The sequence below is a fragment of the Phoxinus phoxinus genome (genome assembly GCF_949152265.1).
Source record: "Phoxinus phoxinus genome assembly, chromosome: 10".
NCBI lineage: Eukaryota > Metazoa > Chordata > Actinopteri > Cypriniformes > Leuciscidae > Phoxinus > Phoxinus phoxinus.
Window position 1 is genome coordinate 8,404,609 of NC_136885.1, and position 72,089 is coordinate 8,476,697.

General features: G+C 41.9%; 1 protein-coding gene and 1 long non-coding RNA gene across 2 annotated transcripts; both read left to right on the plus strand.

Annotated features, from left to right (window-relative positions):
* Positions 1-32,151: 32,151 nt before the first annotated feature.
* Positions 32,152-33,114, plus strand: LOC307005602. Its single transcript, XR_013799301.1, has 3 exons — positions 32,152-32,585; positions 32,800-32,868; positions 33,044-33,114. It is a non-coding gene; the product is annotated as an uncharacterized lncRNA (long non-coding RNA).
* A 658-nt stretch (positions 33,115-33,772) lies between these two features.
* Positions 33,773-45,641, plus strand: LOC307004975 (uncharacterized protein). Its single transcript, XM_079624651.1, has 11 exons — positions 33,773-33,844; positions 34,099-34,149; positions 36,533-36,638; positions 36,985-37,055; positions 37,162-39,181; positions 39,368-39,448; positions 39,618-39,650; positions 43,318-43,371; positions 43,571-43,621; positions 43,731-43,763; positions 45,305-45,641. Exons 5-11 carry the CDS (start codon positions 37,192-37,194, stop codon positions 45,559-45,561), a joined length of 2,499 nt encoding a protein of 832 aa, XP_079480777.1. The 5' UTR covers positions 33,773-33,844; positions 34,099-34,149; positions 36,533-36,638; positions 36,985-37,055; positions 37,162-37,191; the 3' UTR covers positions 45,562-45,641.
* Positions 45,642-72,089: the final 26,448 nt, after the last annotated feature.

Genomic DNA, 72,089 nt, shown 5'->3' on the forward strand with positions numbered 1-72,089 from the left:
CCGCGGCTCGCGCTTCTGTTAACATAAATCCCGCTTGCTTTGATAGGTCATCTCAAACATTTTGCAATTGCCGACGAGCGTTGTTTGAGTGCTGAAGCAGCTCAGATGATGGCGGTTATCGTCGCGATATGCGAATCATTGCAGCACCAAATTAGAGTTAATATTAGGCAATTTTTTTACAACGTTCGTTATATACTCAGAAATATTACCGAGGTCCGGACCTAGGGGACCTCAGTGGTGGGTACGGCCTTGACTCGTAGACTATTTGTGGGGCTGCGAGAAAATAATAATAAAAAAATAGTGGGGCTGTGCTGTGACTGGAGCCTATAGGGAAAGCATTCAACCCAGTGCCATGACAATACCTAGCCTGGTTTTACCAGACTCTCGTACATTTCATTTGTACAGAGAGTCTGGTCTCTCTCCATTGAAAAGCGTTAACTTCCTTGTAGGCGGGTATTCTGTTGAAGTTTAAAACTATTGGATCTGCCCAGAGCCACTAAGGATCTGCCATAAACAATCACTAACATTTGGTCATGACGTATGTCATGCGCCTGAACCGGCCGTAAACACGTATCCGAATGATCAGAGGATTGTGTTTAGAATAAGATGTCTGTCAACGAGAGCTGCTGGTTTTGTTCTTCGAATTTAAGAATTCACGGAACAATTACAAATTCGAAATGTATATTTGACACTAAGGACAGTGATTATGTATTCAGTCAACTGTCGAAGCTGGGTCTAATCATTAACAATACGCCGCTGCGCTCGGTTCGGATCTGCCGCAAATGCTGTGTAGTGATCACTGATCGCTCGCATCTTTCTCCGCTGCCATTACTGAACTACAACTCAAACTAACACACAACATCAGCGTCATCATTCTCAGCCACTCCCTCTGTTCGCTAATTGGACCGGTGAAATTTTGATTTCAGAAAACCAAAGAATACACCAGAATCCCAGACCTAGTACTGAAGGAAAATGAAAATTGAGCAAAGTACGTAGGAGGGCGGAGCCAGGCTAGACAATACCGGCCCTCCTGGCTAATAAAACAGACCGGCCCACCGGTATTTCTCCCTGTGCTCCCGATTAGCCAATCTAGGAAGGAATTCCTGTTTTTCATCTATCTCAGCGGAAGGATATCTGTGACTGCAGTATATTAGTATTGTGGTGTGCTGACTACCTGCTCTACTTGCATTATGAATACATAACTTTGCCATCCAGTGAAAAATAACATCAATAAGAATAAGATGATCCTGATCACAGAAACAATGTCAACGTTAGGCAAGAATCAAATGTTTTAGACTACACTCTGCAATAGAGTTCTATATATAGAACCCTAGAGTTCTCAACTCTATTTAAGAACCCTTTATGCCAAAAAGGTTCTATATATGGAGAAATGTCTTAAATAATTACCTAATACTTTCATGGTTAACAGGTTTCAAATGTTTTCTTTATTAAGTATGTTTACGAGCTCTTTGATTCATACAATTTAATTAAAATAAATTTTTTTTAACTAAATGCATTATATGATACCATGATGGGAACCCCTAAAAGGTTCCACATAAAACGCCTGACAGAATGCTATATTGAACATTTTATTCTAAATGAGTTCGTATTATTCTTACATGTCATTGCATACATAGGCCTCAAAATAAATATACTAAATTATACATAATTATTAGATGAGAAAACTTGATATTAATAGCCTACTAAACCATTCTAAAGTATACATAATTATTAGATGAGAAAACTTGATATTAATAGCCTACTAAACCATTCTAAAGTATACATAATTATTAGATGAGAAAACTTGATATTAATAGCCTACTAAACCATAATAAGCTTTTCATATCTTTTTCTAAGCACTTTTCCAGGTCGAAGACGTTTTTATAAATATGAACGTTTTCATGGATTTTAGCGTACGCACACTCTAAGATCAAATTTGTAGGACGCTAAAATCCATCCCAACGTTATTTTTTATAAAAACATCTTTGATGTGGAAAATTGCTTAGCGCCACGTCAGAGTCTAAGTAGACATACACACTATTCCATGTGGCAGAGAGTCGAAGAACTGCAGGTATTTGAAAATCAAATTAATTATTGCCGCTCGCAGTTCTCAAGTAAAGGATTTGGACGTTGACTGGTGCTCTTTTATATATTAATGACATTAATTAGGTGGTGTTTACAAGGTGGAGATCTGAAACCATTCAGTTGTGCACAATTTCAAGATCATTTGCGATTTATAAGTTTCACATCTGGAAGCGAGGCGTAGGCACGTCTCGTTGTTTGTTCTCTGAATCACACGTACACACATTTGAGAAATTATCTTAAGATCAAATGTAGGGCAGTTTTTACACAACATTTTATGAATAAGGCCACCTGTGTCAGCGTGGGTTTCCTCTGGTTTTCCCCACAGTCCAAAGACATGCCAGATAGGTGAATTGGAGAGGGCAATTGGAAAAATTGCCCGTAGGTATGAGTGAGAGTGTGCATGTGTCCAGGGTGTTTCTCCGCCTGCAGCCCTAGATGTTGGGATAGGCTCCAGCCTCCTGCCACCCTAGAAATAATCTTCTAGATTTGCTCCTGTAGAACACAGAAATGGTTTATTGACGTGAAGGTGCTTAATATTTTCATTACTGTTGCAATCGCTAACCGCTATCCATTTGGATGGGTTTTTGAACAACATTTTGGGCTGGAAAAAGTGATCAGGTAACCCTAGTTTAGTCTTGAATGTTCTAATAAAAGAAGATGGAGGGTAAAGAAAGGATTGATTTTAACATAAAATCAGAAAATTCTTGATACCTTTCCATCTTTTCTTTACCAAAAGTGACTTTTACATAACTATCACAGTCCAAATTAAAACCGAAAGGTTAACGGCCTTTGAAACTGTCGCCAGTGGTTCCTGCACTATTTACTTCAGGGGTTAAATGTTGCCTCACTTAGTTTCACACTGAGATTTATTGAAACCGAGTTTGTTCGAGAACAAAACAGGCTGCAAAACAGATCTTTAACGAGCCCAGCATAAATCCAATGTAGCTCAGATCCAAAAACAAGGCCGTTAACATGTGTGATACACCCGTCGGGGGGAAGAAAAAAAAGAGGTGTCACTTTGAGAGAAAGTGAATATATAACAGATGGTTATTTAATATTTTTCTCTGAGTTGATGTAATTACGTAGGCGTTCTAAAACACATTTTATTATGGGGAGTGCATCAGGACAAATGAAACCCCTGCAGAGGCATGGGTTAATTAGGCTATTACGTATTCATTTGATATCATCCTTGGCAGGGAGAGCTAGCTTTACCACCCCCACCTAAACTGCTTATTAAAGACGAGTTTAGGTGTTGTTGAGAAGATAGATGCACGGGTCCGGCTCTATACATAAGAAAAAATTAAAATCCTGCAAGAGTAATCTTGAGATAATAGATATTATGGATGTTCTGTTTTCACAAGAAACAATGAGTTATCCAATTACCACCCTGCTTAGGTAGCACTTGTATAAAAAGATTAATGGTTTGCAGGTTTGTCCCACATGGAATGTCTCTTTAAAGCAAATCCCAAGTAACTCGTATGAGAACGTAAGGAAAACTAGTCCAGGGTGCTGTATATTAATCAACAAGGGATAACAAATTACGTGTGGGAAAGAGTAACATTAAGTAGCTACATGCATGTGAAAGGGCACAGTGGTAAATAACGAGACAATGAGGGAACTCGCATGTTGTTGTGGACAGACTCGTACGCCGCAAAAGAGATTCTTCCTAAGATCATGAAATTGATACGGATTAGTGTCTGAGAAGTAGGCTACTGATTAAATGCAAGTATATGCCTCTTTTAGGTAAACTGTGTCATTTTCATGCTAAAATACTTAGTTGAATATGAAGAGACAACTCTTGAGTAAGCAAGTTATTAATTTCTCCAAAGAGCGAAACACTGTGCTGCTTCAAATTTCTGTATGTGTGAACATCATGATCAGCCAGATTTGAGCTTGTAAAGTAGCAGCATCGACCATGTAAACTGTTTAAGACCATTTTCAAATTGAAGCTGTTTATTCAGCAGTAGGTTGTGATTGTGTTTTGTGTGCACAGCTCCTGTTCACAAAAGTGTTGAATCTTCATCTAAAGTAACTCAGGAATTTACTATCGTTCCCTCACAAAAGTTTTGCGTTCCCCGAAAAACTTTGCGTTTTCTCACAAAGCTTTTGCGTTACCTCACAAAGTTGTTTGCGTTCCCACGCAAAACTTTTGCACGCAAAGATATTTGCGTTCAGTTCAGTTCATTTATTTATAAAGCACATATTAAAAACAGTCACAAGGCTGACCAAAGTGCAGTACAATCATAAGCTAAAAATCAAGGGAAAACAGGTAAGAAACTACATGTACAGATCTAAAACAGAAAACAATGAAGTCAAATAGACAAAATCAAAATTAGAACATACAGAGTAGTGACATTAACAAGTATTAAAAGCTAAGGAAAACAAATGGGTTTTCAGCAGAGATTTAAAAACGGATAGAGAAGGACCTACTCTAAGTTGTGCTGGCAAGCTGTTCCACAATCTAGGCCCCACCACCGAAAAAGGCTCTGTCTCCTCTACGTTTGAGTCTAGAATAAGGAACAGTGAGTATAAATAGATTACTAGATCTTAGGTCGCAGCACGGACTATAGGAATGTAGTCCAGTCAGGTAACTTGGAGCAAGATGATGCACACATTTGGACACGAATAGGAGAATTTTATAGTCAATCCTAAATTTGACTGGTAGCCAATTTGCATTCCCACGCAAAACCTGTTGTGAGCTCGCACAGACACTTCCTGTTTAATGTCCCGCTGGCAGAGCTTCAGAGGTCCATACGTTAATGGAGCATTTCATAGTGTTTGTACTTGGACTCAAATAAAGAAATGCGGTCAGTGCTTAACTCAAGGTGAATTTATATATTATATTCAAACTTCTCGGATCAATAAATCGGGAGCTAAACGTTGTTAAAACACAAATTAGCCTATACTTATTTACAATCGCAGTAACGTAGAGCTACAACTAAATTTCCATCAAAACGAGCTTTATAATATAGGCTAAATGGATCTCTATGAGCGGCTGAGAGTCTATGAGAAAGTCCGAAGGGACCGTCTGCAAAGTGCAATATAACCCAAAAACTTAAATGTTACTAACTGTGGTGCCACCCAATTCAGTTTACACATCAATGGTATCCCACTTGTCATACTACACTGCTTTTGCACATTTTATATGATGAAAAATATTCAATAACTTCACTGTAATGCTGCCTTTCACACCAAACGCGAATAGAGCATCAAATTCATGGCTATCGCGTCTAGTTTGACGCTTGAACATTTTGAATCCATTCGTGCGTCCAAAGCGAAAAGGACATGCGTAAAAAGCAAGGGTTTGAAGCGAAATTGACGTGGGTCCGAGGCGAAATCCGCTTCTTGTGGGAGGGGCAAGTGCTAGGTGGTTGGTTGTCTGTCTGTGCTAGGAGCTGCACCTGGATGACGGCCGCTTTCAGCGGTACATCCGCCTGTCCCGCGCCCATTTTGATGACCTGTTGTCCCGCATTAGAGCAAGGATCACCCTCATCCACCTAATCTATCATTTATTTTTGTTTGGATGATAAATGGAGCAAAATAACCAAAAGTTATTAACCCTCTGGGGACCAAGATGTTTTTGGGGCCCTTGGGATGTTTTGAAATGCCCTGACATTTGTGCTTTTTTCAGTTATTTATAAACATGTTAATGGCAAAGGTGTAAATTTACTCTATATAGCACAAACGGGGCTACCATAATATGTGAGCAATATGTATGTACATGTTTGTATTTTTAAGAGAATAATGTTTATGCGTGGTTATTAAAAAAAATAAAAATGAAAGTTGCTGAAATGAGACCACAAAACGCATACTAAATATGTGTTCCGAAGACTTTTGACTAATGGATGTTGTCGCTTCGAGTTCTGGCTTCAAAATGATGTGAAAAACATCCTGCCAAATCATTCACATAAAACAATAAATTGATTTACATTTTGTAAAACACTTTTTGTTTGGGAAGGCAATATGCGCAGGGGCGTCGACGATCCAACACCATGATGAATAGTAAGTGGTTCACACCTGAGAAGACAATGCCCCCCGCATAATGACCCCGCATAATGACCCCGCATAATGAGCCATTCAGGTGTGTCACACAAGAAGGAATGTGAGGACAATATATATAAAAATATATATATATAAAATCCAAATATAAATTAAAGTCAAAAGCACATTTCTCTTACGAGAGATACTCTCGTACTGCGTTGTCGTAGCAACGCATTGGGGAAAATCCTTTTCCACGAGAATACTGAAGCAAAAAATTATCCTTAATTTTGTATCAATGTAAAACGCATTGCCACAGCATACAGACCTAGGCGAGACGGCTCGCACGCCTATTGGCTGCTGTGCGGCAAATGCTTAAGCCAATGGAGCGAGCCCATGAGTGACGTCACACCCAATGAGGGCACTTCGCGCCCTCCCGCGTCACGTCCCGCCGAAACGGGCGTGGCTTAGGGCTATATATTTCGCTCACAGGCTTATGAACTCTGATTTTTAATCCTTCAGCGAAGAGCACCTCATCGCTGATCCGAGCAGAGAAGCGGCGCCGTCGAGAGAGCACATCAGCGGGAGAAGTCACGACAAGCTGCTGGCACCGCCGCCTTCGTCGCCTTCCAGCTGCGAGATGCCTCTCTGCGGTTCGTGCAAACGAACCACGCTCAGCGACGGGGACCGCCACGTGATTTGCGCTTCCTGCCTGGGCGAGGAACACGCGGCTATCGCCCTCGCGGATGGCGGCTGCCATCACTACGAACTACTGCCTCTGGCGACTCTGCGGACTCGCCTGGCGTCGTTCCAGGAGCCCGTGTTCTCCGCTGTTGTGCCGCGCCGTAAAAAGCGCCGTGCACAGCGGAACCCCGAACCTCCGTCAAGCCGTCAAAGTTCGCCGGCGCGCCCGCGAACTGTGTCTCCGGCTTCCTCAGCGTCGATACCCGGCGGACAGCGACCGCAGATTGCCGCCGCTTCCGTCGACGACATCGATGACATCGCTATCGACGACCTGCTGAGGGACGAGGACTCGTGCTCGGTTTTGGCTTCCGGCAGCGAGGATTGGGCGAGCTCTGCGGACCTCGCGCCCCCTGCCCCCACGCCGAAAGGAAAAAGAGCGAGCATCGAGGCGGAGCTCATGCGCGTTCTCACTCAAGCCACGGCGAGCCTTGGCCTTGAGTGGGTTTCGCCCGAGCGGCCCGCTAAAAACCGACTGGATGGCTATTTTCTGCCCGGGGAGAAGTCGACACCTGTCTCAAAGCCCGCCCCCTTCCTTCCTGAGCTTCACGAGGAGGTCGCGAGAGCTTGGACTTCCCCGTTTTCTACGAGGACGAGGTCATCTGTTTCCCTAGCGTTCTCCGAGGTCGACGACGCTAAAAACAGAGGCTACCTTTCCCTCCCGCCGGTCGAAGAGCCTATCGCGGCCCACTTATGCCCACCCTCCGCTGGACGCAGACGCCCTCGCTGCCACGCGGCGCGTGTCGAGACTTCAGTAGATTCGAACGTAGCACATCTACTTCGAGCCGAAATTCAGAAACTTCTGAGAAAAAGGGCTATCGAACCTTTATCTCAGGCTCAGAGCGAAGGGGGGCTTTACAGCAGATACTTCCTGGTACCCAAGAAAGACGGGGGTCTCAGACCCATACTAGATCTGAGGCAGCTGAACAAAGCGCTTGTGAAACGCCAGTTCAGAATGCTAACGACCAGAAAAATCCTCGCGTATGTTCGCCAAGGAGACTGGTTCGTGTCAGTAGATCTAAAGGACGCGTATTTTCAAATACAAATTGCGTCACGTCACAGGCGATTTTTGAGATTCGCCTTCGAGGGCCAGGCATACCAGTACAAAGTCCTGCCGTTCGGCTTGTCTCTAGCACCCCGTACATTTACGAAGTGCATGGACGCAGCACTCGCTCCCCTCAAACTGCAGGGCGTTCGAGTGCTGAACTATTTGGACGATTGGCTCATTCTAGCCCAATCTCATTCAGAGATAGTGGCGCACAGAGCACTGCTGCTGAGTCACCTCGAGAATCTCGGTCTCACAGTAAACTGGGAAAAGAGTTCGCTATCTCCCAGTCAGAATATTTCTTTCCTGGGACTAGAACTGAACTCGCTGTCGATGACAGCGCGGCTGTCACAACAGCGCGCGCTGCGCATTCAGCGCACAGTCAGCTCATTTCGCTGCGGCGCTGTTCTCCCTCTAAAGGGCTTTCAGATAATGCTAGGTCTGATGGCCTCAGCATCTGTTTTTCTGTACTGATCTGCTAAGCGCAGTCAACTTTATACTGATCTGCTAAGCGCAGTCATCTATATACTGATCTGCTGGATGCAGTCACTTTTGTGGGAGATGGTGGTTAGAACCCACCTCTTTCAGGATTCTCTGTGAGTCCTAAAGGTGATTATGTACTGTATGAACCCCAGCTCAGTGCTCTGGGTCTATGGTGTCGGATCACTGCACACACGGCGTCTTACAGGGTGTTCCCCAATGCGTTGCTACGACAACGCAGTACGAGAGTATCTCTCGTAAGAGAACGTACTCGGTTACTAACGTAACCTCGGTTCTCTCTAGAGAGTGATCCGACACCATAGACCCAGAGCACTGAGCTGGGGTTCATACAGTACATAATCACCTTTAGGACTCACAGAGAATCCTGAAAGAGGTGGGTTCTAACCACCATCTCCCACAAAAGTGACTGCATCCAGCAGATCAGTATATAGATGACTGCGCTTAGCAGATCAGTATAAAGTTGACTGCGCTTAGCAGATCAGTACAGAAAAAACTGCGCTCAGCAGCTTCAGCATAATTATGCCATAATAGACGACTGAAAAGTCAGTCTAACAAATACGGCTATTTAAACCGAAAATATCTTGGCCTGTAAGGCGGGTACCTCAAGGTTATAAAACCTGATAAATGTAGACGGTGAGGCCCAGCCTGCCGCCATACAAATATCCTGTAAGGCAATCCCACTCGACCAAGCCCACGAAGAAGCCATACTTCTCGTGGAGTGCGCCCTAACACCCAAAGGGCACTGAATGCCTTTGGATGCATACGCTAGAGCTATAGCGTCCACTATCCATCTGGATAAGCTCTGTTTCGAAGTGGCCAGTCCCTTGAGACGCCCACTGAATGAAACGAAGAGCTGCTCTGTCTGTCTGAAAGCAGACGAGCGTGACACATAAGCTCTCAACGCCCTAACCGGGCAGATGAGATTTTCGTCCATACTATCCCCGGGTGACCGGAAGGGCAGACAGGGAAATAACCTGCGCCCTAAACGGTGTGTTTAGGGATTTCGGAACGTAACCATGCTTAGGTTTGAGCACGACTCTGGAGTCATTAAGCCCAAATTCCATGCACGACGCGCTCACCGAGAGCGCATGTAAGTCCCCAACGCGCTTCACTGAAGCGAGAGCCAGGAGAAACACCGTCTTGAGCGACAGGTGTTTCATATCAATCTCCTGAAGAGGCTCGAAAGGTGGACCCTTCATGGCGTCCAGCACCGTGGAAAGGTCCCAAATGGGAACTGTGGGAGGTCTGGGTGGATTAAGTCTCCTAGCTCCTTTAAGGAACCGAATGACTAAATCGTTCCTTCCTATGGACTGGCCGTGCGCGGTTTCAGAGAAAGCCGCTATAGCCGCCACGTATACTTTGAGTGTGGAAGGGGATCTCCCGCTATCCAACATCTCTTGTAAGAAGGATAAAACCTCTGTCACTCCGCAGTCTGGGGGTGACACGCCGTGAGACGTGCACCAGCCAGAGAAAACTGACCATTTCGACGCATAGAGCCGTCGCGTAGACGGAGCTCTAGCTTGTGTGATCGTGTTTAACACTCCCTGAGGGAGGTCAGCGGATACCCGTTGATGGCCCACACATGAAGGGACCATAGCTCCGGGTGAGGATGCCAAATCGAGCCGTTTGCTTGAGAGAGGAGATCCCTCCTCAGAGGCACTGGCCACGGGGCGGTGCTGGCTAACTGCATCACAGCTGGGAACCAGGGTTGATTCAACCAGAGCGGCGCTACTAGCAGCACTGAGCATCCTTCTTCCCTGATCCTCTCCACCACCTGAGTCAGGAGGGAGACAGGGGGAAAAGCATACAGGGGACGGCGCGGCCACTGATGAGCCAGCGCGTCCTTGCTTTTTGAGAAAAATTCTAGACAGAGAGCGTTCTCTGGGGACGCAAAGAGGTCCACTTCCGCTCTGCCGAATTTCCTCCACAACAGTTGTACTGTGTGTGGGTGTAACGACCATTCTCCTGCCGGAACGCGGTTCCTGGACAGTACATCTGGTCCAACATTCAGGTGCCCTGGCACGTGCGCAGCCCTTAGTGAAAGGAGGTTGCAGCGCGCCCATATCAGAAGGCGTCTGGTCAGCCTGTATAACGACAGGGACCTGAGGCCGCCCTGGCGATTTATGTATGACACCACAGACATGCTGTCTGAACGTATCAGTACATGGCAGCCCATAATCAGGGGACGAAAGCGAGTGAGCGCTTTGCACACTGCTAACATCTCGAGGCAGTTTATATGGAAGAGCTTCTCCCGCTCTGACCAAAGGCCAAACAGCGGTCTGCCCTCGAGCAGCGCTCCCCATCCTGCGTTGGACGCGTCCGTAGACACCACCCTCAGACTCGAGGAAGTCCCTAGGCTTACACCTGACAGGTACCAGTCTTTTGACTTCCATGGTTTCAAAGCTGCAACGCAAGCTTGATTGACCTTGAGGCGAAGCCGACCGGTGGCCCATGCTTTGCATGGCACCCTCCCCTTGAGCCATATCTGCAGCGGGCGCATGCGTAGCAGGCTCAGCTGCAGTACTGCAGATGCTGAGGCCATCAGACCTAGCATTATCTGAAAGCCCTTTAGAGGGAGAACAGCGCCGCAGCGAAATGAGCTGACTGTGCGCTGAATGCGCAGCGCGCGCTGTTGTGACAGCCGCGCTGTCATCGACAGCGAGTTCAGTTCTAGTCCCAGGAAAGAAATATTCTGACTGGGAGATAGCGAACTCTTTTCCCAGTTTACTGTGAGACCGAGATTCTCAAGGTGACTCAGCAGCAGTGCTCTGTGCGCCACTATCTCTGAATGAGATTGGGCTAGAATGAGCCAATCGTCCAAATAGTTCAGCACTCGAACGCCCTGCAGTTTGAGGGGAGCGAGTGCTGCGTCCATGCACTTCGTAAATGTACGGGGTGCTAGAGACAAGCCGAACGGCAGGACTTTGTACTGGTATGCCTGGCCCTCGAAGGCGAATCTCAAAAATCGCCTGTGACGTGACGCAATTTGTATTTGAAAATACGCGTCCTTTAGATCTACTGACACGAACCAGTCTCCTTGGCGAACATGCGCGAGGATTTTTCTGGTCGTTAGCATTCTGAACTGGCGTTTCACAAGCGCTTTGTTCAGCTGCCTCAGATCTAGTATGGGTCTGAGACCCCCGTCTTTCTTGGGTACCAGGAAGTATCTGCTGTAAAGCCCCCCTTCGCTCTGAGCCTGAGATAAAGGTTCGATAGCCCTTTTTCTCAGAAGTTTCTGAATTTCGGCTCGAAGTAGATGTGCTACGTTCGAATCTACTGAAGTCTCGACACGCGCCGCGTGGCAGCGAGGGCGTCTGCGTCCAGCGGAGGGTGGGCATAAGTGGGCCGCGATAGGCTCTTCGACCGGCGGGAGGGAAAGGTAGCCTCTGTTTTTAGCGTCGTCGACCTCGGAGAACGCTAGGGAAACAGATGACCTCGTCCTCGTAGAAAACGGGGAAGTCCAAGCTCTCGCGACCTCCTCGTGAAGCTCAGGAAGGAAGGGGGCGGGCTTTGAGACAGGTGTCGACTTCTCCCCGGGCAGAAAATAGCCATCCAGTCGGTTTTTAGCGGGCCGCTCGGGCGAAACCCACTCAAGGCCAAGGCTCGCCGTGGCTTGAGTGAGAACGCGCATGAGCTCCGCCTCGATGCTCGCTCTTTTTCCTTTCGGCGTGGGGGCAGGGGGCGCGAGGTCCGCAGAGCTCGCCCAATCCTCGCTGCCGGAAGCCAAAACCGAGCACGAGTCCTCGTCCCTCAGCAGGTCGTCGATAGCGATGTCATCGATGTCGTCGACGGAAGCGGCGGCAATCTGCGGTCGCTGTCCGCCGGGTATCGACGCTGAGGAAGCCGGAGACACAGTTCGCGGGCGCGCCGGCGAACTTTGACGGCTTGACGGAGGTTCGGGGTTCCGCTGTGCACGGCGCTTTTTACGGCGCGGCACAACAGCGGAGAACACGGGCTCCTGGAACGACGCCAGGCGAGTCCGCAGAGTCGCCAGAGGCAGTAGTTCGTAGTGATGGCAGCCGCCATCCGCGAGGGCGATAGCCGCGTGTTCCTCGCCCAGGCAGGAAGCGCAAATCACGTGGCGGTCCCCGTCGCTGAGCGTGGTTCGTTTGCACGAACCGCAGAGAGGCATCTCGCAGCTGGAAGGCGACGAAGGCGGCGGTGCCAGCAGCTTGTCGTGACTTCTCCCGCTGATGTGCTCTCTCGACGGCGCCGCTTCTCTGCTCGGATCAGCGATGAGGTGCTCTTCGCTGAAGGATTAAAAATCAGAGTTCATAAGCCTGTGAGCGAAATATATAGCCCTAAGCCACGCCCGTTTCGGCGGGACGTGACGCGGGAGGGCGCGAAGTGCCCTCATTGGGTGTGACGTCACTCATGGGCTCGCTCCATTGGCTTAAGCATTTGCCGCACAGCAGCCAATAGGCGCGCGAGCCGTCTCGCCTAGGTCTGTATGCTGTGGCAATGCGTTTTACATTGATACAAAATTAAGGATAATTTTTTGCTTCAGTATTCTCGTGGAAAAGGATTTTCCCCAATGCGTTGCTACGACAACGCAGTACGAGAGTATCTCTCGTAAGAGAACCGAGGTTACGTTAGTAACCGAGTACGTTTTAGTATACCTGGAAACCAATCCTGTTCAAATAGGCTATATGAGCCATTCTAAGTTCAAAGTTAGATTTGGAAACTTTTTTTTTTTTTCACAATTTTTTTTATACATGCAAATTGTATAATATCCAAGGTAAACATCTCTAGTAACTGTATTTTCAGAAAGTTTTGGAATACATCCTTTGCCCAAATGTGTCACTAATAAAAAACAATAAATAATTTAATGAGAAGGCTTATATTGACCTATAAAGATTAATTTTCATCTACCTTGTAAATATATTTTTGCTATTTTATTAAAAAGTGTTCACATGTATATCAACAACAATTACAATTTTAACAATATTTCAAGTGTAATCTTTCTTTTTTTAAAGTATCATACATATTTCAAGGTTAAGGATTCATTAGTTTGATATAGCCTAACATTACATTGGAACAAACACTATAACATCTATAGTTTATGAGTTTATTTTTGACAAAACACTAGGCCTACTATATATGTAACATATGAGCAGAAACTGGCTAACAAAAGCTTATTTGATGTCTATTTTACAGTAAAAACTTTATAGTCTATCCACAACTAGTAACGTTAGCAACAGCGCGCATATATGCCGTTCATTCATCACACACACAAACACGATTTATATTTAATGAATCTTTTTGCGGTTTACAGACACTATTCCATATCGCGATTACAACAAAGCATATAAGAATAAAAAAACTTACTACTAATCCTCAATTGAATCCATTGCTCCTCAAAGTGAAACCAGCACTTCTGAGGTGAGTTTCCCAGGATTATTCCTCACAGCCTCGCAAGATGACAGTACATTCATCTGATTAAACTTGGTGTGTTTTATCGAGCTGATGTGGCCGGTTTGCATGTATTGCCTCAAATAATTTGCGTTTGAATGGCGCGCTCTGCGTGGGCGTGGTCACATTAAAAGATAAGGAGGTATAATGAGCTGAAATGAGAACTCGCTCTTTTTATATAGATTACATAAACAGAGAATATTTGTTTTAGTTTTGAATTAGATAATTTAAAACTACACACTTAAATGATTATAAATATATATTGCTCATGTCTGAGTGAATAGTATTCGCTGAGTTTTGTTTAAGTTTACAGACGTGCATTAGAAAAAAAGTTCACGGAGACGGAGAGGCAGAAAGAACACCCTGTATATTTTCTTTATTTTACAAAAGCACAATGTTTAATTTCGATTGTAAGTGGACACATAAAAAAGTAGACATTTAACAGCTTATTTTTTTCATATTTCTTTAGTCTGTATGACCAAAAATGACAGAGTATTTTATGTCTATTTTGCTGCTAAAAAAAAGAGCAAAACGCGCCGGCGCGTTTTTGGTCCCCAGAGGGTTTAACCTGTCCTGTGATTTATTTTCTCACACAACACTGTCCAGACACAAACTATGTTCTTATACAAAGTATGTTGGTTGTCTTCATTAGAATAATAATGTTTCATATAATCTAGATTTAGATATGGAATAAATAGCATTCAATACAAAATGAATATGTCTCAAATATTAAAATCAAGTTTTTATGTCAAGTCAAGTGAAGTCATCTTCATTTATATATAGCGCTTTTAACAATGTAGACTGTTTCAAAGCTGCTTTACAGAGATAAACGTATAATTTAAGGAAACAGATTGTTTTGGCTTTATAGCGGTTCTTGTATAATGTTATTGTCCAGCTAAAGTTAGTTTTGATTGATTAACTTCCGTCGAAAGAATAATTTGTTATTAAATTAGGGGCCGCTAAGACGACACCGTTCTCTCTAAACAGATTTTAAATGCGAACCTGTGAGAAACGCTGATGGCGCTCACGTCAGTCACGTGCGCATCAATAATTAATTCTATAGTTATGTGCGTTTGAATATATGTGCGCATGTTTGTAATTCCCTACAAACCAAGCCTAAACAAACCTTGTCCTGCCTATAAATTTGATACAGAATTTTATTTTATTACTACGAGGTAGATACGCAAATTTTCCACAATGCTTTATCTGTAGAGTGGTAAAGGGATCCTCCATAGGGAGAGGCTAGTTGGCACTTCAGCACTGCGTTGACATCGGGTCCAAGCGAAGGTCCTTCGTCAGATCTGGATACAGCCTAGATCCGGCAGGCTGTGGGAAAACCCTGGGATAAACAAAGACACTAAAATTAGCGTAGATGCCATTCTTCTTAACGAGTACATCAGGATTTAAGGAAAGTGTTCCCAGTTCCGGCTGACCTAATCTATGCAGCCTAACATTGAGTTATAGAAGTCTATAATGTATTATGTGATTTCTAGGTCAAAGAGATGTGTCTTTAATCTAGCTTTGAACTGACAGAGTGTGTCTGCTTCCCGGACAATGGTAGGAAGACTGTTCCAAAGTTTTTGTGCTAAATAGGAAAAGGATCTACCGCCAGCAGTCGATTTTGATATTCTAGGTATTATTAACTGGCCGGAATTTTGAGATCGCAATAGACGTGAAGGATTAATGCGTTAAGAGCTCGCTCAAGTACTGCGGAGCTAAACCATTTAGTGCTTTGTAAGTAATCAGCAATATTTTAACATTTAAACGATGTTTAATAGGCAGCCAATGCAGTTTTGACAGAACGGGGCTAATATGGTCATACTTCCTGATTCTGGTAAGAACTCGAGCTGCTGCATTTTGAACTAGCTGTAGTTTGTTTGTTAAGCATGCAGGGCAACCACCCAGTAGAGCATTACAATAATCTTGCCTTGAGGTCATGAACGCATGAACTAATTGTTCCGCATTTGTCAATGAGAGCATATGGCGTAATTTAGATATATTTTTAAGATGGAAAAATGCGGTTTTACAGATAAACTTGGCTTTCAAATGAAAGATTGGTATCAAAGAGCACACCCAGGTTCCAAACCGACGACAAAGACTTAACAGAGCAGCCATCAAGTGTTAGACAGTATTCTAGGTTATTACGTGTGGAAGTTTTTTGTCCAATAATTAGAATCTCTGTTTTTTCAGAATTTAGTAGTAGGAAATTACAAGTCATCCAATTTTTTATATCAGCTATGCATTCCGTTAATTTTGTGAATTGGTAAGTTTCGTTAGGTTTTGAAGAAATATACAGCTGAGTATCGTTGGCATAACAGTGAAAGCTAATTCCATGTTTCCTAATGATATATCCTAATGGTAGCATGTACAGATTGAACAGCAGCGGTCCTAATACTGAGCCTTGTGGTACGCTTGTCACGTTAGACGTTTTCTCTGTTCCTTCTAGTCTCGTGTTTATGTTGTTGTGTGAGCGCATGGTTATGTGGGCGTGAATGTTGACATTACCTGATCCGCTCCAGCTGTCCATCATCATCACTTCACCAGCAGCGGGCAATCTCACCACTCTATATATACTCACTGCTTGTCTCCTCTCATTGTCAGATCGTTGTTAGATGTTTGTCGTGTTGGTGTCCGGTCTCCTGTTCCTGCCTTGTTCCTGTCTTCACGTTTCGTGTGGGAGTTCCTGTCGTCACCGTCACCTCATCATCGCACTTCTCACGGATCCTGACCATCTAGTCCCTGCGTCACTAATTCCATCTGTTTGTACTGCCACCTTGTCATTTAATAAACCGCCTGCTACTGTTTCCAGTTTCAGCTTCCAGTGATTATGACAGAACGATCTGACCAATGAATGGAAGCAGCGGGCGCGTCTTCAGGATCATTGGAAGACTTCATCCATCATACCGTCCAGAGAATGGATTCACAGCAACGAGAGATCGGTGATACGGGTCGCGCAGTACAAGCGTTGGTGACGCATGTGTCCGAGCTCACCCAGCAGATCCAACGCCTACAGGGTCCCGCTGCGCCGCCCACACCGACCGTTCCTCCTACAGTTCCAGCGCACCCCTCTCGGTCAGAGCCCCGCCTACCCGCACCTGAATCATACGCTGGTGAGCCAGCTTTTTGCAGATCATTCCTGACGCGCTGTTCGATGCACTTCGCTCTTCAACCTCAAACCTTCTGTACCGAACAAGCCCGGGTGGCTTTTGTGTTGACTCTGCTGACTGGGAAGGCGGCGCTGTGGGGAACGGCGGTGTGGGAGAACCAAAACCCATGCTGTGCCTCGTTCCAGACCCTCGCCGCCGAGATGAGGAAGGTGTTCGACCGTGCCGTCTCGGGGAGAGAGGCTGCCAGGACCCTGGCAGAACTTCGCCAAGGAGAGAGATCTGTCTCCGATTTCTCAATCGAATTTCGGACCCTGGTGGCGGAGTGCGGATGGAACGAGGAGGCGCAGTGGGACATGTTCCTGCATGGGTTGGCTGACCACGTCCAGAAGGAGATCTACGCCCTGGACCTTCCCACCACTCTGAACGGGCTAGTGGATCTGGCACTGCGGGTGGACGCGCGGGACCCCGTCTACCCGACCCACCGGAGGAGCTGAGGGCGGAAGGCCCAACAGGAGGGACGTGGTCAGTCCCTTATTCGATCCGGAACCCATGCAGATGGGTCGAGCTCGGCTTTCCCGGGAGGAGAGGGAGAGGCGTTATACAGCCAATACAGGCCTTTGCCTGTATTGTGGAGGTACGGGACATTATGCTTACAACTGCCCGGTAAAAGGTCAAGCCCGATAGTAAACCTGAGGCTACTATCGGGTGGGATATCCGCCAGGAAGACCTCATCTACGACCACATCTACCTCCACGCTCCTCCCGGTAAGACTTAGATGGTCAGTCCACCAGCACAACTGTCAAGCACTTCTGGATTCTGGGGCTGAAGGTAACTTTATGGATCACTCTTTTGCACTGAAACTTCAGATTCCACTCAGACCTCTCGATCACAGGATTACAGTTAACGCACTTAATGGACAAGAGCTTCCCACCATTTCCCTGTCCACCGAGAATCTAACTATCATCACTTCCGGCAATCATTCAGAGACCATTTCATTTCTCATCATGGATTCACCTCTTGCACCCGTCGTCCTTGGACATCCCTGGCTCATCAAACATAACCCCGCATAGACTGGCATCACAAGACTGTGCTGGAGTGGAGCAAGGAATGTCATAAGTCCTGTCTTGTTTCTGCTTGTTCGTCTGTCCCTGTTTCTGTTTTTCAGGAGGAAGCAGGGGATTTGTCTAACGTGCCCGCAGAGTATCTGGACCTGAAGGAGGTGTTCAGTAAGTCTCGTGCTGCTTCTCTCCCTCCGCATCGTCCCTATGACTGTGCTATAGATTTACTGCCAGGTAAGTCTCCGCCTAAGGGCAAGTTATATTCACTTTCTAGACCAGAAAGGGAGGCTATGGAGAAATATATTTCTGATTCTCTAGCAACCAAGTTCATCTGCCCTTCCTCTTCTCCAGCGGGTGCGGGATTCTTTTTTGTGGGGAAGAAGGACGGGTCTCTGCGACCTTGTATTGATTACCGAGGGTTGAATAACATCACGGTAAATAATACTTATCCTTTGCCGTTGATGTCTTCAGGCTTCGAGAGGTTGCAGGGAGCGTCGGTCTTCACAAAATTGGATTTGCGTAACGCTTATCATTTGGTTCGCATTAGGGAGGGGGATGAATGGAAAACTGTCTTTAACACCCCCAGGGGGCACTTTGAATATTTGGTTATGCCGTTCGGGCTGTCCAACTCCCCGGCAGTTTTCCAGGCACTGGTCAATGACGTGTTGCGAGATATGATCGATCAGTTCATATATGTCTACCTGGACGACATATTGATTTTTTCTTCTTCTCTCCAGGAACATGTGCAACACGTCAGAAGAGTGCTTCAGAGGTTGTTAGAGAATGGGCTTTTTGTCAAGGCAGAGAAATGCGATTTTCATGCACAGTCGGTTCCTTTCCTTGGATACATCGTCTCGTCTGAAGGGATGCGGATGGACCCTGAGAAGATTAAGGCTGTGGTAGATTGGCCAAGCCCGGACTCTCGCAAGGCCCTGCAGAGATTCCTGGGGTTCGCCAATTTCTATCTGCGTTTTATTCGCAACTTCAGCCAACTAGTCGCACCTCTGACTGCCTTGACCTCCCCCAGAACTACGTTCAGGTGGTCAGACACGGCCGAGGCCGTGTTTACTAAACTGAAAGGCCGCTTCGTTTCAGCCCCCATTCTTGTCGCCCCTGATTCCTCACGTCAGTTCGTGGTGGAGGTCGACGCGTCAGAGGTGGGAGTAGGTGCAGTGTTGTCCCAACGCTCCCCTGTAGACGACAGGATGCATCCGTGCGCGTTTTTATCTCACCGATTGTCCCCAGCCGAACGTAATTACGACATTGGTAACAGAGAGTTGTTGGCAGTTAAGTTAGCGTTGGAGGAATGGCGCCACTGGTTAAAAGGTGCGGGGGTACCTTTTATTGTCTGGACTGATCACAAGAACCTAGAGTACATCAGAACTGCTAAAAGATTGAACTCCAGGCAGGCTCGGTGGGCACTTTTTTTCGGTCGTTTTGATTTTACTCTTTCTTACCGTCTGGGTTCCAAGAACATCAAACCCGATTCGTTATCTCGCATATTTGATTTTTCCGAACGCCCGGTTACTCCCGAGTGCATTTTGCCGGAGACTCTATTCGTTTCCACACTCTCATGGGAGGTCGAGTCGAGGGTCAAGAGCGCCCTAGAAGGGGTAACGCCTCCGCCCGGTTGCCCACCGAATCGTTTGTTTGTGCCGGAGGGATTACGGTCTTTACGTTATCCAGTGGGGTCATGGTTCCAACGTGGCTTGCCATCCAGGAGTTAATCGCACTAGTTTTTTGGCTTGCTCGGTTTGTGCCACTGGCAAGACTTCCAATCGACCTCCAGATGGGTTACTTCAGCAGCTGTCGGTTCCTTCGAGACCCTGGTCCCATATCGCTCTAGATTTTGTTGATTTTGGGTGTAACTTGCACCCAAATTTATTGGCCAGTTTACTGTCACCAAGATTATTAGTCCAGTGGCAGTCCGCCTCAAGTTACCTCCCGCGTACAGGAGGGTCCATTCCGCCTTTCATGTCTCCAAAATCAAACCCGTGTTTCATTCTCACATTAATCCGCCTGTCCCGGTTCCTCCCCCACCGCGACTCGTAGATGGGGAGACCACTTATTCGGTTAACCGTATTCTGGACTCTAGGCGGAGGGGACGCGGATTTCAGTACTTGGTGGACTGGGAAGGTAACGGTCCGGAGGAGAGAAGTTGGGTTCCTGCTCGAGACATCCTGGATCACTCCCTTATCGATGATTACAATCGACGGGTAAGGGAGTCTGGGAATGCCAGGAGGCGTTCTTAGGAGGAGGGGTACTGTCACGGTAGACGTTTTCTCTGTTCCTTCTAGTCTCGTGTTTATGTTGTTGTGTGAGCGCATGGTTATGTGGGCGTGAATGTTGACATTACCTGATCCGCTCCAGCTGTCCATTATCATCACTTCACCAGCTGCGGGCAATCTCACCACTCTATATATACTCACTGCTTGTCTCCTCTCATTGTCAGATCGTTGTTAGATGTTTGTCGTGTTGGTGTCCGGTCTCCTGTTCCTGCCTTGTTCCTGTCTTCACGTTTCGTGTGGGAGTTCCTGTCGTCACCGTCACCTCATCATCGCACTTCTCACGGATCCTGACCATCTAGTCCCTGTGTCACTAATTCCATCTGTTTGTACTGCCACCCTGTCATTTAATAAACCGCCTGCTACTGTTTCCAGTTTCAGCCTCCAGTGATTATGACAACGCCATGCTGAACTTGTGATTGATAAGTTTGTATCTTAATTTGATACAAACTGATAACGGTCAGATAAGTATGATTTAAACCATGTTAGTGCAATTCCACTAATGCCAACATAATGTTCGAGTCTATTTAAAAAAAAATTATGTGATAAAGGATTTGCTTTGTTGTACATTAGAACCACACCAGGCATTTAGTCATATTACAAAATAAGTTATTGAGGCCAAACATATAAAATAACATTATAAACTGAGAAGCTTTTATCACGTCACTTCATCACGTGTCAGCAGCAAGCAGGTTCCTGATTGGTTAACGTGGCGCAAATTTACGCCAAAGTTCTGATTTTTCAACTCGAGCGTCAGACGCAAATTCGCATCAAACGCGTGAATGCACAAAAGCACCAAATAAATTCACTCGCACGTAACGCGCCAGACGCTCAATTAGCGTCATTCGCGAGGGAATGCAAAAGTTTTGCGTGGAAACGCAAATATCTTTGCGAGGGAACGCAAACGTTTTGCGAGGGAACGTAAAAGATTTCCTCCAAAAAAAATATCCCATCCTACATTTTTTCCACCACCACGTCCCTTTAGGGGCTCCGTGGGAATTGAACAGTTCACTATTTAGAATTCAGTGCATGTTAGAACAATCCGGTTAGTTATCAGTCATTTCTATCTGATAGATTTCCAGAGCGGTTAATTCAAAATGACAAAGCTCTACAGATTACATTTATGCTTCTGGCTCTGTCCTCTAGCCCATCACTACCTCCTGAGACACTGATCTCAGTTATGTGGTAATTAAATGATGCTTGTCCATTTGGGAAGTTAATCTGTTTGACACGTGTTATTGGCATGTGTCAGATAAAAGCTGCCGAGTGAGTGAGAGACAGCTCAACTGTTGTACGTCCTCAGGGAACGTAAAACAGTTTTCTTCTATGCCATTAAAGATCATTAAATTGTCACAGAAGACTTTGTTTGCAATGGGTGATTATACAGTACATAAAATCAAGAATGGCAAACTTACAGTACAACGAAAGGTAAACATGACTAATAAATATGTTTACAGCTGATATTCTGCATAAAGTCGAAATGCCTTTACTTAGTATGTAGTAAATTTGAAACTTTGAAAGTATCCTCTGACTACTTGCTTACTCAGAGTTGTCTCTTCATATTCAACTGTAAGTATTTAGCATGAAAATGACACAGTTCACTTAAAAGAGGCATATACTCACATTTAATCAGTAGCCTACTTCTCAGACACTAACCAGTATAAATGTCATGATCTTAAGAATAATCTCCTTTGCGGCGTATGAGTCTGTCCACAACAACATTCATGTTACCTCGTTATTTTGCCATTGTTCTGTGACACGTTGTTGTTTTTTCTACTGTACTACTGTATGACATACTATAACAACTGCTAAATTATAAAAGTACAATTTGAAAAATAATTGTATTGGTACTTTTAGCGCTTGTTCTTGAACAGCAACCAGGGTCACTATTCTCCATCCTTTTTTCAGCGTATCATAAGGGTATTGTTCAACAACTGTTTCATGAACACTGCACGTTCACACATCATACTGTTTAGTTAGTTACTTTTGTTGACCATAAGGTGGACATTTGTCTTTGGTTTCAACATACAGGCATCGACACAACAACCTACAGACGGAGTTTCTATGTACAAACTACATACAAAATATATTGTACTGTATATTTCACTGTGAAAGACTAAACATGCTACAGTTAAAACTTGTTAATTTTAACAGTAAGATGACATTCCCAGTGTGACATTTTTTTATAATTATGTTTCTTAGTTTTTGTTCTTGTCATTTTAAGAATTAAAGTTTTATGTTACATCAAACATCCGCATTTGAGTTTTATGTTACATCCTATATATTTAAATTCAATTATTGCATTATTTTAGTGTCATGTGTGTTACCACGATGTTTTATATTTAGGTGCATGACACCATGATATTGTATATTTACAGGTTGCTGTCAAGTCACCTTCATTTATATGGCGCTTTTAACAATATAGATTGTTTCAAAGCAGCTTTACATTGATAATAGGAAGTTATAGTAACAGAGATGGTTTTGGCTTTACAGCAGCTCTAGAATAAAGTTAATGTCCAGCTAAAGTTAGTTTTGATTAATTGATTCACTTCTGTTGCAAAGATCATTATTTATTAACTAGGGGTCGATAACACGAAACCGTTCTAACAGAAAACTCACACTCCGGCCTGTTCATGCACAAAACAGTGCCTGGTGGCTTAAGAACGCAAATCCCTGAAATGGATTCCATGGTGCAAGCCTTAAACATTTAAAAAAAAAAAGGTTATCTCTACGCAAACCTCAAAAACGCAAACCCGTGAAAACACAGACAAGGAGTCTGACAACAGCCGGTATGATCCACACAGAGATCTGATCTCACCATCATTGAGTCCATTTGATTACATGAAGAAAAACTGAGACAGACTAAATCCATAAAAAATGCGGCAACGTCTCGAAGACGCTTGAAACCTACCAGCAAAGGTACCTGGAAAAACTAGTGTAAGTGTACCTAGGACAAAAACTGTTTTTATGGATTTAGTCTGTCTCAGTTTTTTTCCGTTTCTTCATATAATCACATACGTCTTGGAGACGTTGCCGCAGTACTTCTGTCACAGTGTCTGGTTTGTGTATTCCTGGTGTCCACTAGATGTCCTCTTCCCCACGGTGTCATCCACATTCTCACTACAATTCCCATAATCCTGTCTGTCACTGATTGTTCATTGCCTTCAGCTGTTTCTCGTCACCTTGTTAGCACTTGTGTATATATACCCTGTCTGTTTCAGTGTTTGTCACGGAGTCCTGGTTTATAGTCACCACACTTCCGTTGTCTACATTCTGTCTGCTTCTTGTTTTGTTTCGTGTTTTGGATTGCCTTTCTGGATTTTGACCTCTGCCTGAACTAGTTGTGAGTACGGATTACCCCTTTAATAAATCATTGCATTTGGATCTCTCTCTCTCCTGTGTGTTCTGTGACAACTTCTGGATTTAGTCAGTCTCAGGTTTTTTTTTTCTGTTTCTTCATGTAATCCCAGATGGATTCAATGATGGTGTGATCAGATCTCCGTGTGGATCATACCAGCTGTGGTCAGACTCCTTGTGCATACAACAATTTCACTGGATTATTACAATTAATGGCAAAATCAATGTTTGTAAATGCACACTGATATTTCCTACTGACCCACTACAGCAAAATATACAAATAACTTGACTTAAAACCTTGACTTGGGGGGTGAATCTAACATGCCTATGACTTTTGCACAGTACTGTATATAAATAGATATGCCTACAAGTCCATTCAGTTAAAATTGATTACATTTGTAGAATATGTTTAATTACACAGAAATGTTTTAAATTTCAGATAAGACGTTTTCTCTGCATTGCCTTTTAATTGCCTCATAAACTGCATTCTCAACTAAATTATAATGATTATCTATGATTGTTCCGAAATAGTTAAAACTACTAACTGTTTCCACCCAGTGTCCATCAAGTATCAGGGCTTGCAATTGTTCACAGAGTTCACATTTTGACATAATATGCTTTTTTATGTAAATATATTTGGACACATGCACAAGTTGACGCTGATTGTAATTTTCAGCTACAACCTTTAAAGAATATCTCAGGGTCAAGAGGTGTTCTAAAAAAAGACAATACTTCTAATTTGCAATGCAATGCTATAGTAATTCTGGTTACGCTAACGGCTAGAACAAACAGCAGGAGGTAAAGAGTCTGCAATGCAAATATTGCTATTAAAAATCAATTAGCCTATAATCAAATGCTTTGTTTACAATCTAATTCAAACATAAATGCTTTTTTCCTCTGCAAAATCAAGACAACACATAAAACAAAGGTCAGGATTGTGATGATCCTCAAGCTATTGACTCAGTGAGAAGCAGTTATCTTTGCTTGAATTACAGCAGCAATCTGACGCGCTCTCAGCGTGAAACCAATAAGCACTTATGGCGCCTGTGATGCCTATTAGAAACAGTTGGAATATTGTCTTCATATTGCATTTCAATATTCAAAACAAGAAATGACAACTTTCATGCTTACATTTGTTACCCTTCGGTGGTTGCTTATGTCAGTTTTGATAGCTCTCTACCACAAACGCTCCACTGGAGTCAAAGTATACTGACAAAAACACATCTTACAGTTCAGTGAATCTGTCTGCTGTGACACCCCCATCGAAGAATGAGTTCCCAGTTCTTATCCATCGTCCCTTTGGCCATATATATTTATACTGTTTTCACTCTGCACTACGTAATTGGATGTCAAAGAATGATGAACTGAAGAGATGCAACTGCTTCTAATGTATGAAACACCTAATTACTCCCTGGGCTGAAATGTGGATTGTGGATCAGTCTATATTGTATTCAGGGGGTCAGATTGCTGACCTTTTCCCAAGACAGGATGCTTATATTTCAGGAACATAATAATAATAATAATGTAAAAGGAGAGTTACTCTTATATAAAGATTGAACTTAACAAAGATATATGGATAATAAAATATATATATATTTTTTAGTTATGCATAATATGAATAATACATATTTAGTAATAATAATAATGATGAGTAGTAGTAGTAGTTATGTTAACACATTTACACAAAGTTATTTTTGTGATGTATTATATTTCAGATTTATTTTTTTATGTTTTTTGATTCACACTTATTACTTGAAATTACTTTTTTTGAGTGCTGTTTTTTTTAAACCCACTAAACAGTAACATTTATCAGTAGTCTAGATATCAAAGAACTGATTATACTGTAGTATGAATAAATATCAGTGCAAAAAATGAAGCAAGCAAAGTGGCTGAGCCTCAGATTAAGACACCACAGCACAGTGGATGGACCAATTCGACACTCCAGTTCCATCATCCCCCCTTGATCCCAGAGATGTGTCATTATCTGGTCCGGGGAGCATCTCAGAGGAGTCCTCGTGTATGCGGTAGGGAGACCTGCCATGCAGCTCAGTCGATTAAGAGACAACCTGACAAGAGGTGGATGGATGGACTTGTATCAACGACTTCACTCTATGTTTCCTCTGAGACCTTGGTAAAATATATATTTTCCACTCATTGTCAGAGGACCACATTGACTATTATGTACCACCGACAAAATAACAGTGACAAAAACAGTGGCTAATTTGCTGAAAACTGCATTTTTTTCTCCCCCTCTAACAGGCCAATCCACTGTAATAGTGTCTGCGTAAAATAAATAAATCAGCAGTAATAAATGGAGATGAAGACTCAAGGCACCGCTCTTTCTTGTGGTGCCAGATATCTATTGATTTTTATCCATGTTTCGTTGTGTTTGGTCTCTTAGTTCTTAGCTGTGTTTTACAGTCAGCCGAGGTTGAATGGATTCAGATCAGCTGTGTCTTTCAGCAAATGTAGGCAGAACATTTTGAGGAAGACATTTGAGGTGAAGCAAAGGATTATTTGAATTTAACTAAATCTTAAAATCGCTGATTATAAATAATTTTTCAGGTGATTGTTGGATAATGCACTAGCTATGCACAAGTTGATTTGCTTGGAATCTGAAATCAAAATATCAGACAGTGATGACAGTTACAGACAACATCTGGATATATATTTCAAACGAAGGAAGGGCTAAATTAGACATTTATCATTATGGGTTAATGGGATGATTGTTGTAAGTTTATTAAAATGTTACTTTAAATCTGTTATAATATTAATCATGTTCTTTAATTTTTAAGTTTGCTTATATTAAATGATGATAAAATTATTCAAATATATTGTTTATTGGCTTTAATTTTTATGTATATTCTCAAAATGTAAAACAACAAAGGTATTGGTATGGGCAATTCTAATAGTACTTAGTAAAAAATGTCATCAGACAAATATAAAATATTAAATATGCTGATTCTACATCACTGATTCTACATGGCGATTACATAATGCAGATTAATATATACTGTAGGGCTGTGGAAAACAAATAATATGGAGAACCTTTTCTACAGAGTAACTGTCTAAACCAGAGGGATTCAATTCTGGAGGTCCAGTTTCCAAATTTCATTACCATCAAATTTACAGGAGTCATTGTGCTGTATGGCTATTAAATGTCAATCCATTGCAGATTTTCAAGTTGGCAGTCATTTTGCAATTTTGTTGCATCTTTAAATTTAAAAACATAAGTCTAAAAAAATCACTGGGATCCTTGATTTAGTCTATACCTGGAAATAAGACACAATGGAATTCTGATGGTGTCATTTATCAATGCCCTAAGTATTTCCAAATGCAATACAGATTCACCACCTCTCGTTGGTCCTTCTAGATCGTTCTACAGAAGATAAGGAATCTAAAATGGTTTTCTTGTCATCATGTCTGGATGACCTTGCTCATTCAACCTTGGGGTTCATGGGCAATAATCCCCAGAGGGTCCCATCTCAGAGTGCTGATCATAGTGAAGGATCTCCAGGGTTGTGCTCTTAGTCTGGCCTAATTATTTAATGGAGCACAAAGGTTGTTCAAATTACCCAGTTCCAGCTTGTCTCCTAGGAAAAGGCCTTAAGTGAGATTCGATCAATCCCAACATGAAGCTCTCACTCTTACCCTCAGTTTATGTTTAAAGATGAAGTAATGTCTCCCATTGCTTCAATTGGGCTAGTTTTGAAACATACAGTAAGTACCTCATGTGTACAGTTTGATTCGTCCCTATAAGAGTGATCAGTGGTCCTTTAAATTTATGAATTACACAAACTAGACCTTAACTTCCTCCAAATCATTCTGTATAGATGTCCAAAGGAGTGTTTATGATAATTGGGGATGAGATATCTGATAGACATGTAATGCAACCACATAGTGTGTGTGTGTGTGTGTGTGTGTGTGTGTGTGTGTGTGTGTGTGTGTGTGGGTTTTTGTGATTTACGAGGACATTTTATATGAATACACGCCACACTACGAGGACATTTTGGATTATGAGGACAGTGTCAGTGTCCTCATAATTCAGACAACGTAGAAGTGCTTCTACATGTGGGAGGAGCTCAAATTCAAATTTTCTCCAAAAGTCCTTATAGTTCACAATCATCGGACTTTGTGTTAAGAGTGTGTATCGGAACTGCGCTCCTGCAGGTGGGTCTTGGTACTGCACCTCCTCATTAATATTCACACTTGTGAATGGAATCGCGGGTTTTGATTGGCTGAAAGGTGAGAAGTCCTTGTAAATTCGGGTTTTGTCTAACCACTGTGTTTTAGCCATTCACACAAAGGACAATAACGATAAAGATATGTTTGTAAAATAGATCTAAATATAAAGGAATAACAAAGTCCACACCACAACTATAAAAATAAAAACACAGAGAAGCAATATCATTGGAATCATTTTCCTCCCCTCCCCCACCTCCGACCGCGTCTCTTCCGGCTGAGATAATCAGCAAGTCACCCTGAAGACACTTAAGGTAAGATTGATGATAAAACTCAATAAACAATAAAACAGTATATTATATTAGTTAACGTTATAAAACAGACTAGCTTTGGTCACGTTTGTAAGCTTTTATCTAGCGTTTCCTCACAAAATATAAGGAATATAAGGATATATAAGGAATTAACTATTGACTTACTAACGTTAGTCTGACAAATAAACAAGCAATAACTAAACCGCTTGTATTATGTATGTTTTGGGTTTAAAAGTTAATGGCTAATGGTTAAATAACTCATGATGCCAGATTGAGATCATATTTATTTTGCTATCTGGGCAGTTCAGTGTTGTGATAATGGGGTTAATCTATGAAAGGCCTAATGGACAAATATTGTAGTGTTTGATGTAGTAAATTGGAGTTTACTGCAGTATGTTAGTATAATAGTGATTACTACACTTTGTTAATGCACTTCAGTATCCTGTAATATTAGTGAATTGATAAACCATAGTATTCTTTAATTTTTACTATGGTAAGTTTAAAAAAACCTATTGTATCTAGGATTATTACTCTAGTTTACTATAGTACAGAAGTCTACTACAGTATTTTTCATATGGGAATGGTGAACTTGAGGTTTTTCAGGGCACACAGCTGTTTAGTTGTAAACTATTTGTGTGTCTGATCAGATCCTTTTAATAGAGCTCCGGGGGCTGACGTCATGCAATCTAAACTCCGCCATTTTGGCAGTCAACCAGGAGAGCACCAGAGCGGCTTTTGCGTTATCGATAGCGGTCGGGTCGAATACTAATTCAAAACAATTACTATTTCAACATGGTGGACAGCTGCTGTGCGCCTGGATTCCAGAACAGGTGGAGGAAAAGCATTTAAAAGCATTTTTTTTTATGTTCAGTCACAATTGTGACCGGTGGGATAATGTGTAAACTAATATCAGTTTATGTTTATATATATATATATATATATATATATATATATATATATATCAGATACATTATCCCACCGGTTTATGATTGGACATAAACTCACATTTTCACACACTGTCCATAAACATAAAAAAACAGGCTTTTGTAGGCCTTTAAAGAGTCTACGGAATAGGCCGAGGAAAAGTTAATGAAGTAACGTTAGTTATATAACGTTATATCAGGATACTGCAGTTCAGGAAAGCTATAAGTTCCTTTATTAATACACATGAAAAGCACCCCGGGGGCATTATAGGGATCTGTTATGTTTAATCTATTAAGTTTTGCTATGTACAGGTAGCCTGGCTAACGCCAGACCCAATTCTCGTTGAGACTTGGGTCTGGGAACCACATGCGCATTTTCTCGTATTTGAGGCGTGGTTTACGAATGCCCGGCGCCGTTTATTGGGTGCTTAGAATGTCTATCAAATGCACCTGTACGTAGCTCATAGCCAATCGTTTCCATTATACCAGATGACGTATGTAGAGACGCCAAAAGCTGACGCCAAAAGCTGCTCTTTTTTCGAAATAAACTTGCGTTCTAAACTACTTAGAACAATATCTAAGGCTGCATCAAAAGGTAGCTTCGCGTCTGCTGCCATGTTGAATCCATAAACAAACTGCTTAGTTGTGTCGTCATCGTCTTGCTGCTCCCTCCCCGTTCTGTGATTGGTTCCCTAAACGAGGCGAAAATCAGGTCCATGGTTTCCAGACTGCCTTTCAGCGAGAATAAAATCGCGCTACGCAAAGGCAGTATGGGGAAACCCAGGCTAATGTACAGGTCTATATCTTTTTAATTAAAGTGCGCAGTGAACTCTGTTGCCTTAAAACTCATGCTGCCGTCATTCGTTCACGCTCGTCTCGTACGGCCTCTTTACTGCCAAAATGGCGGGGTAAACAGAATAGGTCACGTGGCGTCCGGAGCTCTATTGTTTACAGTTCTTTGTGAAGGTTATTCCTGTAATAGTACAGTAAGGGTAATCGGTGTTGTTTTATCAGACCTGCTGTTAGTTTTAACCTTGCTGTAGGTGTCTGTAGAGGTTTCATATACTGTATACAGGTCATTCTCAAAAAAATTAGCATATTGTGATAAAGTTCATTATTTTCCATAATGTAATGATAAAAATTACACTTTCATATATTTTAGATTTATTGCACACCAACTGAAATATTTCAGGTCTTTTATTGTTTTAATACTGATGATTTTGGCATACAGCTCATGAAAACCCAAAATTCCTATCTCAAAAAATTAGCATATTTCATCCGACCAATAAAAGAAAAGTGTTTTTAATAAAAAAAAAGTCAACCTTCAAATAATTATGTTCAGTTATGCACTCAATACTTGGTCGGGAAACCTTTTGCAGAAATGACAGCTTCAATGCGGCATGGCACAGAGGCAATCAGCCTGTGGCACTGCTGAGGTGTTATGGAGGCCCAGGATGCTTCGATAGCGGCCTTAAGCTCATCCAGAGTGTTGGGTCTTGCGTCTCTCAACTTTCTCTTCACAATATCCCACAGATTCTCTATGGGGTTCAGGTCAGGAGAGTTGGCAGGCCAATTGAGCACAGTAATACCATGGTCAGTAAACCATTTACCAGTGGTTTTGGCACTGTGAGCAGGTGCCAGGTCGTGCCGAAAAATGAAATCTTCATCTCCATAAAGCTTTTCAGCAGATGGAAGCATGAAGTGCTCCAAAATCTCCTGATAGCTAGCTGATGATCACTGACTGTGGGTACTTGACACTGGACTTCAGGCATTTTGGCATTTGCTTCTCCCCAGTCTTCCTCCAGACTCTGGCACCTTGATTTCCGAATGACATGCAAAATTTGAGCAACAGTCCAGTGCTGCTTCTCTGTAGCCCAGGTCAGGCGCTTCTGCCGCTGTTTCTGGTTCAAAAGTGGCTTGACCTGGGGAATGCGGCACCTGTAGCCCAGTTCCTGCACACGCCTGTGCACGGTGGCTCTGGATGTTTCTACTCCAGACTCAGTTCACTGCTTCCGCAGGTCCCCCAAGGTCTGGAATCGGTCCTTCTCCACAATCTTCCTCAGGGTCCGGTCACCTCTTCTCGTTGTGCAGCGTTTTTTGCCACACTTTTTCCTTCCCACAGACTTCCCACTGAGGTGCCTTGATACAGCACTCTGGGAACAGCCTATTCGTTCAGAAATTTCTTTCTGTGTCTTACCCTCTTGCTTGAGGGTGTCAATGATGGCCTTCTGGAGAGCAGTCAGGTCGGCAGTCTTACCCATGATTGCGGTTTTGAGTAATGAACCAGGCTGGGAGTTTTTAAATGCCTCAGGAATATTTTGCAGGTGTTTAGAGTTAATTAGTTGATTCAGATGATTAGGTTAATAGCTCGTTTAGAGAACCTTTTCATGAAATGCAAATTTTTTGAGATAGGAATTTTGGTTTTCATGAGCTGTATGCCAAAATCATCAGTATTAAAACAATAAAAGACCTGAAATATTTCAGTTGGTGTGCAATGAATCTAAAATATATGAAAGTTTAATTTTTATCATTACATTATGGAAAATAATGAACTTTATCACAATATGCTAATTTTTTGAGAAGGACCTGTAAAAGTCTGATAGCCATAATCATAATGTTTCTCTTTAGTGACAGTCACAGTGTAGTTGAGAAGGAGAAAAGCAGCATGTTTCAGATTGTTAAAAATACTAAACACATTTGTAAGGTCTAAGATGCTTTCCTGTTTCACTGGTGCTGTTTACTGACCTGCAAGTAGTACATAATGATCCCTATTGTTTATATTTAAGCCCTCTACAGCAAATAAAAGTATAAACTCATTGTTGATTAGGTCAGTGATGTCTAAAAAAAACATATAATTATTATAATTTCATCAAGTGACCAAATACATCATCTGGCTTTTGCAGGAAATGGCAGGAACAAGGTCCCGGAGGGCCAAACTAAAACCAAAGGATGAAGCTGCATATTTTTCTTCCATGCTCAAAGATAAGGATGGATTTGAAATAAAATACATAAATTAATTTAAAGGTGAGTAACACAATTGTCTATGTTTTAAGTATTGTTTTAACTTCTACCCTGACTGATCTGCTCTTGGTTAGGTCGAGGAGTGTTCAGCTGTCGCCACTTTCAAAAGGGAGATTTCCTCATTGAAGATCGAGGGGAAATCATATCTAAAAAAGAATATGAAAGAAGGCACAGAGTATACCATGCTGCACTTGAAGTTTTTTTATTTGAATTTCGTTGTGATGGAAAACAGTTGTGGTATGTATAAACTTTGCATTTCCTGATGCAGCAGTGGTAAACTAGAATTAACTTTTTATTATTATTATTATTATTCTGTGAAACTTTCCTATTGTATGATTCAGTCAATATTACACCGTGGAGATAGCACTATGTTCTTGCTGTTTCAGGGTTGATGCTGCCAGAGAAGATGCTTCTTTAGGGAGAATCGTCAATGATGATCATGTGACCCCCAACAGCAAAATGAAAACAATCAGAGTGGACGGAAAGCCCCATCTGTGCTTATTTGCAGTAAAGGACATAAGTCCTGGGGAAGAGATAACGTATAACTATGGAGATTCTGACTGGCCATGGAGAAGAAAGGTATTAACAGATTGAAATAATCCTTTTACTTTAATTTAAAGACACAGTTTACAGTTACATGTGGAGAAGTGTTAGTATTTGATTTTGAACCCACACAGGTTTGTTCTGAGGTTGTACGAATTGATTTCTTTAAAATTTCCATAAAAAGTGTTTTATAACATAGTATAGTTGACCTTTTGTCAATCTGATTACACAGATCTTTCATATTTCACAGGTTTGTTCTGAGACCAAACAACAGGTGCATGCTTTGGTCAGCTGTGCAGCAGGAGACGGGTCAAAGGAGGTAAGTGTGTGTTTCTAATGCTCAACAGGTAGTTAAATCTCCATTAACTTTGGTAAGATGATGCAAAATCCTTATAAACTATTGATTTCTTTAAAATTTCCATAAAAAGTGTTTTATAACATAGTATATTTGACCTTTTGTCAATCTGATTACACAAATCTTTCATATTTCACAGGTTTGTTCTGAGATTGAACAACAGGTGCATGCTTTGGTCAGCTGTGCAGCAGGAGATGGGTCAAAGGAGGTAAGTGTGTGTTTATAATGCTCAACAGGTAGTTAAATCTCCATTAACTTTGTTAAGATGATGCAAAATCCTTATAAACTATTGATTTCTTTAAAATTTCCATAAAAAGTGTTTTATAACATAGTATATTTGACCTTTTGTCAATCTGATTACACAAATCTTTCATATTTCACAGGTTTGTTCTGAGATTGAACAACAGGTGCATGCTTTGGTCAGCTGTGCAGCAGGAGATGGGTCAAAGGAGGTAAGTGTGTGTTTCTAATGCTCAACAGGTAGTTAAATCTCCATTAACTTTGTTAAGATGATGCAAAATCCTTATAAACTATTGATTTCTTTAACATTTTCATAAAAAGTGTTTTATAGCATAGTATATTTGACCTTTTGTCAATCTGATTACACAAATCTTTCATATTTCACAGGTTTGTTCTGAGACCGAACAACAGGTGCATGCTTTGGTCAGCTGTGCAGCAGGAGATGGGTCAAAGGAGGTAAGTGTGTGTTTCTAATGCTCAACAGGTAGTTAAATCTCCATTAACTTTGTTAAGATGATGCAAAATCCTTATAAACTATTGATTTCTTTAACATTTTCATAAAAAGTGTTTTATAGCATAGTATATTTGACCTTTTGTCAATCTGATTACACAAATCTTTCATATTTCACAGGTTTGTTCTGAGATTGAACAACAGGTGCATGCTTTGGTCAGCTGTGCAGCAGGAGACGGGTCAAAGGAGGTAAGTGTGTGTTTCTAATGCTCAACAGGTAGTTAAATCTCCATTAACTTTGGTAAGATGATGTAGAATCATTACCTTAGCATTACAGACGATTAGGACTGTGTGCTGCAATGAATTCTCACATGCCCTGATTGTTTGATCGAAGAATTCACTTGTATTATGTCATTTTCACATTAGTTGTTTTGGATACTCAAAGCATCACCATGTACTGCCGTGTTATCCAAATTGAATGTTCAGTACTCAAACCTTTTCAGATCTCAACAACGTCTGATTCTCAGCTGACATGTCATGACAACACTCAACAGGTAATGTACTTTCCATTAAAAATGAGCATTTAATAAGCATTTATTTCTTAAATGTTCTTTAGTTGGCAACAACAGTGATTTTTAATTACAAACTTAAAGAATTAAAAAAGATAGTGATAGGCTGATGATACACAGGACAACATTTTGAGCAATCTTGCCAGGCAACTTTTTTTGAACAATGTTGCTTGGGCACTTTCCCAACTGAGAATGGGTAAAACAAAATTTTTTCAGACTTTAAATCAGTCATGGGCCCTGTGTCTCTTCTGGTTGCCCACTGATGCCAACATTAACCCAAGTTGCCCCGCAACGTTGCTCATAAAGTTGCCCCATGTATCATCAGTCATAGGAATTGTTTAATTTACAATGGTATATGGATGATGGTTCATTCTGAGCTAGCATGTGTATCATATGTTGTATGTCCCCATACTTACTGCTTTTGTCATTTTGTGGGGGATGGGTAGAAGTTCAGGGTGTGTTTTGTCAAACTGCACAATGGTTTGTGTGTCGTATGTCCCCCATACTTACTGCTTTTGTCATGTTGTGGGGGATGGGTATAAGTTCAGTGTGTGTTTTGTCAAACTGCACCATGGTTTGTGTATCGTATGTCCCCCATACTTACTGCTTTTGTCGTATGTCCCCATTTTGTCATGTTGTGGGGGATGGGTAGAAGTTCAGTGTGTGTTTTGTCAAACTGCACCATGGTTTGTGTATCGTATGTCCCCCATACTTACTGCTTTTGTCGTATGTCCCCATACTTACTGCTTTTGTCATGTTGTGGGGGATGGGTAGAAGTTCAGTGTGTGTTTTGTCAAACTGCACCATGGTTTGTGTATCGTATGTCCCCCATACTTACTGCTTTTGTCGTATGTCCCCATACTTACTGCTTTTGTCATGTTGTGGGGGATGGGTAGAAGTTCAGTGTGTGTTTTGTCAAACTGCACCATGGTTTGTGTATCGTATGTCCCCCATACTTACTGCTTTTGTCGTATGTCCCCATACTTACTGCTTTTGTCATGTTGTGGGGGATGGGTAGAAGTTCAGGGTGTGTTTTGTCAAACTGCACCATGGTTTGTGTATCGTATGTCCCCATACTTACTGCTTTTGTCGTATGTCCCCATACTTACTGCTTTTGTCATGTTGTGGGGGATGGGTAGAAGTTCAGTGTGTGTTTTGTCAAACTGCACCATGGTTTGTGTATCGTATGTCCCCCATACTTACTGCTTTTGTCGTATGTCCCCATACTTACTGCTTTTGTCATGTTGTGGGGGATGGGTAGAAGTTCAGGGTGTGTTTTGTCAAACTGCACCATGGTTTGTGTATCGTAAGTCCCCATACTTACTGCTTTTGTCATGTTGTGGGGGATGGGTAGAAGTTCAGTGTGTGTTTTGTCAAACTGCACCATGTCCCCATACTTACTGCTTTTGTCATGTTGTGGGGGATGGGTAGAAGTTCAGTGTGTGTTTTGTCAAACTGCACCATGGTTTGTGTATCGTATGTCCCCATACTTACTGCTTTTGTCATGTTGTGGGGGATGGGTAGAAGTTCAGGGTGTGTTTTGTCAAACTGCACCATGGTTTGTGTATCGTCGTATGTCCCCATACTTACTGCTTTTGTCATGTTGTGGGGGATGGGTAGAAGTTCAGTGTGTGTTTTGTCAAACTGCACCATGGTTTGTGTGTCGTATGTCCCCATACTTACTGCTTTTGTCATGTTGTGGGGGATGGGTAGAAGTTCAGTGTGTGTTTTGTCAAACTGCACCATGGTTTGTGTGTCGTATGTCCCCATACTTACTGCTTTTGTCATGTTGTGGGGGATGGGTAGAAGTTCAGTGTGTGTTTTGTCAAACTGCACCATGGTTTGTGTATCGTATGTCCCCATACTTACTGCTTTTGTCATGTTGTGGGGGATGGGTAGAAGTTCAGTGTGTGTTTTGTCAAACTGCACCATGGTTTGTGTATCGTATGTCCCCCATACTTACTGCTTTTGTCATGTTGTGGGGGATGGGTAGAAGTTCAGTGTGTGTTTTGTCAAACTGCACCATGTCCCCATACTTACTGCTTTTGTCATACTACAGTGCAGTACATTTGTGATATACATTTTGTTATTTGTGAAATTAAAATAACTTGTTCAAACCTTAGCCCTATGTCTTAAAGGTGCCATATAATGAAAAACCTTGAAATTTACCTTGGCATTGTTGAATAATATGGAAAGATAAAACTGTTTCTAAATCATTTTTGCCCTTACCTAAGCCACATACCTTCTGTATAGATATCAGAGACCAATTTAAATATTGTATTAATGCATTTTATTGTGCCTTTAACACCTAACTATAGTAATACAGTATAATTTCCTCTAATCAATTATAACTTTTTTTTTTCAACAGAACTGTAAACATGTCATAATATCTACAGTAGTATCAAGCTTGAATAAATGTGATTGCTGTACTGGTCCTTATTCCGCTTTTAAGTGGGCTGGTGTGAGATGTAAGGGTAAGTATTTTGTTCAGACAATTTTAATACTTTTAAAAATGCTTTACCATTGAAACCCTAAAACTGTGTAATCTTGACGTTCTAAATGCATCTTTAAATTAGCTTGAAAAAGTTAACTTTTCATTCTTTCTTTCTGTCTTGCTCAGTCTGTCTGCCTGTGTAATTGTGTAATCGATTCATATTTATATTAGTCTTCTCCTTTCTCTGTTCTCTTCCATCTTATAGCCACACTTTCAAACACACTGATCATCTATCACTGCTTTATCTATCACTTTTTAAAGCATCTTTTCTTGAATCACCTTTTATTCAAATGAAACCAACCTTGTTTATTATATGCTCAATCCAGTTTGTTCCCGCTTCTGGCATAAAACTTGCTACGAGAAAAATGTGAAGCCCAAACCTGACCCCTCAACATCCGTAAGTATGATTTATTGAATAGTCAGATATGTTTTATTTTTCAGCAATTTTCTTCCTTGGAACTAAACTTTCTGAGTATGTACAAAAGATATGTTTACTATTTCAGGATTCCGAAGTAGAATTTTCCAGTGAGAACATGTCGGATGAGGACTATGTACCTAATTCTGTCTCAGAAGGTTCAGACGTAAGCATAGCGTCTCCAGAAAAACTCTTAAACATTAAAAATACTGAAGTGTTCTGCATCAAATCTACTGCAGAAATTCAAAATGGCAGACCATGCCAAGAAAGTGTCATAGGTTCACTCCCAAAAGTTCCAGTCTGCACAGCACAGCTTGAAATGCCTAGTAGGAAAGCCATACAAGTACAAATATCGAAAGTTCACAGCGATGGCAATACTGAAAGCACTGTTGAGGATATTACAGGCACAGGGGAAGATCCATCTTTACAATCTTCAAATATATCCTCTTCAGTAAGCAAGAAGAATTACTGCTACATTTGTGGAAAACCGCAGTCAAAATTTACACGCCACTTAAAAGTACATGAGAATTCAAACGTCGATGTTGCTCGGGCTTTGGCTCTACCAAAACATTCCAAAGAGCGTCAAAAACTTCTGAACAAACTGCGGAACAAAGGAAACTATGAACACAATGCAGATGTTTTAGCGAATGGGACTGGATTGTTAAAACTACGACGTAAGCCAAAGAAAAGATATGATTCAAAAGATTACGTGCACTGTATGTATTGCCATGCAATGTTTCTCCGAAGGGATCTCTGGAGACACGTTAGAAATTGTCTTTCCAAACCAGTGGAAGATCAGGCAGAGCCAGGAAGAACTAGGGTCTTGTCTTTGGCAACAATGTCTAATGCAGCCCTCTGCCAACAAATATCACAAGGTGTTTGGAAACTGCTAACTGTGATGAAAGACGATGACATCTCTGCTGCTGTGCGGAGTGACTTTTGTATTCTTCAGCTGGCCCAGTCATTTTACAATAAACATGGGCAAGATCCCACTAAATTTGACTATATTCGACAGAAGCTCCGGGAAGTTGGAAGACTTCTGCTGATTCTGAGAAAGGAATTTTCTGTACAGACTCTTGAAGATGCTGTGAGACCTGAAAATTTCAATGTGGTTATCCAGGCTGTCAAAAAGGTATCTGGGTTTGATGATGTAAAACACTCATTCCAGACTCCAAGCCTTGCCCTTAAGTTGGGCCACTCACTGAATAAGATATGTGACATTGTACATTGCCGAGCTCTAATGGCAGAAGATGGTGAGGGGATAAAGTCAACCCAAGCATTCAAAAAGCTGTATGATGCTAAATGGTCTGAACTCGTTTCCCACACAGCTTTGACCACCTTGAATGAGGGGCGCTTTAACAAGCCGTCTACCCTCCCTTTCACAGAGGATGTACAACTTCTTCACCAGCATCTTGAAAAGGTTGTTGATTTACGTTCTGAGAACTTGAAACAGATGCCATCAGCACAAGTCTATGGCGACCTATGCAAAGCAACTCTTGCAAAAATAATTGTGTTCAACCGGCGACGTGGAGGAGAGGTTGCAAAAATGCAACTCAAAGGTTTTCTTGAGAGGGATACAGCTCCCCTACACAAAGATGTTGCTGTTGGGCTAACAAAGTTTGAACAAAAACTTTGTACACATTTCAGTCGGGTGGAACTTAGGGGTAAAAGAGGGCGAAAAGTGGCAGTTTTGCTGTCACCAGAGATGGTTGATGCCTTAACCCTCCTCATAAGCAAAAGAAGGGAATGTGGAGTCCCTGAGGAAAACCAATTCCTGTTTGCTCGACCAAGCTGTTTGAGTTGTTATAGAGGACAAGACTGTCTGAGGATCTATGCACACGAGTGTGGTGCACAAAACCCGGAACTCCTCCGGTCGACCCAACTGCGCAAACATGTGGCAACTTTGTCGCAGGTGCTTAACCTGAAAAACCACGAGTTGGACCAAGTTGCGGACTTCTTGGGCCACGATATTCGTGTCCACAGAGAATTTTATCGACTTCCGGAGGCTACAACCCAGCTGGCCAAGATTTCAAAGTTACTCCTCGCTATGGAGAAAGATTCTCTTTCAAATCTCCACGGCAAAACCCTAGAAGAAATTGAAATTGAAGGTAATGCTACTAAAGTTGTTACAAATGACATTTTGAAGTTAACTAAGTATATTCATATCCTAAAGATAATCCCTAACGTAGATCTTAATGTAATGTTCACCAGATATTAGAGTTATCACTATGTCTTCTATTTTTACTCTAACATTAGCAATGTTAAGCTTACTTGATACTCAATTTTTTTTTTAGACAAGTTAGACTTTTCTGATTCGGAAAATAGTGAAGACAGTGATGCTGAGGAGGCGCATCCACAGACACAAACAGAAACAGGTAAAAGCACATAAACATACAAACATCAAATCAGTAAAGTCAGTGTAAGAAGTGCACCATATGATGCACCAAAACATTATACAGTAGTTCAGAGATGTCACAGAAGCATAATTCATATAGACCAAGCGCCGCTGCTGTTTGTTATAGTATTTTATTTTTCTATTCACAGATACTGATCCTGCCTTAGGAGGCCCATCTAAAGGTATGACAATACTAAAACTTTTTTAACTTCAAACCCACATGTGTATATATACTTTTGAAACCAAAATGACTGTTAGAAATGTTTAAAATGCAGTTTAGGTTGCTTTTGATTGCTTAAATTATAACATTGTGTAAATGATGCAAGTTTTTGGGGAGCACTTTACAGTAGGGGTACATGAATTACCATGAATTAATGCATACATTAATGAAGAATTATGAATTACTTCATCCATTAATATCTCAATTATCAGGAACTAGCATGAGTTCAAAATCTTTTATTCATGACCTCATAGATGAAAAACACCTTAAGACATTCACTAAGATGAATACATCATCATGATTAATAGGTTATTATGCATGATCTTGATGTTTTCTTTTTCACAGAAAACAAGATTTTTAATATCCATTATGGATAAAGCTATGCTTTTGGTACATGTACTAAAACATTTTTTTTCTCAAATAAGATTACTTGAATTATTATAATAATATATACAAAAATCTGCATTGCCTCATGCATGCATACAGGTTAGAACAGTATATCAGTTACAATAATTAATGTGAGAACTAATGTTTTTCATTAATTATGATGAGTTATCAAGCTTGTATACAGTATGTCTTCTTCATAGCAGCCTGCATGTAAATGGACAGACCCCCAACACTGGCCAATCACAGCACAGAGTATGTGAATTCTGTTGACATCCAAATACAGTAGTCATCATTAACTAAGCATTAATTTCTTATGACCTCATCGTGTGTGAACCCTCAAGTAAAGTGGTAACTTGGTCTTCTGGAAATACTGATAAACAGTGTGTTATTAAAGCGATAGTTCACCCAGAAATGAAAATGTGAGGTTCAACTGCTAATCCCTAGGAGTCAGTGATGTAGATGACTTTGTTTCTTCAGTAGAACTCAAAGATTTTTAACTCAAACCGCTGCAGTCTTTCAGTCATATCCCTGATAGCGCACGTACATCTAGAAGATGTCTATTTGACGTCTGCATTTACATCTGCAAGATGTATTATTTAGGTTATTTGCTCATCTGCAATACGTCTATTGGATGTCTCTTTTTAGATGTCACATAGACGTCTGTTAGATGTCTTTAAGATGTTTATAATTTAGAATGTATGTAAAACTGACATCTGAAAGAAAGTTTTTAGACAGCGGATGTTTCCAGATCAAGAGATCTTTAACAGACATCTTGCAGACTTGCGTGTGTCATCTGGGATATAATGGCAGTCAATGGGTCCCAAACATGCACAGACTAAACCAAATACATGCTCTGGCATAGTCGTATTCTATCTTGTGTATAGGTCACTTATTTGTTTATACAGTGCAGAGTGATTGTGGTCACTACAGCTAATCAGAATGGTAATTACTTGTGCTTATCCTGATTGTTGCAACCGAATTTTGTTTAGCCGTTGTATTCACAATCTCTGCACTGTGTAAACAATGAGTGACATATACAGTCTGTATTTGGATGTAAGACTACTGTATTTGGATTTACATTTACATTTAGTAATTTTAAAGGAAAAGTAGAGAGGTAGGTCTGTAGTTCTCTACAAGTGATGTGTTAAGTGTTGATTTTTTCAGCAGTTGAGTTACCAGAGCCTGCTTGAATGCAGTAGGAAAAGTGCCAGTATGGAGGGATGAGTTGATGATGTGTGTGAGAGCTGGTAGAAGTGTGTGAGATATGGCTTGTAGAAGGTGTGAGGGGATGGGGTCAAGAGGGCAGGTGGTAGGATGACTGGAGAGGAGAAGTGTAGATACTTTTTCCTCGGTTAGCGGAGAGAAGGAGGAGAGAGGGTGATTGGCTGTGGAAGGGGTCGGTCTGTGCTCCTGTGTGTGAGGAGCTGAGAACTGACTGCTGATAGTTGTTGTCTTGTTGGTGAAGAAGTTCGCAAAATCGTCAGCAGTTAAAGAGGAGGTGGGTGGTGGTGGTGGAGGAGGACAGAGGAGAGAGTTGAATGTCTTGAAGAGTGATCGTGTGTTGGAGGAGCTGTTGATCTTGTTGTGGAAGTAGGAAGATTTTGCAGCATGAACATCAACGGAAAAGGAAGAGAGGAGAGATTGATACATACTCAGGTCAGATGTGTCTTTTGATTTGCGCCATTTCCTCTCTGCTGCCCTGAGTTCGGTCCGGTGTTCACGAAGAACCTCAGACAACCAGGGGTTAGAGGGAGTAGCGCGTGCTGGCCTGGAGGAAAGAGGGCAGATATTGTCTAGAGAAGAGGTTAGAGTAGAGCAGAAGGTATCCGTTGCGGTATTAACATCCAGAGATGAGAATTGTGGGGGTGAGGGAAGAGAAAATGACACGGCAGATGAAAGATGGGCGAGAGAAAGTGAGCGCAGGTTTCGCCTGAAAGTGACTGGTGGTGGGGTTGGTGGTGCAGGGGCAGAGAGTTGTAGACTGAAAGTGATGAGGAAATGATCTGAAACATGGAGAGCTCTCACCAAGATGTTGTCTGTGATGCAGTTGCGTGTGTAAACCAGATCCAGTTGGTTGCCTGATTTGTGAGTGCCTGTGGTGATGAATGGTTTGAGATGTCAACAAATTTTGCACACTGTGCTGTGATTGGCCAGTGTTGCGCTCTGTCCATATTCCTACAGGCTACTATGAAGAAGACATGAACATGCTTGATACCTCATCTTTAATGAAAAACATGAGTTCTGACATTAATTGATATACTCTTCTAGCCTGTATTCATGCATGAGGTAATATTTATTATTTTTCTATATTCCTTTTAATAATTCAAGTAGTCTTACATGCACAAAATGTTTTTTTTGTATTTTGAATCATGTGCCATGACTATAGGTTTATCTACAATGTATAGTAAATACCTTGTTTTTTGTGAACAATGAAAACATCATGATCATGCATAATAAACATAAATCATGATGATGTACTTGTCTTAATGTCTTAGGCTATGTTCACACTTAGTGTCTTTTTTGACAAGAAAAAGTTGACAATGCCGTTTTTTTAGCAAAAAAGAAAACGCTGGCAGCGTTCGGTTACAAATAGCAGCCGAGCGCGTCTTTTGTTGCTATAACAACAGCTGCAACAGTAGCCTAGTGCTGTGTGATGCAAAAAATGTTGAGAAAGAGAAAGTTGGCTCTTGCGTTGGCTTTTGAAGTTACCGGGGAGGAGAATGTCGGTTCACAAAGACGTTTGTGGGTGCACGACATTATACGGGAAAGGAAACTGTATGGAGCTCCTTGTGCTCCGAAACAAGGACGATACGTTTATCTACCGGCACCGTCTCCATTTTTTCTTGTTGTTATGGAAACGACAGGTCTCACTACTCGCTTGTCATTGGTCAGCTGTCAAAAAGGCGCTTGACGTAGGGCGTTCTTTTCATAAAAGTTGAACTTTTTTTCAACTTAAAAAGACGCTCTGAGCTGCAGAAAAAGACGCCGGCGGTGGCGTCTAAAAAAGCGCTCAGGACTTTTTTGAAAAAACGGTTTACTCCATAGGGTTATAATGTAGAACAGACGCTGGTAGTTCGAAAAAAGACGCTAAGTGTGAACATAGCCTTAAGGTGTTTTCATCCATGAAGTCATGAATGAAAGACTTTGAGCTTGTGTTAGTTCCTGATAATTCATGAGATTCACACTTGCCATAAAGTGTAACCATGTTTTGAATATGTGTTTTTTTTTTTTTTTTTTTTAAGATCATTGCATGAAGGACAAATATCACAGCAGGAGGGAGGAGCATGAACAACCTGGTAAAAGCACACAATCATATAAAGAAAGAACACTGTACTAGGGAATTCTCTAGATCAATCATTTTAGCTGGTTTTATAGTAAAGGAGGATTTTTTGCTAGAGATTTACAGTTTCCACTTAAATGTGTAGAATAATTTATGAAATGTTTGAGTATGTTCCATCAGAACCTTTATTCTGAGCCATTCTATTCATACCACAGGAATGAAGAAAGCTAGGCGGCCTGTTGTGAACCCTACAGGCACCTCAGATGGTATGAGCATCTACCTCACTCAGCCAGCATATCCATTAAGGTTTGATTCAATTCATGCAGACCAAGCAATACTACTGTTTGTTATAGTGTTTTATTTGTCTATTCACAGATATTGAGACTTCCTTTGGAGGCTCATCTCAAGGTATGATGAGAATACTACTAGTATAATGAGAACTACTTATCTATATTGGCCTGTCATGATAACTTTTTGTTGGTCGATATATTGCCCCTTAAAATAATTGTGATAAGTGATATTATTGTCATTTTAAGACCATTTTATGCCAGTGAATGTAAAATAATAATATAACAGCATAATAATGCAGGAAGGCCACACACTTTCTATTAATAAACAAACATTTAATTCATAAATGATTTAGATCATCAAAAAAATCATTTTCTTACATAGAGAAAAAAGACAAATGGACGAAGAACTTTTATGGAGATTTTTCCATCTACAGATTTTTCCTTTTTTTATGTTTTATGTTATGTTTTATGTTATTGTGTTTTTTATGTAAATATAAATGGTGATGTATTGCATTGGCAAAAATTGAGATCATGTACATTTATTGTGCGATAAGTCGATATATTGATTATCGTGACAGGGTGGGATGCAGCGATTATAGATTTTGGCTGTACGATTATAGTCTGAGGAATAATCACGGTTTCACAGTTATCACAGTAATTATTATTCATTAATTCATTTCAAAACACTATTAGTTAAAACAAATAATAGTCCATTTCCTGTAATAATTTTACACTGAAAATATATAACAGAATAATGAATAAATAAATAAATAAAAATAAGAATAAAAAATAATAGTATTTGTCTATATAAAATCTTAGCTAAATATTAGCTAAGTATTTCCCTATTAAAGAGGACAAATGTAGTTAAATGCACTTTAAGTTGTGATCAACTATATTACAAATATTTTTGGTATTTTCATTTTTTTTGGACCAGAGTAGAAACATTGAAAATAAAAAAGCTCTAACTGGCTTTTGACTTAACAATATAGCCTCCTTTTGAAAATGAATAATGCAGTACAGTGAAAATAAATAAAAAGAAACACATCTCTGGTATTGAATATTAGCAAGCTATACATATCCTTTTGGAACAAAACAAGGAGTCAAAAGCTGCAGGACCCACATACAACATGGCCCTCAAATTGCACACTTATCTTCAGTCCTTTCTGTTCATATTATAGTGCAGAAATGTAAGCATGTTCACATTCTCAGTGCTCAGTCTTGACCTCTGAACTTTAAGCTAGCGCACAGTTGGAAAAACTTTTAGTTGCAGCAGTTTTATTCCGTGCAGAAGAAACGCTGTGTTGAGAAGCCTTAACGATTAATTAACCATGACGAATTAAAGCACGGTTAATAGTGAAATCAGTTTATCGTTGCATCCCTAGTGACAGGCCTAAATCTATATTAGGAAATAAGCAACCATGTAGTCAGGTCTTTAATTTTATTCTTTTATTTACAATTTGATATTTGATGTATGAGGAATGTAACATTGGGCCAACAGTTAAAACCAATTTTACTCTTACGGATTAGTGACCTATACAACAAGACTTGACTAAAGACAAGGGTTGGTAAGAGTGTGGCTGGTTGGGAGAAGAGGGAGAGGAGCTCTGGCCATCATAGTGTTCAACCCAGGGTTCAGGAACCTGTTTTCCTCTTTTGTAGGGAATCATGAAAATTCTGCTGAAAAAAATCTGGATGATGCTAAAAGGAAGCAGAAACAAGCCTGGTCTCCAACTGAAATTGCAGCAGTACAGAGGCATTTCCGCGACCACATAGCAAGGGGTAAACTCGCCACTAAAATTGAATGCCAGCAGTGCAAGAATGCTGAGCATCCAGCTTTGGCTACTCGCACGCTCCAAAACATTAGGGATTTTGTCAGGAATCGCGGCTTAACCCTAAAAAAGAAACAGTCTCATTAGGTGTTTTTGTTTTTTACTTTTTGTTTATATGTAAGCAGAATATTCTTCTGCTGTTAAAGTTTGTTCATGGATTCAGTATGCTTTCAGTAATGTTTAGTTTAGCTGTTATGCTTAGGAACAGTTAAAATATTTAAGTTGTTCTCTTTACACTTACAGTAAGAGCGTTTGTTTTTTCATTACACACAGTACACACAGGATGTTTCTTGATACACAAAATGATCTTGTGATGTAAAATATTAAGGGCAACTACAGTAATTTTGCTGTAAACAAGAACAAAATAAACTTTGCTCTTTGTTCACAGAATGTGCATACTGTTATGTCTGCACCGCTTGTTTGAATGTTGTTTCTTCGCTTAAATATGATCACCCACTATGGGTTTTTCTGCAAACAACCGGCTAGATTTACATTATGTGTATAGATAGATAGACAGACAGACAGACAGACAGACAGACAATCCCTTATGTCACTCCCAAATAGTACATCCTTGAATACACACTATAAAAGGTAAGGTAGCATATTTACAGCACTATACAAAAATATTTTACATACTTGCACAATGCGTGCACCATGTTCTGAGTCTGATCATTGGTCCTCAAATATCAGGTATGTCCCTTTAATACACAGTCTTTACTATTGTGTATGTGTTAAGCCATTAGTCCTCATATATCAGATATGTCCCTTTAATACACAGTCTTTACTATTGTGTATGTGTTAAGCCATTAGTCCTCATATATCAGGTATGTCCCTTTAATACACAGTCTTTACTATTGTGTATGTGTTAAGCCATTAGTCCTCATATATCAGATATGTCCCTTTAATACACAGTCTTTACTATTGTGTATGTGTTAAGCCATTAGTCCTCATATATCAGGTATGTCCCTTTAATACACAGTCTTTACTATTGTGTATGTGTTAAACCATTAGTCCTCATATATCAGATATGTCCCTTTAATACACAGTCTTTACTATTGTGTATGTGTTAAGCCATTAGTCCTCATATATCAGGTATGTCCCTTTAATACACAGTCTTTACTATTGTGTATGTGTTAAGCCATTAGTCCTCATATATCAGATATGTCCCTTTAATACACTCAAATGACACTTTTGTGTGTTGTATATCTAGTGTCCTCAGAAATCACTTTAGTCCTTATAATAACGTTTTGTGTCATAGGTGGGGCTTGTGTATCAAATTATAAATTGTCCTCATAATTGTGTATATTTTCAGGTTGTTACATTATAGATTGTGTTTTGTGTAAACAAACTCTAAAGTGAAATCTGTGTTGTATGGGTCAAAATAGATTTTTTGATCTTCACCACATCTCTGTACAGCAAGTGGAAAGGGGTGTCCCCCTAATACACCAACACACCTGTTTGGGCTGCAGTGTCCTGGTAATTCACAAAAACCAGTATGTGTGTGTGTGTGTGTGTGTGTGTGTGTGTGTGTGTGTGTGTGTGTGTTTCGTTTAGGGGAAGATATTCAACTATAAAACAAAAGACCAAGTTCATGCCTGTGGTGCAAGAATTTTACCTCAGTCCGTTCTAGGTAGAAAATGCACTGGCACTACTCTTTGTTTTGAATCTATGTGCTCAACCATAGGTTGGTAAGAAAGTATTGGCCAAGAAAATAAATGCAAATGTAAGTGTATACTTCATTCCCTTTTACCACCAATACGTTCATCATCAAAATAGAAAAATTGTCAAAGTTGCCATACCGCCTACTGACTGAATGATTTATTGAGCCCACAAATTCCTGGTTGATTCACTGTGAATAAAAGGTTTCCACAGCAAGTTGTTATCTGAGCGAGAAATCTCACTGGCCCGCTCGTACCGGGGGCTCGTTGCAAACGTGTCAGCCCACCGCTGCTGATTTATGGTATGTCATATCAGATGGTGGAAATGCCCAAGGAATGAGGCTGAAGTGTGAATGTCTTTCAGCGGGGGGCTTGAGGAGGATAAATTAACAAGTCTCTCTGAGTTATGAAAGAGCGGTGGCCATCATTATGAAACAACGTACGCTCTTGCGCTGTGTACGGAATCCTGATGATTCTGTCAATGGAGCGCAAAGTTATGTTGCTAGCTAAGCATACCGAGTGCTGTTTTTGATGAATAACAAGGCAAAGAAAGGAAAGACAAGAACTTTACTTTGTAAGTTACCGCATTGGATTGAGTTGTAGTGTTGCTGGAAAATTACATCCTGAATGGGATTGCCAAATAAAGGTGGTGTTTTATAGTCTGTTTGTGTATGTACACAATGTGGTTTATGGGAGAAACATTTAGAATTATCCGTAGACATTCAGAAATCAAAAAACAATTTAGGGTTATTCAACAATTCATTCTTTAAAGAAGTAATTAGCACTTTCCTTTACGTAGATATATGAACCCGAACTTTTTTGAAGATGTATTGGCTCATTTCTCACTGCAAAGTTGGGTTTTGTTGTTTTGGGCTATACTACATGGCATGCTTGTAGTAATAATAGTTTGAGTGTTTCTAATTATCTACATAAATCACTGCATGAAATTTTCTCATGGATCAGTTTACAGTGCTAATGTTTAGGCAGGTGCTGTGCTGGTGTTTGTTGCTATTTAGTGTTTTGGGAGAAAATAAAATGTCTATTTAATGGGGACAATGCATGTTAATAAACTTCAGTAAAAATCTAAATGTTAACATACCAAAAATATTGCTAATTTACATCTATAGTACCTACGGTTTTCATCATAAAGTGTATTTTACCACAAAGGGCCTTTAGCTGTGTCTGACCCTATTTTTTGCTTTTTCAGCCACAAGCTTTTTTCACTTTTACAACACACTTGTGTGTACTTCTGTACTAGTAGCCTACACTGCACTGAAGTGTGCTTTCAGTTTGTGTCCACTCATTAATCTCCCTTGACTTCAACAAAGCCCTTCACCACAGCCATAATTACAGCACCTCATATTAGTCAAAGCACCTTCAACAAAGAGGCACTTGTGAACTTTTTAGCATAGCTGAATGTCAGCGGGGTGGTGAGACGGGTCATTTAATGGGATGTTAAGGTTCTCAACCAGCCGCAGGCCTGCAGCTGCTGAACGCCTTAGACGCTAAAACTGTTAAAATTAGCTGGTGAACAAATGAGGACAAGAAGTTCCTCATCAGAGCAAAGGTTAACTCCAAGAGCTGAGAGCTTTGTCATAATCCCAGATCTTGTAAATTTCAGCTCGACTACATGATGCTGTCTCCAAAAGCAGATATTTTAATGGCTTAATGATCATTTGAAACACATGGGACCTCAGGCCACTGATAGTTAAATAAAACTTGCTTTAGAGAAACCATGCAAACAAATGCATGCCTTAATCTCTCAGCGTGTACTTGAGTTTATTATGTGACAGGGGCAGGCAAAGGGTCAAAATTGTTAAAAGCTTCAATTAAATTCCTAAGATAGATACAGTACAACTGAACTGGTCTCTGTATAACACACTGTTAGTCACAGCTTTAAATTGTGAGACTTTGAGATTAGAAGTTGTTTGTGAATTTTTAAAGCATTACAGGAGGAATTGTAAGGACTCAAATCTTAGATTTTCAGAGATGATTTAATTGAACATTTAAAACAGACTGTAGCTTTCAGAACTCATAACTTCTTCCCCAGCTCAGGGATAAAAGTAAAATGTGTTAAAATGTGTGAAAGTTTGTGCTGCCGCTCTGAAGATCCATCTAAAAAATGTAATGTAATGAGTAAATTATGACAAAATTTTCACTTTTGGGTATATTATCCCTTTAGAATGTACTGTACATAGATCTAAAAACTAATGCACACATGACATCAGTAAAACAGACAACTTTTTGAAGTTTAAAATGATTTTAGACTTTATGTGCAGTATTTGAAAGGTTTTCTTACAGATCTGGAACATCCAAGATTTTTAAGTCAGTCAAACATGTTCTTGGCAATCCCTAACCAATCTAATCCCAGGCCCAAATAAAACCATATCATGTGTCTGTGTAAGGTTTTATATCTAGAAGATTTTGCAGAAGTTGACAGCTGAGATTGGGATTAGACCTCTGAGCTAATCTCAATCAAATCCTCCTGAGTTACACTCTCACATCATGCTAAAGATTTCAAGACAAGGTCACATGCAGTTGTGTAGCTCTCTTTCTCTGCGGCTTTGGGAATGCACAAGTTAAACATGAATACTTCTGCTGCAGTGCCACCTGTCACCCGACTTTTGGGATTTTGCCAATATTTTTTTTTCCTAAACAGCATCCTTACGGGCTTGAAATACAACAGGGTTCTGGTGGAGCCCACCCAAAAATTAATAATTTTCTAATTAAATTAAAATATGACATGCATACTGATATCAGAAAATCTTGTTTACTTTAATTACAGGCCATCTTTTAAACGGAGGCACGACAGTTTAAAGATGCACAAATGTAAGTGCTTTTCACATCTGAAACAATTGCCTGCCTGAAAAATGAATTAAAATTCAATCGTGACAGATAATGGGAATGTTCTAATCCACTGGGAACAAACATTAACTGATCTCGTGTCTGACTCTAGTCTCCGGCAGGACTTGAAAGTGAAGTGCGTTCGGAGGCTGGCATTTCGCCTCAAAGCGACACCTGATTTGCAAACTCCAAAGTGACTCTGTGTCAATTGAGAATCTCTGTATGGTCATTAATCTACACTTTCCCTGGCTCGTGTGGTGGAGAGAGGCCAAAACAAGAAGCTCCTGAAGTTTGGAAACAAATCTGAAATGCAAATATGCTTTTAATAAGCCAGCAGGGAATATGCAGCATGTTTGGTGAAGCACACCTGAAGCTCGCCTGTGAGCGGAGAACTGTTTCATCATGTGTGCAGAGAAGGCAGAGGTCACTAACAAATTGGACAAAGCTGCAATGAGGTGATGAACGGTAAACAAACCTTCCCAGCCTCATTAGGAGTCAAGCCGTTTCGAAATCCAGACATGAAATGGGCAACATGCGTCTTGGTGTCATGTTCAATGGGAAGATCAGATCTCCTGTGTATGATTTCTATTTTTTTCTGTCCATTTAGGCCCTTTTATCTCCAGTAGGTATTAGTGAATGGAAAGGTAATTTTTCAATTGCTTTGCGCTATTTTGCTGCAGGGCATTGTGTTATAAAGTTAATTGTGAACTACTTATTTCTGTCAGGTTATATTTTATAAAAATAACAATCGTCCATATTGCAAAACATTTCAGCATATTCTCATAATCATATATTTCATAATAATATATTTCAGCATAAACTCATTCTCCACCCTTTGTATTTCAACCATGTCTCGTTGGGTTAAAACACAAATTTAAAAATATTGCTGATCACTTACAAAGCAATAAATGGTTTAGCTCCGCAGTACTTGAGCGAGCTCTTAAAGCATTATAGTCCTTCACGTCTACTGGGTTCTCAAAATTCCGTCCAGTTAATAATACCTAGAATATCAAAATCGACTGCTGGCGGTAGATCCTTTTCCTATTTAGCACCAAAACTTTGGAACAATCTTCCTAACATTGTCTGGGAAGCAGACACACTCTGTCAGTTCAAATCTAGACTAAAAATACATCTCTTTGGCCTAGCATACACATAACACATTATAGACTTCTATAACTCAATGTTAGGCTGCATAGTTTAGGTCAGCCGGAACCCGGGAACACTCCCTGATGTACTTGTTACATCATAAGAAGGATGGCATCTACGCTAATATTAGTCTCTCTGTTTATCCGAGGTTTACTGCAGGATCCAGGCTGTATCCATATCTGATGAAGGGCCTGCGCCTGGACACGATGACAACGCAGTCCTGAAGTGTCAACCAGTCCCAGTGTTGGGGAGTAGTTAACAACAAGTAGCGACACTACTAACTTAACAAAATTTTTCAGTAGCTTGGCAGTAACTCAGATGCTTTTTAAATAGTGTAGCTTTTCCAGTAGCTAACTACTTTTTGCAGCAAGTAGCGGTGTAGCGCGAGCAAAAGCTACATTGCGTTTTGTCGAGCCTGCGCGAATCAGCGCGATGCCAGGATATTCTTCTTCTTGTTAGATTACAAACTCATTTTTAGCCATTACCGCCACCTGTTGTTTAATCACGCATCTTGCGGCTAAGGCGGGTGTACACGGTGCGAGTTCGGATACTCGGGAGGTCGTGAGATATTGCACACATTACGAGTCAGTTAAACTGATAATCGCGTTAAAGCAGCTCGTACACGGCACGACTGTCCGGCACAACTTTTATCCCGAGCCGGCGGCAATCACGTGAGCATTCGCGCTAAACACAGACACCGGAGCTTTCAATGTTGCAGGCAATAGCTTCAGATAGAAAAATGACAGAAATGTGTGTGCAAATGATTTGTTGAAAAGCAGATAACAGTAGCCATTCCGTTCAACATAAAAAACGAGAGAGAGAGAGAGAGAGAGAGAGAGAGAGAGAGAGAGAGAGAGAGAGAGAGAGAGAGAGAGAGAGAGTGAGTGAGTCAGTGTGTGTGTGTGTGACAGTGTATGCGCACGCTGTGTGGTTGCTGCCACTGAGGTATAGCCCCCATCGATCTAGCCTGTGACGTGGTTGTGTATGATCGGGCCGACTCCCCGAATTTTTTAAACATGTTTAAAAATGATCGAGAGGTTCTTGTAACGTGCTCGGCTCGTAATTCCTCTCACACGCTGCGATCCGCGACCATGCGAGCATCACCGATTTCCACTCGATTTGTCCCGAGTGAAAAAATTATCTGCGAGCTCGTAAAAACAGCACTGACGTACAGAAGTGGGTTGACACACCCATATTATCCATGATGGAGCAAGACGTGGCGGCAGATTTGGAGGATGGAGAAACAACTAATGTTAATTACCCATGGCCTTATTTGTCCAAGTTCATATTTGTTGCAATTTTTAACTTTTAACAAACAGTCTGAGATATTTGAGTGTTGTGTGTAATAAAACAATACTCTTTGAAATAATAAGTGTATTGCATTGTTTTAAACACTAAATATTTTACTTAAAACATTCCTCAAACACTTATTCAGTTATTTATAATATACGTTGTTATCAAAAGTAGTTTCAAAAGTAGTTTCAATGTAGCTAGCTACTTTTTGATAGTAACTTGTAGTGTAGCTAACTACTTTTCCCAAAGGGTAGCTTGACTGTAGTTTAACTACTTTAACTTACAAGTAGCTGTAAGGTATATGCCTCGGACTCTGGGTCCGTATGAATTTAGCTCAAATGATCCATAGGGAATTTTAATAACTAATCATGAATATGATTAATATTGTGCATTACAGTTACATTAAATTGTCGAAAGTGAAAGTGGATTATATGAATATATGAATAATCAATCACAACGAATTATAATTCCTCATTCATATATCAATAATCTTACTTAACTTCGATTATGAGATAATCCTTAAGGGAAATTAATGTAATTATCAAATCGGTGTTCGTCCAGCGACCAACCGTCAGATTAAATGATCAATTTCTCAATAAAGCTATCCTTTCTTATAAACTCCAAGAAATTAACCTTCTGGCCGTGAACATTATTTTTCCTGTGTTTATAAAATTAAAACTACTCAACGTAGTAAATAATAAGAGCTGGTAGCTCGGGTCGTGAACCTCATTGACTCGTTTTACAAGCATTTTCACAGAAACAGTTGAATATATTGTTTTAATAAATGCAAAACTACAGAATATAGGCTATTACACAAGATACACGTTTTATATGTCTATGTACATTTACTTACAGTTAACAAACAAGACAAAACGGGTAACAGATGATGCGAGAGAAAGTGAGAGAGAGAGAGAGAGAGATTGCTCTGATTTAGGCTGGTGCTATTTAGAGCAGTAACGCACACCTCGCACGCGCGGGGAGCGCTTTACAGAGGTTTTTGGTCGTGCGTTTGGGAGAGAGAATAAGAGAGAGCGAATGAGATAGAGGGCAGGGTCGCGCGCTCGATTTGAATGCGGAACAGAGAGAGAGAGAGGGAGTGAGAGAGATAGGGGCGCGCCGTGCACGCGCTGAGATTGTAGAGAGAGGGAGAAAGGGAAGAAAGAGAGAATGGTCATAGAATAACGAAATCACAGACCTTTGAGAGAGCCAACAATCGAAACAAACCTTAAAACATTAAACTCGTTGGAGGTAATAATACTTGCAAAGTTCGTTTGTGTGCACGAGCTGTGTCCAGCCTGCGCGTGTTCTCGGAGCAGAGCGCGCGCGCTCGTGTTTGCGGAGCGCGCTTCTCGTGCTGATGCGCGTTCTCTCATGGAGCCTCGGACAGGGCGCGAGTTTTGAAGAAGGCCTCTTGTGGAAGTGATATGTTACTGAAGGAATTCAGGCTTCGTTCGTTCGACTCGTAGGTGGAAACGAACCAAGGAGAATTTGAAAATGACACAAAAGAAACTTTATAAAGAAAATAAAAGTGGACGGAACTCCTGGAAGGAGTCCCTGATCAAAGATTTCACATGCTGACGACAGGAAGAGCAGGGAACGAGAGCAGAAGAAAGAGGAGGAGCTTTGGCTCTCTCTTTTAAAGACTGTATGGCTCACGCCTTCTTTCGGGACAAGAGCAAATCGGATCCTCTGATCTGGAGCGGGAAAGCTGTTCCTTTGTCCTGTCAAGACCCCAGTCTGTGTAGTTTATGACAGAGCTCCGGGACTAGTCATTTCTATGACTGGAAAGAATTCATATCGAAATAATCATACCATTACAGTCTATTATCGAGATTCAACTCCGTTAGATTTAGAGAATTACAGAGACATCAAACACTTCCGATTTAGATTATAGGGATACAGAGTTACATAAAATATACAGATTAGAAGCATTTAGAGTTTGATTAGTACACATTAAAACTTACATTAAATCCCAAAACCTGTCATGACATATAAATGGCAACACAAAAATATCAAGTCCATTTGTTGAGGTCTTAAATATGATTCTGTTGAATAAAGTCTCTTGGTGTGTGCGTGCTTATCTCTCTGGAGACGTGGGTGTCCTGTTACGTGTGAGGAATTTTGGGTGTCACGTGTCTCTTTGTGTGTGTGTTGTAATGGAGAAACGAGACACAGACCTCTTCTCTGTTCAGGCAAATTAATGAATTTGACCAGATGTCAGTCAATGTTGCTACATAGCTTGTAGCTTGTCAAACAGTTTCAGAGTAGCTTCCCCAACACTGACCAGTCCCTTCCCTGTTACTGAAGTCAACAGGATCCTGGCCGTATCCAGATCAGATGGTGGACCTGCACCTGGACTCATCCATGATACAATCTGTATTGTAAAAAGCGGTATATAAATTAAGGTGACTTGACATGGGAACCAGTGCCATCCATTGTCAATCCTAATGGCGAGTTCATGATTTTAACCCTGATTTTCACTCACCGATAGATTCAGCTAAATCTCTGACAAATGGCCAATCACTCACAGTGCGAATTAGCAAAGATGTGATCTGAGAGAGTCGACGATGCGTCTCTGACACCCGTGAGACATTTGGCATGCTAAATATCTGGAACTGTTGGCGATTCAAAATCCTGCTGTGTGAAATATGTTCTGACTGAAAATTACATCGGCGATGACCTACAGCCAATGAGAGAGCAAGATTCAAGGCAGCAGCAAGTTTGGGGAGGAGTTATAGACCATAATATTAGCGTACACATAAGTTTTAAAATGATATCAAATAGAAACAAAGTACAAAACTTTGCTTGACCGGACGAAAATCAGCAGCACATTGTACAATTATTTATCTCCAACTCTACTGGAATTTTGAAAGGTGAAGTACACATAATGTTGAGAGCTTGACTTTACTACAACAAAGACAAAGTAAAATAGCTGCTAAGAGTGACTGCTGGTCATGTAAAGTCATTTGAGAAAGAATGTGCCAGTTCTGTTAAAAGAAGCAGAAAACTGCATCCTACCAGTGATGTATTATCATCATTATTCACCACTCTCAGCACAACTGGCTCAAAGTCTGCTATTTTATCCCTGATTGACCTTCATTCACATGATTTTATTACCAGACCAATTAGTGAAAACTTTCCTCTGGTGTTGACTGAACTGGGAAATGAGGAGGTACTTGTCCATTTGTAATAATATAAACATTTGAGTATCAGAGGAGCAAGTAAAGGCAGTTGAGATAGCTACAAGGATTAAGCTTCTTCTAAACTGTGATTTTTTTGCTGGTCAAATCACAGCATCTAAAATGAAAACTGCATATGCTGCACTGATCCTAATCAACCAGCTTTTGAGCTTTATCAAAAGTGTATGCTATCCCCAATTATACAAATCTATATCAAAAGGATGGGGATACCTGGGGATGTTTTCATGAGAAATGTGCACGTGATGTGTTTACAGATGAACATAAGAAATATCATGAAAATGTAAAAAAGTGCACGAGACAGGTTTTTTCATCAACCCACGTGTGCCATTCTTATGTGCTTTCCCGGATGTCCTTGTTTCTTGTGATTGTTGTGGTGTCAGTGTCAATGAAATTAAATGTACATTCTGTGTAAAATCTGACAAGTTAGACAGTGTTAAAGGATTTTACTTGTAGTAGGATGGTGAAGGTAAACTGACTCTAAACAGAACACAGCTTGGAGTGTGCAAACTGGAGTCTGCCTATTTTGTTGTTTGGACAGAGAAAGACTTGAATGTTGAACACATTTTGTTTAATGAAGAGTTCCGGGACATGATATGTAAGAAAAGCAAGCACATTTTTGACACAGCCATTATGCCTGAACTAGTTGGCAAGTTCTACACTAGGCTTTCTTAGGCTAATGTGTCAGCACAACCTGGTGTATCTGTCCCTGATTCGGATGGTTTTGACAATGGTGCAAGTGGCAGTGGGCAAGAAAAAAAGCTGGTGTCACTGTGGCCAGGTTGAGTTTGGTCAGATGATTTGATGTGTGACATTGCACAACTTCATATTCAGTGGTTTCACTATTCATGCGTCAATGATGAGATTGCTCCAAATGGAAAATCGTATTGTTGAAACTGGATGTATGGAGTATTATTTCATCCGCAACAGCATCACAAAACTCATCATCCGCTGCAACATTTTTTTACCAAATTTCAAAGCCGCACACGCCCGCCATCCGCTGATTGTTTTGCGGTCTATGGACGATGCTCTGCTGATGCGAGCCGCGAGAAAGCCCTTGTCTGTTCTAGAAAGGATGCAGCAAAGATATTTAATGCTAATGTATGAGGCATAGGCCTACGCTGAGTTTCATTCATTTATGAGGTGCGCGCTCTAGTTAACAATGAAAGTGAAAGTGAGCGCGGCGCGCCGGCTCCTCCATGTCACCCAGGGCCGGCGATTGCTATAGGCGAACTAGGCGGTTGCCTAGGGCGACAAATGTGTTGGGGGCGCGCCGATGCGGGCGGATGACGTGACGAAAAATTATATTTTAATTAAATTCGGGCGGGCGGTTGAACCAATCAAATTAAAAATACATGTATACATTGTTAAATATTGTTATCTGACTATAACCACATCCAAAAAAAAGAAAATAGGGGAATGATATTACATGCGCTTCATGAGGCACGCGCGCGGTCTCTTGCTCTCTCTCCTGCTCTGCCATGCATGCGCTACGTGGTTTGGAGCACAGTCTCTGTCTCGCGGGCGCGCTCACTCGCTCTAGATTCCGGAGATTTTAACTAATTCGCAGGCATCAGTGAGCCACTATCAATATGTGGGAGACTCCCAGAACTTCCGGGAGACTTGGGATGTCTGCATTTCTATACTGAAATAATATCGGCATTATAATTATTGATTTTTCATTAGGCAATTTTTTTGGTGCTCCCTCAGCTCTTGGTGCCCTACGCACAGCGCGTGATGCGCGTGGTGGGAGCGGCGCCGTCGTCACCCTGACATGAAAGTGCATAGAGTTTGCCTATAATGTAAATGACTTGTTATTTTATTCGAAGCTTTCTATCTATTTGCTAAAAAAATTAAGTGAAATAGGCATTCATTAGTAGTAGGCTAAATAGCAGCATGTTGAAATGATGTGCCAAAATGTGTTTTCTATTAGGCTACAATGAAAATATTGTACAGATAAGATCAGGTTTGCTGAAGTGCATTTAATTTAGGCTATTTGTTTATTTTTGTCCCTGTGCGCCGATCGCAGACGGAGTTCACTGCTGATATTCTGAGGTAAGAGCTTTCTAGTCTTGCGGCTGTCATCAGCAGCGCCTTCTATCGCCCAATCAGCGGATGGCGGGCGGGTACGGTTTTGAAAATTGGTCAAAAACATTGATGCGGATGGATGGCGGACGGATGATGAGTTTTGTGATGCGGTTGCGGATTAAATAATAGCGCATCTCTAGGGCGCGGGCTCCCTCTAGGTTTGCCGTTACATTACGGGGGCGCAAAACTCAATCTCGCCTAGGGCAACCAAAGGGCTAGAGCCGGCCCTGATGTCACGGTTATTATTGTCTGCTATATATGCCTTGTATTTGTTAAATGCATGCAAATGGTTGATTAAACATTTATTAAAATAAGATACAATTGAATTTATACAAAACGAAATTCACTTTAAAGAAAGGCTTTTAACAATGCAATGCAAGTGAACGCGGCGCACTAGCGCCTCAATGTCACGGTTATTATATTGTCTGCTATATATGGTAAAAACAAGTCTGACGATTTACAAAAACAAAACTTAATCTGCACTTTACTGTTAAAAGACGTAAATGTTAATAATTTGGAATACAGTCATGAGAGACTTTCATTTTAATTATTTTATTTAAGGATTTTATAAAAAAATATTAGCATTTTATATGCTGGAATATGCAGATATATATAACAGAAGAAGGACTTTCTTTATTTCGTTAAAATATGGTGGAATGTGCAGACATTGGTTAAATGTTCAACAATTTTCGTCAAGTCTGAGACTGTTGCATTTCATTTAAATTTTGGTTGATGCAATGTGCATAAAGTTAAAATATTGAAACTAATAAAACAAGTTTTAAAAAAGAGAATGTTTAATTTGATTCAATTTTAGATGATGGAATATGCAGAAAGAATAGGATTAGGCTGAAAGGTCTGCTTTTATAGCGTATTCAGGTCCTGCATCATGTTTTTGAAGTAAAGTAACTAGTAAAGTAACTAATTACTTTTGAAAATAAGTAATCAGTAAAGTAACTGGATTACTTTCTTGGAGAAGTAATCAGTAATCAGTAACTAATTACTATTTCCAAGTAACTTGACCAACACTGGTTATGTACTTATCACTTACTCTTCTTCCCCATCCATTTGATATGTAAGAGACTGCCCTGTGGTGTAATACCAATCAAAAACCTACTCGGTTACTAACATAACCTCGGTTCTCTCTAGAAGAGGAACGAGTACTGCCTCGAAGACGCTGCAGGAAAGATTCTTTCTCGAGATATTGAAGCCAAAAAATTAATCCTTAATTTTGTAATAATGTAAAACGCTTTGCAGCAGCATACAGCCTTAGGCGGAACAGCTTGCGTGCCTATTGGCTGCTCTGCGGCAAAAGCAGCAGCCTTTGCGAGGCCTTCATGACGCTTGACCCAATGAGGACGCTTCGCGCCCTCTACGTCACGTCCCGCCAGAATGGGCGTGGTCTAGGTTTATAAATAACCGAGCACGGCTGTCGTACTCGGCGATTTTCATCGCCGAAGCAAACCAGAGCTGGATGCAAGCACGGCACAGAGACTCAGTACTCGTTCCTCTTCTAGAGAGAACCGAGGTTACGTTAGTAACCGAGTACGTTCTCTTACGAGAGTTCTCTCGTACTGCGTTGAAGACGCTGCGGGAACCCCGTGTAAAACGCTGTGCATGCTGAGATCCGACACCAGATACTCAAGGGCGCGCGCGCCCGGGGCACACAAGTGCATAATCACCAGAAAAACCCAGATAGAGTTTCAGGAAAGAGAGGCTAGAATAGCATCATTCCTTTATAATTAGTGCCCCGAAGGGCATTTACAGCATATGTATATAATATATATGATGGGTCATTACACAGCTCATAGGACATAACTGTCAGTGAGTGATGCTTAAAACATTTTAGTAATCTGGGCCGTAATAGAACGGGGGAGAAACACTATATTGTGTCTGTTAGACCGAGAGCAGTCTGGCCTGCAAGGCGGGAACCTCTAGGTATAAAACCTTATAAATGTAAACGGGGAGGCACAGCCTGCCGCCATTCAGATATCTTGCAACGAGATACCATTAGACCAAGCCCACGAGGAGGCCATGCCCCTCGTAGAATGTGCTCTGATGCCCATTGGGACACGTAGGCTCTTAACGCCCTAACCGGGCAAAGGAAGCTAGCGTCAGAGGCGGAGCCAGACGATGTAAACATTTGGGGCTTAGCCCAAACCTAATGGGGTCCGGGGGTAGACCCCCGGGAAGATTTTTTTCCCATTTACGTCAGCTAAATGCACTATTTTTCAGGCTGTTTGAGATAATAGAATGCCTAAAAATCGATACACTATCTGGGAAAATTATGATAGTTAGGCCTACTCAATAAAAAAAACAAAACTGGACGCGCAAAAGAGGTGAATTCACCGCGCCGCGCTAGTAAACGCCTCATTCGCCCCGCAGGACCTCCAGACGCGCGTCTTCACATTGACTTAAACATTGAAATCACTCGCGCCAGACGCTCTATTCGCGTTTGGTGTGAACGCAGCATACGCTTGTCCGCGGTTCGTCCGACGCTGCTTCTGAATCTCTCTCCGGCCGGTGAGGTTTACTGTTAGTGTTCCATATAAAAAAATGTTGTCCATATTAACTTCAGCCGGTTAGCCAGTAAGCTCGTTACGACGCCGGTGTAACATACAATAATAGCCCGCCAGCCCCTGATGACAACGAGGAAGAAGAAGATTTATATTCTTCGTTAGTTTAATTGGCAGTTGTCAAACAAGCTGAGTGATGCGCGATGCATTACCGTTTGCCACCACGCACGGTAATAGAGCTTTTGTTTAATTTTTTGCCGCTCCAGTCAGAAAGACTGAGAGGAAATTAAACAAAGTTGAATTTATTTTTTAAAAAAACTAAAAGATTTGGGGCTTTTGACAAAACATTCGGGGCTTAAGCCCCCTTAGCCCACCCCTAGCGCCGCCCCTGGCTAGCGTCATCCTTTTCCTCGGAGGCCGGCAGAGCCGACAGGGAGATAACCTGAGCCCTGAACGGTGTGTTGAGGGACTTAGGCACATACCCATGTTTCGGCTTTAGTACGACTTTAGAGTCATTAGGCCCGAACTCCATACACGACGCTTCCACAGAGAGCGCTTGTAAATCCCCCACGCGCTTCACTGAAGCGAGAGCCAGAAGAAACACTGTCTTGAAAGACAAGTGCTTCATGTCAACTGAGTGCACAGGCTTAAACAGGGCACACTTCATGGCATCCAGTACCGTAGAAAGGTCCCAGACGGGGACTGAAGGAGGTCTGGGAGGGTTCAATCTCCTAGCTCCTTTAAGGAAACGAACAACCAGGTCGTTTCTACCAAGTGACCGGCCAAGCGTTGGATTGACGAACGCTGCTATGTCCGCCATGTAAACTTTGAGCGTGGATGGGGTCCTTCCAGCAGCTCTTGTAGGAAGGAGAGAACCTCCGTTTCCCCGCACTGCAGGGGTGATTTACCCTGGGCTGAGCACCAACTAGAAAACACAGACCATTTAGAGGAATAGAGCCGTCTAGTGGACGGGACTCTAGCCTGCTCGATCGTGTCTAGTACTCCTTTTGGGAGGTTAGCGGGTACCCGTTGATGGCCCACACATGTAGGGACCAAAGCTCCGGGCGAGGATGCAAAATCGAGCCCCTGGCCTGAGAGAGGAGGTCCCTCCTCACTGGTATCGGCCATGGAGCAGGGCTCGTCAGCTGCATCAGTACTGGAAACCATGCTTGGTTTGTCCAGAACGGAGCCACGAGTAGCACTGAGCATCCGCTTTTCCTGATTCGCTCCAGTACCTGAGGTAAAAGCGAGACAGGAGGAAAAGCATAGAGCAGGCAGCAGGGCCAGATGTGGGCCAGCGCGTTCTCGCTCTTGGAGAAACATTTCAGACAATGAGCGTTTTCCTGAGATGCAAACAGGTCTATTTTTGCTCTGCCGAATGTCCTCCACAGCAGTTGTACTGTCTGTGGGTGTAGAGACCACTCCCCCGTAGGAACATTGTTCCGTGAGAGTCTGTCTGGGCCGATATTCAGGTGCCCTGGCACGTGCACTGCTCTCAGCGAGCGCAGGTTGTGCTGGGCCCAAACCAGGAGGCGTTCCGTTAACCTGTAAAGGTTTCGGGATTTGACACCGCCCTGGTGATTTATGTAGGCCACTACTGACATGTTGTCCGAACGGACCAGGACGTGATGTCCTTTTATCCGGGGACAGAAGCGCCTCAGCGCGTAGTCCACTGCCAACATTTCCAGGCAGTTTATGTGTGGGAGCCTTTCCCGTTCTGACCACTGGCCAAAGAACGGTCTGCCCTGGAGCAACGCTCCCAAGCCTGAAGTGGATGCATCCGTAGACACCACCTTCACGCTCGAGGAAGTCCCCAGGCTTACACCTGACTGGTACCAGTCTGTCGCACTCCATGGTATCAGAGCTGACACACATTCCTGATCGACCTTGAGGCGACAAAGACCGGAGACCCATGCTCGGCGCAGCACTCGCACTTTCAGCCAGAACTGCAGCGGGCACAGACATCAGCTGTAGTACTGATGATGCTGAGGCCATGAGACCCAGCATCCTCTGAAACTTTCTGAGCGGAACTATGGAGTCGCTGCGGAAGGTTTTTATCATGTGCAGAATACCCAGTCTGCACTGTGAAGACAGCTGTGCTGTCATAGACAGCGAGTCCAGTTCTGTGCCCAGAAAATATATTTTCTGACTGGGAGACAGTGAACTTTTCGCCCAGTTGACTCTGAGACCTAAAACCTCGAGGTGATCGAGTAATAGGGTCCTGTGCTGTACAAGCTCTGGTCGCGATTGGGCTAGAATCAGCCAATCGTCCAAATAATTCAGAATTCGTACGCCTTGGAGTCCCAGGGGTGCCAGCGCCGCGTCCATGCAAATGTACGAGGTGCTAGAGACAGGCCGAACGGGAGGACTGTGTACTGATACGCCTGGCCCTCGAAGGCGAATCTCAAGAATCGCCTGTGACGTGACGCAATTTGTATTTGGAAATACGCGTCTTTCAGATCTATTGACATAAACCAGTCCCCTCGGCGAATCTGCGCGAGGATTTTTCTGGTCGTGATCAGTCTGAACTTGCGCTTCACAAGCACTTTGTTCAGCTGCCTCAGATCTAAAATGGGTCTGAGACCACCGTCTTTCTTTGGCACCAGGAAATATCTGCTGTACAAACCCCCTTCGCTCTGAGCTTGAGATAAAGGCTCTATGGCCCCTTTGCTCAATAGCTTTGCTATTTTGGCTCGAAGTAGATGTTCTACTTCTGTTTTTACAGTAGTTTCGACCCTCTCCATAGCGAATAGCCTCTTTTTATAATGTTCAGCACCCACTCTGAAACCCCGGGAAGTTTTTCCCACGCATTCGCATGAGTAACTAGGGGTAGAATGAAATCTGGGCCCTGGTCGCGAAATGGCGGCGACACGAGAGCAACCGTGTGCTGTAACATGGACGCCGTCTTTGCAGCGTTTGAGGTGGGGGGCGTGCTTAATTGAGTGGGGCTCGTAGGGCTCATCATGTCTGGGAATAAATGTGGGTGCGTGATAGCGGGCACATTTATAGCACTGGAGTACTGTCTATCAGAACTGACTGACCGTGCATTGGTTTCGTTTTTACAGAAACCGTGCGACATGCAGTGTGTAGTGATTGTGGGCACTGAATAGTGGGCACGTTCACTACATGTGATGCACAATCGACATGAGTCGATTTTATGTGTGCAAGCCCTGTATTGTGTAGGGCTGTGCTTGTGTGTACGAATGGGCACTGGGTTGTGGGCATTACAGTTACACACATTACACCATCGGCCGTGGCCGGGACATCAGAAAATCCACTCTTTTTCAGATTTATCTGGGTCGCCATGAAAACGGCGTTTGTGTGCAGGCAAACGGGCCGTGATGCCGGTTTGTTGACTGCTGAATACACTGGCACGGTCTCGTGTGTTGGAACTGTGCGAGCGAAAATCTTTGGTGGAAATCCGGCCGCAGCGGGACTTGAACACCGTCGTTTTCCTAGGAAGGCGCGGAGGCCTCGGGCTTGATCACAATCTTTGGCCAAGGCCCTCGCGGCGGGGGGCGGCGTACAGCTGAGCGAGAGCGCTGTCTCGGGTCTCAGGCCTGTCGCTGCTGAGGCGCGGCGGCGGACGCGGAGCGTTGCTGAGTGCGAAAAGGCGGCTGTTTAGGGCGACCTGTCGCAGAGCTGGAGTGCTTGGGCAGAAAGTGTCTCATGGCTTGCAATGTTTTGTGTACCTCGGCAAATCGATCCGCGAAATCCTTGACGGACGATCCAAAGAGGCCAGCAGTCGAAATAAGAGCGTCGAGGAACGCAGCACGCTCTGACTTCGCCATCTCAGAGAGTGTCAGCCAAAGATGTCTCTCTGCCATGGTAACGGAGGCCATAATTCGCCCAATGGCATGTGCAGCGGATTTTGTGGCGCAAAGAGCGAGGTCTGTGGCGCTCCGTAAATCCGGCACGCAGATCGCTCCCGGGCCTTCCTCGTCGAGCTTACAGAGAAGGTTGGCCTGGTGAATCTGCAACACCGCCATCGTGTGCAATGCCGACGCAGCTTGTCCAGCGGCGGCGTAAGTGCGGCTGTTCAAAGCTGAGGGCGTGCGGCAGGCTTTGGATGGTAACGCTACCAGCAGAGGGCGGGCAAAGGTGAGTCGCTACAAGCCTCTTCCACCGGAGGGAGGGACTGGTATCCTCTGTCTCTAGCACCGTCCACTATGGAGAATGCTGCTGAGGCAGAAGTACGCACTCTGGCTGAAAATGGGGCTTTTCAGGACTACGCTACTTCTTCGTGAAGCTCAGGAAGAAAGGGCGCGAGTCGTGAGGACGACGAAGCGCGGTCTCCAGGCAGAAAGCAGCCATCCAGCCGGTTAAGCGCAGGCTCCTCGGGCGCCGACCACTCGAGGCCGAGGCTCGCGACGGCCTGCGTGAGCAGACACATCAGCTCTGCTTCAATGCTGGCCTTTCCTCCTCGACGTTCATGAGCGGCGGGGGGGGGGAGGTCCACAGAGCTCGCCCATCCCTCGCTACCCGAAGAGAGGAGAGAACAGCAGTCGTTCTCCACAGACGCGGCTTCACCCTCATCGTCCATAACGGACGCGGCGGCAGACAGCGGCCATTGTCCGTCGGTCAAAGAGTCCAGCGAAGCGGGCGGAGAAGCTGGCGGCGGCAGTGGCGAGCTCCTCGTGGTGGAGGGAGGTTCCGGGTTCCGCTGAGCACGACACTTTTACGGCGCGGCACTGCAGTGGGCGGAAGTGCAGCTTCAGCGAACGAAGCCAGGCGAGTCCGCAGAGTCACCATAGGCATCGTCTCACAGAGATGGCAGCCACCATCGGCGAGAGCTAAAGCTGCGTGGTCCTCACCCAGGCAGGAAACAAAAATCACATGGTGGTCCCCGTCGCTGAGTGGAGCTCGACACGAGCGACAGTTGCGCTCGTATCTTGAAAAGACGCTCGGCTCTTTTAGTGTGGGAGAAAATAAATGTGTGACGCGGCGGCGAACACACACACAAAACACACACACTTGAAAAGGATATAATATTCCACGCCGGATAGCGATGCAGGGAATGGCGACTGAAGGCGGCGAGATGTCGACCAGCGGCTTCAGTTGAAAGGCGCATCCTGCAGTGATGCTTCTCGACGACTGTGGCGGCTTCCTCTCAGAATCCAGCGATGCGGGAGCTTCGCTGAAGAAACGAAAATCGGAGTACGACAGCCGTGCTTGGTTATTTATAAACCTAGGCCACGCCCATTCTGGCGGGACGTGACGTAGAGGGCACGAAGGCCTCGCACAGGCTGCTGCTTTTGCCGCAGAGCAGCCACTAGGCGCGCAAGCTGTTCCGCCTAAGGCAGTATGCTGCTGCAAAGCATTTTACATTATTACAAAATTAAGGATTCATTTTTTGGCTTCAATATCTCAAGAAATAATCTTTCCCGCAGCGTCTTCGACGCAGTACGATAGAACTCTCGTAAGAGAACTTGACTGTGTTATGGTGCTTGTAGGATGACCATGTTTCTGCTCTGGCTATAAGGTTAGATGGATGATCTATAAAGACCTCAAAGCAGTCGTTAATAACAACACAGTTTTCCCCAAATTGTTTTCTGAATTGCATTAGCATGGTTTTTACCAACTGTTCTCTTCCTGGCCATATAACAAGTGGTTTCATCCGAATAAACATGGTAAGACATCAGTAAAAAGAAAGAAAATAAAGGCAACAGCAGCTCAGCTATGAGAGGTGTATAGGCTCAGTATTTGAAAGATGGTGGATGTAGTTAATCTAAGATGTTTCCAATCTCTTCATCCAGGTCAGAGATGGAGAGCACATCACAAGTTTGTGTCCTGAATCACCAAGTTATTGAATCACCAAGTTATCATGCCACTAGATTCGATCTCCTCCAGACCACCCTAAGTGCTCACGGTAATTGCAAACACCAGGATGGATCGCTCTGGTCAGAAAGATGTGTCTGCACACATGGGACTTAAACTAAAAAAACTGTGTGACTGATCTAAAAATATATAGATATATCATGTGTAATATGATGAATAAAAATAGTAACATTTTACAATAAGGTCCCATTAGTTAACATTGAGCAATATATTTATCAGAGTATTTATTAAACTTTGTTAAAGTTATTTAATAAAAATACAACAAATACAACTGTAGATACAACGTTTGAACTAAATACTGTATTAGTGAATGTGCAAATTAGAATGAACTAAGATGAATAAATGCTACCAAAAATTATTAATAAATGCTAACAAATGCAGAGCTTTGAAATAGCAACAGAGCTCCTGGATCAAGTTTATAGCCGTTTCAACTGCAGATTGATATTGTAATTTTAATTTCAAATGTCCTGAATCCAGAATGGGTCTTCCTAAGGTCAAGTGAAAAGTTGTTAAATGAAAAGCTGTGGTGGTGCTAATGAATGATTGGAAACGAACTCCAATTATGAAACACACCCATGTTGCTTCTCCCACAGTTTGCAAGTCACAGATGGCAAGAAACAACATCAAGCAGTCAGCAATAATCCACAATATGCATGCTCTCCAAGGATAGCAGTGATATGCAGCTCATTTTATAAGCTGAATGTACTCACAAGTGCAATCATGCATGGCTAATGGATGTCATGCCAGTGCTGGTTTGATGCAAAAAGTTAAGCACATGTATATTCAAGATGTTTGTGGATCACTAAAATCTGTTGACGCTAACATCATTTTCATGCCATGTTTGAATGCACAAACTCATAAGTCAATAAGTCACCTGTCTTAGAAGGACCACCAGGGACTGATTTGAATAAAGCATATCATTAAACAAAATCTAATTTAATTGCAGAGCTCTAGGATCAACAGAGGACGTTCCCTAAAGTGCTCAATACAAAGCCTCAGATATGTTCTCAGCCAACCAAATGCATATATTAAACAGCATTTTAGTCAGGATGCATCTCTTGACTTATTATGTTTGACTCAGTTGTGTTTTCCAGTGTATTCAGCTCATTGTAGAATACAGGCATGGACTTTGATAGGGTGAATATGATTGGAGCATTCTTTATAATTATATGTTATATATAGGGATGCACCGATCCACATTTTTTCACTTCCGATCCGATCCCGATACCTGAATTTGGATATCGGCCGATACCGATACTATTCCGATACCAGAGCTGTGTTTGCTTTAATTTTATTATTATCATTCTTGTTGATTTTATATGATGCTGAAATAAACTCCAAAAGGCAACTTGAAGTATGTATAAGGTCAGAAAAACAGGAAAAATCCCATTCTGAAAACAAATATGCAACTAAGAATTTCAAATTGATTGTCATTTCAATATTTATTATATTTCATAACTACATTTCATAACTTCATAAGTCTTGAAAATATAAGAAAAGTGCAAGTGTAAACTAACACACACACTATCAATAAAACAGTGTACACCTGAACAGCACAAATCAAGAACATTGGCTCTTGTAGAATCAACAAATCATGTTTTTAAAATGTAAAATATTTGAAAATGAATATAAGAAAAGTGCAATAACTGTAAACATATTTTACTTACTTACACACACACACACACACACACACACACACACACACACACACACACACACACACACACACACACACACTCTCTCTCTCTCAAACAAACAAACAAACACACACACACACTCACACTCTCTCAAACAAACACACACATTTACACACACTCACGCACTATCAATAAAAATGATATTACATGCGTGCGCTGTCTCTTGCTCTCTCTCCCTCTCTGCCGTGCACGCGCTACGCGGTTTGGAGCACAGTCTGTCTCGCGGGCGCGCTCGCTCTAGATTCCGGAGATTTTAACTAACTCGCGGGCAGTGAGCCGCTATCATGGATGACTCCAGAAGTGATTAAACATCTGCTCACTTAAAAATAAATCACTTCTAGTCAATGACTTAATAACCACATACAACCTGGATTTTATGTTTCTAAATGAAACTTGGCTAGAAGACAACTGCAGTGCAACTGTCCTAAATGAAACATCCCCTGATAACTATACTTTTATGAGTGTCTGCAGAGCGGGTAGGAGAGGTGGGGGAGTAGCTGCTCTTTTTAAAGATGTCTATCCATGTAAGCAAATATCATTTGGTAATTACCCGTCTTTTGAATATCTGGGTATTGTGTTAAAAGGTGCTCCACGCATTTTACTAATCATTGTTTACAGGCCTCCAAAATACTCTTCAGCCTTTGCTGAGGATTTTACAGAACTGTTATCAACCATTTCCTCAGAGTTTGACTGTTTTGCTATTGCCGGAGATTTCAACATCCACATAGACAATGCAGAAAACAATATGGCAAAAGAAATCAAAACTGTTTTAAAAACTTTTGATCTGACTCAGCATGTACATGGACCGACACACAATCGTGGACACACTCTAGATTTACTTATCAGTAAGGGTCTAAACATTTCATCGATTGTTATTAAGGATGTAGCACTGTCTGATCATTTCTGTATTTTCTTTGATATATTGATCTCTCCTGCCATTGAAGCTAGATCTGTGTCTGTCAAAAAGAGATGCTTAAATGAGAACACTAGTGTACTATTTATGAAGGCTATATCTTTAACACCAAGCATATCTGCTGACTCTGTTGATTTTCTCCTTGATTCTTTTAACTCAAAAGTTAAAAGTGTAATTGATGATATTGCTCCTGTGAAGGTCAGGAAGAGTGGTAGACAAAAGGCACCCTGGAGAAACTCAACAGCAGTGCAAAATATGAAAAGACAATGCAGAAAAGCAGAGCGCATGTGGCGGAAGACAAAACTTGTAGTCCATTATAACATCTACAAAGACACCATCCATGCTTTCAATATGGAACTAGGCAAAGCTAGACAGACTTTCTTCTCAAATATTATTAACAGCAACTTAAACAACACACGCACTCTTTTTGCTACTGTAGAGAGACTGACAAACCCCCCGAGCCAGATTCCCAGTGAAATGCTCTCAGACAGCAAGTGCAGTGAGTTCGCTTCTTTCTTCTCTGAGAAAATCAATAATATCAGAAAGGCGATCAGCACATCCTTGAGTTGCACTAGGGTCAGACAGATCAGACCACAACCTGAGAAAGTTACTATGTCTGATTTCAAAGAAATTGATGGCAAAATTTTGGAAGAAACCGTACAGCACCTTAAAACATCAACCTGCGCCCTTGACGCTCTTCCCACATCTTTCTTCAAAAGTGTGTTAAACAGCTTAGAAGCAGATCTCCTAGAAGTGGTAAATGCCTCACTTCTCTCTGGAAGTTTTCCAAACTCCCTGAAAACTGCAGTTGTCAAACCCCTCCTAAAAAAGAGTAATCTTGATAAGACTATATTAAGCAATTATAGACCGATCTCAAATCTTCCTTTCATTGGCAAGATCATTGAAAAAGTTGTTTTCAATCAGCTGAACAAATTCTTAAGCTCGAATGGATACTTTGAAAATTTTCAATCTGGTTTCCGATCGCATCACAGCACAGAGACAGCGCTCATAAAGATAATTAACGATATTCGCTTAAATACTGATACAGGCAAATTATCAGTGCTGGTACTACTCGACCTCAGTGCTGCATTTGACACTGTTGATCACAACATACTTCTTGACAGGCTGGAAAACTGGGTGGGTCTTTCTGGGATAGTCCTAAAATGGTTCAGGTCATACTTAGAAGCGAGAGGTTATTATGTGAGTATAGGAGACCATAAGTCTGAGTGGACATCCATGACATGCGGAGTTCCTCAAGGCTCAATTCTTGCGCCACTCCTATTCAACCTGTACATGCTTCCAATGAGCCAAATAATGAGAAAGAACCAAATTGCTTACCACAGCTATGCAGACGACACACAGATCTACTTAGCCCTATCGCCTAACGATTACAGCCCCATTGACTCCCTGTTCCAATGCATTGATGAAGTAAACAGCTGGATGTGCCAAAACTTTCTTCAGTTAAACAAAGACAAAACTGAAGTCATTGCGTTTGGAAACAAAGATGAAGTTCTCAAGGTGAATGCATACCTCCACTCTAGAGGTCAAACAACTAAAAATCAAGTCAGGAATCTTGGTGTGTCTCTAGAGTCAGACCTTAGCTTCAGTAGTCATGTCAAAGCAATAACTAAATCAGCATACTATCATCTAAAAAATATTGCAAGAATTAGATGCTTTGTCTCCAGTCAAGACTTAGAGAAAATTGTGCATGCTTTCATCACCAGCAGGGTGGATTACTGTAATGGACTCCTCACTGGCCTTCCCAAAAAGACCATAAGACAGTTGCAGCTCGTTACAGAACGCTGCCGCCAGGATCCTGAGCAGAACCAGAAAATATGAACATATCACACCAGTCCTCAGGTCTTTACACTGGCTTCCAGTCACATTTAGGATTGATTTTAAAGTATTATTACTGGTATATAAATCATTTAATGGCCTAGGACCTCAATACATTGCAGATATGCTCACTGAATATAAACCCAACAGATCACTGAGATCATTAGGATCACATCAACTAGAAATACCAAGGGTTCACTCAAAGCAAGGAGAGTCCGCTTTTAGCTATTATGCCAGCCGCAGCTGGAACCAGCTTCCAGAAGAGATCAGGTGTGCTCCTACAGTAGCCACTTTCAAATCCAGACTCAAAACACTTCTGTTTAACATTGCATTTACTGAATGAGCACTGTGCCGCTGTTCGTCCGACTGTTTGCACTGTATTTTATTTTATTTTTTTAGCTTTGCATTTACTGAATGAGCATTGTGCCACTGTTCGATATTAAAGTTTTAGTCTGAGAAAGAGCTAAGAATGTGAATGCTGGGCTAAGGAAAGTGAAAAGAATGTGCAAGTAAATGAAAGAGAAAAGAAAGTTGATACAGGGAAGTCGTAAGAAGATTGAAAGAGAATAGAAAGTTGATAGATGGTAAGTAAGAAGATTGAAAGAGAAAAGGAAGTTGATAAATGGTCATAAGAAGATTGAAAGAAGATTGAAAGAGAATAGAAAGTTGATACAGGGAAGTCGTAAGAAGATTGAAAGAGAAAAGGAAGTTGATAGATGGCAAGTCGTAAGAAGATTGAAAGAGAATAGAAAGTTGATAGATGGTAAGAAGATTGAAAGTCGTAAGAAGATTGAAAGAGAATAGAAAGTTGATAGATGGTAAGAAGATTGAAAGAGAAAAGAAAGTTGATGCATGTAAGTAAGAAGATCCTTTTAAAAGAAAGATCTATAATAGCTACCGGTCGATATAAAATACGTCCGACTGTTTGCACTGTATTTTATTTTTTTTATTTTATTTTCCAAACTGTGATTCAGGAAGATTTTATTAATTTTTAGGGCTGTCTGATTGGAAGAGATTTTGAAGGGGAACGGGAGAGCTTCACTCCGACGAGGCGAGTGAAGATTAGCTATACTATGGAGAGTATAGAGGTTCGCTGTTTGTTTAAAACAGCAAAAGTGAAACGTGCTCTGTGGAGGCCCAGTGGGGCAATACTGGTGTGGTACACCACCCCAGCAGAGGACGTCCCTGGATTAGGTCCAGTGGCACCGCAAACCTGCTCAATCGCTTCCATCTCAGATAGGGGTGATTATTAATTATCAGGGCTGTCTGATTGGAAGAGATTTTGAAGGGGAACGGGAGAGCTTCACTCCGACGAGGCGAGTGAAGATTATCTATACTACGGAGAGTATAGAGGTTCGCTGTTTGTTTAAAACAGCAAAAGTGAAACGTGCTCTGTGGGGGCCCAGTGGGGCAATACTGGTGTGGTACACCACCCCAGCAGAGGACGTCCCTGGATTGTAGGTCCAGTGGCACCGCGAACCTGCTCAATCACTTCCATCTCAGACACGGTTTTAATTATTCTTATTTCTTTTGATTATTTTAATTTCTTCTATGTAAAGCACTTTGAATTACCACTGCTTAGCCTTGCATTT

Bases quoted from the DNA above. Each gene is read 5' to 3' on its own strand.
- LOC307004975 (XM_079624651.1), top strand. From the start codon at position 37,192: ATGTCGGATGAGGACTATGTACCTAATTCTGTCTCAGAAGGTTCAGAC. The intron at 39,651-43,317 runs GTATGACAATAC...TTTTTTTTTAAG, and splicing joins CTTAGGAGGCCCATCTAAAG to ATCATTGCATGAAGGACAAA. The intron at 43,764-45,304 runs GTATGATGAGAA...CCTCTTTTGTAG, and splicing joins CTTTGGAGGCTCATCTCAAG to GGAATCATGAAAATTCTGCT.